We start from the raw sequence: 55,868 nt of genomic DNA on the forward strand, positions 1-55,868 counted from the left end.
CCACAAGCCAGGCAAACACCTGGGCACAAACAGATCCCCTGATACCTCCAGCTCAAACACACCCCAACCAGGCACCCAGATGAAACCCAGCTTCCTAACTAATGATAGCCGTCCATTTACCCGGCCAAGCTGCACTAAAGGCCTCCATTAAAGCAACACAATGCTGCCAGCCAATCAAGATACAAAAAGAGCCAAAAACAGACAGAAGATATTAGAGACACCAATCAAGCAGAACACAGCAAACTCCGAGACCAATAAACACAGACCAAGACTCCCAACCAATCAGGATGAAGAAAAACCATTCTGGCACAGCAATAGGCTGCCCCAAATTCAAATCTGAAACTACTGTAAAAGTCTGACTCACAGACGGACACAATACAGAAGCCTGATGATGGCAGATGAGATTCTGCTGAAACGTTGCTACAACTTTAAAAGAACTACAATGACGTGGGAAAATACCCGAACCAAGCCGAACACCATATATATATATATATATATATATATATATATATATATATATATATATATATATATATATATATATATATATATATATATATATATATATATATATATATATATATATACAAAGCTGCAGATAACCAGATTCTGTATAATTTGCTGACCTCGATTATTCTCAAGTTGTATATATAGGCAGTCCTCATTTTACAGCCACAATTTACTCATTGGTCACCATGGTCATTTAAGAGTGAATCACCACAATTGTTAAACAATTCACGTGGTCATTAAGTAAATATTGTAGTCATAAGTCTGAATCCAGCTTATCAAGTGGATATTTTTTTGCTGGAAATAAAAAAAAATCACAAAACACGTTCATGTGACTATGGAATGTGGCAATCATTGTAAATGCAAGACAGTTGCCAAATATCCCAAATGTGATCAAGTCACTATGGAACAATTGTATAGCAACTGTAACTTGAAGGATGGGTTATAACATTTTTGAGTCCATTGTAACTTCAAATGGTTCTTAAGCAACCAGTTGTTTGTTGGGAACTATCTTAGTTGCACTTGTCTGCAGAAAAAGTTTCAATGTGTGAATAACACAGTATATATTTCATTATTCTAGACCACTCTAGATATGGACAAGCAAGAATACAAGCATGGATCTAACTTTAGTTTCTTTATAGAGTCTATATTACTGCTCCTTGTAATATACTGTATCATAAGTCCCATTATCCATAGTCAGCCTCTGAATACAAGTGAACTGAAGGACAGATGAATTTGCACTTTTCTCTTTGTGTCACCAAATGTTTGTCTCATGATTCCTTTATGACAAATTATGTTACAACATAAAAAACTGACTTGCTCTGAGTAAGGCAGAAGACACAAAAAGTATATAAAATTATGTATAACCTAAGAAAATAGACTCATCCAACAAAGCTAAACAGAGAAAAAACAATGACATTGTGAGAAGAGACATCTTAAATCTGATTCAACGCAGATGTAAGGGTGAGCTTTATTCTCATCTGGCTACAGCCCAAGTATCAGTCCAAGTGAATTTCTTCCATTCTCTCATAGAGGACATGCCATATAGTATTAACACAAAATAGAGTTTCTATTAATTAGCTGAGAAATATAACACCATGCCTTCACACATTCATCCTCTTGCTGACTTCAGAACTGGAAGAATCTTGGTAAAGTTGCAGAAAGATTTATAATTAATCTCATAAAATGGAAAGCAAATAGTAAAAGTAGAGGCCAAAAGTTGGAAGATTCAATCATCTATGTCATTTTTGTGGATGACTGTTAATTTAAATTTTGAACCAAGCGGAACATTAGGTTTTTAACCCAGCATAAGTTTTTGTAGGCTATAATCTGTATTTCTTTTAGATTATATTTTTATTTTTTATTTTATTTTTATTTGTCAATTGTTTACAAGATAATAGGTATAAGTACAAACATAGTTATGAATACATGGATATATATAAGAAAAATAAAAAAAAATATTTCTGGACTTTCTCAACTGTGTTAATATCAGATACGTAATGTGGGTTCCAGACTGATGAGCTGTATTTGAGTATTGGTCTAGCAAATGTTTTGTATGCTCTAGTTATTAGTGTAAAAAGCTACGTGAGATTAGGTTAACAACTCTTAATGCCTTTTTGGCTATGTAGTTACAGTGGGCTCTAGCACTTAGGTCATTTGAGATGAGTACTCCAAGATCCTTGACAAAGTGTGGATCATCAACAAGGTCTTGACTATTCAGCCTGTATTTTATTTTCTGATTTGTTTTTTTTTTTTTGCCAATATGTAGGACAGAGCATTTATTTGTTGAGATTTGAAGTTGCCATTTGTTTGACCATTCTGATACATAGTCAAGGTCTTTTTGAAGAGTAGCAGTATTGTCTGTGGTATTGAATAGCTTTACATCATCAGCGAAGAGGACACAGTTGCTCTTGATATGATCACAAAGGTCATTTATGTAGAATATGAAAAGAGTTGGTCCTACAACACTGCCTTGGGGAACACCCCTATTGACAGGTACAGAATTTGATAGGACACTCCCAATTTTGACCATTTGTTGTCTGTTTGACAGGAATGCTTCTATCTAGTTATGCAGGTGTCCAGAGATACCGTAAGATTTTAGTTTTAGGAGTAGTTTGTCGTGTACCACTGAATCAAAGGCTTTACAGAAGTCTATGTAGATTGTGTCTATTATTATATTATTATTATATTATTGTATTATAACTATTATAATGTGTCCCCTTTCTTATTATAATGCCAAACATCAGCTATAATGTACCTAAAGAGAATTCTTTTTTGGTTCAAGTTCTAAAATTCTGGGGGGGAAAGGTTCCGCAACTAAACACTCATAAATCTCAGTTTCAATAAATCCTGAAATACTTTCCCTCTGCTACCTGAATCAAAATATCTATCGAACAGGGACTTTTCCCAACATCTGAATACTGTCAGTCAAAAGATATTATGCAATGATTCAGTTTTCCCAGATTTAGAAGATGGTTTTTTATGTTTTGAGATTTCTGTAGGAAAATAGATTTTGTATGTGTGAGACAGTGAGAGCGAGTGAGTGAGTGTGTGCATGTGTGTGCACATGCACACAAAAGTGGGGGGGAAGCTGCTGTGGGAAAACATAAGTAGCTATCTATGAGAAATGCTATCATCTAGACTCCTGTTTCTTTATATCCATATGCTGAAGCGCCTTATGGTTCTACATTGTTTCAGCATTGTTGTCTTCATAATATTTCTTGTTCAGAGCTCCACATCTTTGCTTTTCATACTTGCCAACATTTATATGCCTTCACAATTTCCTTGAAACAAGGTAATTTCTTGTTGATCAATTTTCATTCTTCAAATTTTTGCTATTCCTGTCTCCTTGCCTTTAATGGCCACTGTTATCTTTTGTATTTATTACCCATTAATTTAACATATTTCTTTTGAAAGTTTATTCTTTTTTCCCAATACTATTCAGCTCTTTTCCTATGGCTAGCCATGAATCTGTAGGCTTTCCCCTCTCTGTGCCTCATCAAATTTAATTCCTGTAAGCAAAGACAGTTTCTCAGTTCTCTATAGCTATAACTTTTATTGGAATTAAATAAGCATAAAGCAATGGTGCATTAGACAGAAAATATAATGCCACAAATCAGCTGTTTAAACTTGGTATAGAGCAGAGAATTAAATTTTATTTCTAAATTCAGAATTTTATACTGCATCTGGAAATCTGTTGCTATTGGATTATTATCAGTTGCATGGAACTAAGTTTCAAGCTCTGGATGAATGCTAATAAAGTAGTTCTGAAAAGCTCTGTCCCATCGTCACAGTCATACTCTCAAACTGAACCTTGAGAAATGCAATCTAATTCTGTGTAATACCCATACATTAGCAATTTGAATGCTGTATTATTAGCTGCTATTCAAAAATGTAAACGATTCTTCCATCTTGTATGCATATTTCCCAGTTGTTGCAGAGGGGGTGAACTAGCTCGGGGTTTTCCTGGAGGTTTGAAAGTTTCCAAAATACTTTTAAAACATTGCTTGGTCAAAAAAAAACTTGGTTTGGCATTTAGTGGCTGAGGTTAAACTGATATCGTGCTAATAGAAAGTTTTCTACTTTATTTTTCAACTGTTGCTATCTGCCTGGATCTTTTCAATAGGGCTACTATATACATTAAATTAAATAAATATTAACCAAAATTGAAGAAACGTCTTTTCATATTTCTGTAGTGTGTGTTTGCCATTAGGGTCACAAGGTGAACAGTCCTTTTTTCTTTTCCTATCCCTTAATTACTGAAAAATACTGTAGTTCCATCATAGACCTTCCTCAACCACATAAAATGCACCAAACTAAACCTTCCATTTAGTTCAGGCAGATTAACTCGATCATGACATGGAATGTGTGACAGTCCAGTGGGCTGTTTGTTGATCCATCAGTAGCTGAGGTCACTGCAAAGTTTTTCAATTAGCCATTAAATGATCTGCACAGTGTGTCACCCTGACAGCTGCTTTGACCTGGGTTGGGTGTTGTTGCAGAGTGGGTGAACTAGCTCAGGAGGGTAACTGAAGTTCTGTTCCTAGTGTTGTAATCACATCTAATATGATGTTTCCCTGTCAACATTTAAAACATGCATATGGGGAAGCAAGCCCAGAAATAGTCAAAGATGCACATCTTAATAACAGACAGATCTTAATAACAGAGCCCTAGGAAATTTCCCTGCATGCAATTTTTCAGAATGAACTTCTATTTATGTTAATGAGTCATGGTCACTATGACTTTGGGATGGATTGCTACAAGGTACAGCAAAAAATTAAATACTATTTTATAAAACACCAACACTTTTTAAATGTTCCAGGAATTTCACAAAGTAACTCTCTGTTGCAATAAGAATAGAGTCTTGCTGGTGGGGGAGGTTCCCACTTTTTTCACTGCCAGTGCATGCCCCAAACACTTATGTCCATTTTTTCAGCTCCTTGTTTTGGGGCCTTCTATTTCCTTATCAAAGAGGTTCAGGGTTATTGATCAATGGTTGACTTAAGTATGCACTCTGTGATCACTACATGGATATTACATGAATTACCAGATTATTATTATCTTTTATTCATTAAACATGAAACTGAACATTTAAAACTTACCACACATATAATTGACTGGTGCTAATGGTTGATACAAATTGCTGTCAGCATCCTAGGTATCAACCAAGTATTTTCTTAAGATGTATAATGTTCCAAGTGCAGTTATGTTGGTGTTATTGCAGGAAGCTGCAATTTCCTGATGTATTTTATAAAATTCTTGGACATGGTACCAAGTTCCCCGATGACAATGGGTATCACTGTTATATGTTTCATCCGTAATTGCATAGTTTTGATGGGCAGGTCACAATATTTTGTGATTTTTTTCCAGTTCTTTTTTTTTTTACTCTGCCGTTTCCTGGTACAGTAATATCAATAAATTGTACACTTCGGTTTTCAGCAACTGTGATATCTGGTGTGTTGTGTTCCAAATGACAATCTATCTGTATTCTAAAGTACTACAAGATCTTCACCTTTTCATTTTTGACAAGTTTTTCCACTTTAAGTTCCCTTGACTTTTTGGATAGAGGTAAGTTGTATTTTTTACATAATGACCAGTGGATTAACTGAGCAACTCTGTCATATCTAGCTTTTTGATCAGTTTGCACAATTTTGCTGCATTCACATATTAAATATGAAACAGTTTCAACTTTGTTATTGCAATATCAGCAGTTTGGATTGTCAGTGTTTTTTGTATCTTCACTTTCATTTGTACTGCTTTGTTCTTGAGCAGCAAGGATTAAACCTTCTGTTTCTTTGATGGTTCCCATCTTATGCCATACCCATGTGAAATTATCACATTTTTCTTCAATGTTTTTCAAATGCTGTCCATGCAAAACTTTGGTTTTCTATACATTCAATTTATCATCTAGTTGTTTCTCCTTATATTCTGCTTTTTTCCTGTTGTTTTTATAATGTTCTTCGTTTTCATAGCCTGCAGCAATTTTTCTGTACATAATCTATACATACAATTCACATAGTCATTCAAACTTCATTTTTCTTCTACAATTTGATGGATTTGCAATAGCCCTCTGCCCCCTATTCTTCTTGGCAGATACAACCAGTCGATCTCACTTTGTGGATGTAAAGCGTGGTACATATTCAAAAGTTTGGGCATTTTCCAGGCCAAGTTTTCCAATTCAGCCAAAGTTCAATTAATGATTACAGCTGGGTAGCGTATCACTGGAACTGCCAATGTACTAATAGCTTTAATTATTTTTCCAACATTCAGCTTTTATTTTTATATTTTATAGGCCATCCTAATGTATTCCTTTTGCATTGACTCTTTGACTTTTCCATTCAAGATGTTATCTGCTTCCAATGTGTCTAGGTATTTGTAACCTTTGCTAATGCTTTCACAATTCTTCCATTTCCCAGTTCTATTCCTTCTATTTTTTTCAATTTTTCTCACTGCATGAATAATATAGCACATTTTTCAAGTCCAAAGTTAATTTTGATGTCATTGCTGAACAGTTGAACTGTGCTGAATATTGATTTAAGTTCAATGGAGATTATTTATCATGCCATGCTGGCTTCAGATTTGATAGCTCAGTTTTGTATTTTGTAAAATTATTGTCAGTGGGATTAATGAGATGTTGAACAGTAGTGGCGAAAGTCCCGTTGGGAAATTCTTCATCTGATGTTGGCTTCACCAATGTTCTCCTCATTTGCTGTTAGAACTGCTTTCCATTTTTGCATATTTGCTTTTAAAAATGTACAAGTATTGTACATTTCTTGATGATTCTTGATGTAAAAAGTTTTACAGACAGGCATTAGTCCAGTGGGGTAATGAGTGAAATGCCTTTTTGTAATCAATCCACACTGTATTTAAATTCATTTTTCTTCGTTTTGCATTTTTTAGTACCATTTTGTCAGTTGAACTTTTGTTTCTCTTTATTTTTTATAATTTCCTTTTTGTTCTACCGGATACAAACTGTTTTCCATCAGACGATTCAATACTGAATTTGCCAGTATTCTTGTAAAAAGTTTGAACTTTGTTGGCAGACAAGTAATTGGGCAGTAATTGCTTAGTTCTGTGCCCTTTTCTGGATCTTTCATTCATGTTCGGCCAGCTGTTAACCATTCCTCACTTGTTGCGTTTTGAAGCATTTCATCAAATTGAGTGGCCATGCAATGATGGAGGCTGGTCAGGTGTTTTAGCCAGTATCCAGGCAGTTCGTCCAGGCCAGGTGCACTCCAGTTCTTGACTTGTTTTGCAGCCATAGCAGTTGTAATTACAATATTCTCCATTTTGTTTTGTGCTGCTTGTTTTTTAATATCTTTGATCCAGGAGGCATTTATTGTTTTCCATTGGGTGTTCCCACAGTTCTCTCCAAAACTTCAAAGTTTTTTCTTTACATAGGTGAACATTAGTTTGGAGTTGATTTTCATCAAGTGACTGATAGAAGAAGTGCTGGTTTCTTCTGAACTGGACATTTTCATGATATTACTTTATTCATCCTTCATATATTTCTATTTTCTTTGCTGTTGCTATTACACACTGTTTTAGTTCTTCCATGATTTCTGTTATTGTTTTTTCCTCCAGGTTTTATTTTTTGCATAAACTATTTTTCAGCTTTTCATTCTTTAGTTTTCTTTCTTTCAAGTATTTCAAATTGCTGACATCTCCTCATAGTTCTTTCAAGTCAAATTTTCTACTTTGGTGTTTCAGTAATTTCTTTTTTGGCATTTTATAACCTAATTCTGCAGTTATAACAGCAGCTGTGCTGTACATTAATTGGTTTGTTTCACATAGTGTATCAAATGGGATGGAAGTTAAAATATTGTTTATGGCAGTTAGTAGATTGTTCACTCATTTGCTATGCTCTTTGCAAATGGCAGACAGTCTTTTTCTTTCTATGTTTGCTTTGATGTGCTTTTCAATCTGTTCTTTCAGCATTTTCACTAGAACACTTAGCTCTACACTTTTGAGTTGCTTTTAATTAACTGTTGTTCAGTTACATCACTTTCCAGGTGTTTTTCCTTCCATCATTGCATCATTATTTTTTGAAATCTCTTTGTTGTTGCTTCTGCCTGGTAGTAACATTTGATGATTTCTCATTAAATGATTTCATTATTGTTATTGTTATTATTATTAATCACACAGTCAACCAGATGTTCAGACTGGGTTTGGCATTTTTGTCTATCTACTGAGTCCTTACCAAGGACCTGGGATAGGCAAATCTGGATGTTTCATGATGTTACAGATATGGGCCACAGGATGGAAGCTGTTCCAAGTAAAGCTGCCTTCTGCAATTGACTGATGGCAAATTTGTCAATGCCTATGGTGTTCAAGTGGTGCTCCAGTTGTTGTTGTTTTTGTTATTTTATTTCATGGCATCAAAAACATTTTGGATATGAGAATCTAATACTCGTGACAGGCAAAAAGGAAACCAGTACATATAACACAAACTGAAGGCCAATAATTTCTTTTTAGTGCCTTAGTTTGGTTAATAGGTTTCATTCAAAAAATAGGTAATAGGCTCTATTACCAGTTTGCATGGAGGTGGCTGGTAATGATGCAAAACTAATTGTAATGTTGCTTTCAAGCAAGGGATGGGATTCAAATTTTTTAACAACCAGTTCTGTGGGCGTGGCTTAGTTGGTGGTCATGTAACTGGGTGGACATGGCTTGGTGGTCATGTTATTGGCTGGGCATGGCCAACTCAATATCATTGAGGCACACATCTCCTCGCCTGGCCTCTCATGACTGTGGGGATGCTGCAACAGTCGTAAGTGTGAAAAATGGTCATAAGTCACTTTTTTCAGTGCCATTGTAACTTTGAATGGTCCCTCCACACAAGCAAAGTACCAGCAAAGGAGGGGGGAAAAAACTCCAGAGAAGTTCCTGAGACAGGAAGTCTAATCCTGCCAAGAATATAATAAGGGTTAATGGAGGGGCAGTTTCTGTAAGCAACACCAGAATGTTTCCTTCCTGCCTTTTTTACAGGATTAGGCCAATAATTTCTTCTAACAAACGGTTCTCCGAACTGCTTAGAATGTTAACAACCGGTTCTAGCGAATAGGTGCGAACTGGTAGAATCCCACCCCTGCTTTCAAGCTTATTATTATGGTTATTCTGCTTTACAACTGGAAAAGTGTATTTATTAAATTTATTTTATTCATTAATTTGTTTATGTCCCCCATTTCCTATGCAAAGTTCGGAACTATTCAGCTTGTTTGACCTAAGTAGAACTAGGCTAAAGTTTTGCTTTGGGAAAAGTTATGGATGGCAGTGATCATTAATATCTAGTGCTTTTAAGACTTTGTATGAAAATATCGGGACAACTGAATTTCCAAAAAGGTGAGACTGATCTATAAAATGTTTTTCCTCAGCCTATTTTCTCCTCAGATGAATTGGATCTGCAAATTTAAAATTATCAGAAAGAGTATGGAGTGTTGGGGAAAACCTGAAATAAAGCAGAGGAGGAGGAGGAGGAGAAGGAGGAGGAGGAGGAGGAGGAGGAGGAGGAGAAGGAGGAGAAGGAGGAGGAGAAGGAGGAGGAGATTTGGTCAACAGAGATTTGGTCAATTTCTCTGCATAAGAGGGTGAGCCCATTTATTGGTGTACCTGTACAGATTTCCCTTGTTGCAGGAGAGGAAATGACATTGCAATAATTTAGATACTGGGCGGTTGTTATATCTGGCAAGGATTCATTACTGTGGAATATAGCATGTTTTCTTTTTCTTGCTGGCCTTGCTCAAGGGGAACATTATAAAATGTTAGCATAACTCCAATAAAGTTCTAGACAGGGAAAATCTAGTTACTGGTTTAAATCTGTGCAGGGTCAGGCTGTATTATGCAAAGCAGTCTCTTTGTATGCCAAGTATCTAATGGAGGTTTCCTATCCCCAGATTTCTCACTGTGAATTCTATATGTAGATAACTCGTGACCACAGAGGTATTTCAGCGTGCTGTGAAATCTGAGTTGTGTTCTTACAGTATGGAATTTGCATACTAGTGGACATAAGGTGTGACCAAGTACAGAATTACACACGTCCTATGTTTGCCCATGGCAATATAGGTGGCAGTATTATCAATGTAATGTAGATATTAATTTTTTAATCCTTCTTCCCCAATTTAAATTAACAACACAGCTCCTGCTGAAGATCTGGATGTGTTATAAATTGTTTTGTCAAAGGAATATGATCATGTCTGTAAACTGATGAACTGTACTCTACAAAATCAATAGCCATTTGTTACTTCAACTATTAGAAGTTTGTTGTCTTTAAATATCATTCTTAAGGAAGACGAGCGAGGGAGTGGTCCTGCTTAATGGATTTTAGATCTGATTGGTCCTTGGATCTAATCTAGCAAAGTTTCTGTTAATTTTTAAAAAATGCACATATCTCTTGTGCCATCTACATTCAATGTTTCTATTTGCCTGTGTTGACTGCTCCAGTAATATATCTTTGCCAATGGAAAATCAGTGGAGTTGCAATTGCATGAACATCCTATTTGCAACACATCTGGTGATATGTTAGTAGAGTTATACAAAATCCTAAGTTATTTATGCACAATAAACAGTGGTGTGATTCAATTAGCGTAACAACCAGCTTGGTGGTCGCGTGCTTTGCATGCAGGTGATCATCCTTTAAAAAAAATCCCATTTTCAGCTATAATACTTACCTTCTACTACAGCCCCAGTGAGTAAAACAGAGCAAAACCGCTCTGCCACGCGAATCAACTGTACTCCAAAACAAGGAAATAAAGCACAGGAAAGAGCAGAGGCTGGTGGGTGGGATCAAATGATCACCGGAACTACTGGTTCATCCAACCAATCAGAACCAGTAGAATCCCACCCCTGACAAAAAGATACCTAAACCAAAATAGATATTTTTGTTTGCTCAGTTTTTCCTTCCTTCCTTCTTTCCTTCCTTCCTTCCTTCCTTCCTTTCCTTCTTTCCCTTCCTCCTGTCTACATTTCAGTTAAATTTTTGTTCAAGATCTTAGAAAGAAGTAAATTCCTTGTCATTTATTTCAATAACTGACAGAATTGAACACAGCACCTTATAATTCACAAGTGAAAAGTAAATAATATTTTTAAAAACTGCTTTGCTGAAAATGTAACTCATAGCAGAAGGACAACTTTTTAGGAAACTATTTCCACAACTTTGGGATGATTCAATATTTCAAATTCAGATTAAGCAATAGATAAGTATCTCTGAACTATAATTTTAAAGATATTTAATTGTGGTTTCTTAAAGATATGTAATACTGATATGTGAGTTATCATGATTGTGTTGCATTAATAAATTATTTCCTTGGAATATTAGGTAGAATTATGACTGCTTTATTGTCCATCTTTCTCTAAATAATTCAGTTTAATCTAAATTGTTGAATATATTCTAATGAAATGAAAATAAATTAATTAAGGAAGAGTTTTCTGTGACAGATAATTAATTTAGCAATCTATTCATAGAGAGATATTAATAGCCAGATATTAATGTCACGTTTTAAATGTAGTATTAGTATCATCGAATGGTATGAAGCCATAAAGGATAGCTTTTTAAAGTGGCCTCTTGTATTTTGGACCAGATTCTCAAGTTCACTCCAGAAAGGGTAAGCATAGCATCTTCCTTTTAAAGCATTCTGAAGCTGTCTCTTACCTCCTGCTGACAATAAATCACCAGCACACACAATAAAGTGCTCCCTTCCACCTACCCCCTTCCCATCTCATCCTCTTCTCTCCCAGCAGGTGGTAAGAGGATGAGAAGAACTGCAGGGATGACCTAATGACTCTCTTTAGGTTCCTTTCTGTAATTTCCAGCTCTTGTGTATAGCCAGCTGCTGCTATTTCCAACTGAAAGTGCCTCTTGCCCTCTGAGGTCATCTCTTTCGAGTCATTGTTGTGGAATTTCCTGGCTTTCCTCCCAAGCTCTTGGCTTCTGTAATCCTACCAACACCGGCGATTTGGGCTTCAGTACAGCAGGATACAGGATTCTCAGCTCCATATATATCCACCTCTTAGGCCTTCTAGTTGGGGTAGCCTTTAACACTATATGTTCTTTGTGTAGATGGGCCTTCATTTGTCATTCTCATTTCTTTTTTTAAAAAAAATAGGTTTTTAGAAAGGAATGTGCAAATTTTCAGTTAGATATAACTAGGGACAATAAAATAGGTGTCAGAAAAAGGGTGATATGTTGAAATAGCAACTGGAACAATTCCTTCACTTTCTACTTCAGGCTATGCTTTATATGGTTATTATCTAACAAAACTGGTTATTATCCAATAACAAAACTGAAGACTGGGTTGGACAAAGCTGTGGAAAGGTTTTCCGAAGTGGACAGGCAAAGTATTATTACCAGTTTTACCAGCCCAAGTAAATGTATCTGATATACTAAATTTAATTTGCTTCTACTTGATTTAATATAGTTAATATTACATCTCATCTATTTAACAATTTGGTCATTACTTCCCCACAAAGATTACATTTTGGAAGCAACTTTTGGTGCAGTGTTGGCATTTTATGAAATCACATTTGGCTTCTACAAGACATGTAATCCTGCATTATGTAATGGCAGTTCATTATGAGCAGATAAATCTATGAGGGAGAGGGAGGGAGGGGGAGGGAGGAAGAAAGATAATCCTGCTTTCTTTTTTTGAATTAACAATTCTGAACCATACTAAATAAGATCAATTCTGCTAGTTAAAGAACAAAACAACACTGAAGTAACAGACATTAGTTTATCAACACAACTATTTTCAACAATAAATCAAAGCACAGCAAATATTTATTTCTATTTTTATTACACCGAAGAATACAAATATTATCTACAATTAATATAAAACATATACTCACTAGCAAAATGTGTGTGGGTGTATACACACACACAAACATGCACGCGTATATTTACGTATTTACATATTATTTTTTTAACAAAATGATAAAAATTAATACAAACTAATATAAACTAAAAAAGAAAAAAGAAAAAGAAAGTAATCAAAGAAAAAAGAGGAAAAACAGAAAAGAAAGAAAAAAGATATAGAGAAGTAGTTTATATTCTTCATAGCAGTTATAAGTAAAAAATAAGTTCTCTATTACTCTTCTTTCTATACTCTGTCCTATTTTTAGGATATAGGATAGATTTATTTGTATCTAAAATTTGTACACAGAAAGCCACAATACAACATTGCCAATACACAATGGCAAAAGGGGTTATCTCCACTAGGTAAGATAGAAACAATGTTGATACTTTTCAACTTTTGTCTTCAATAATACCATGGACAGCCATGAAAATATAAACAAATAGATCATAGAAAATTATCAGCCTGAAGTTCTCATGCAGGCACCAATGATCAGACTCAAAAGATCAGACCGTACTTGAGTCTGGAGAAGTCTAATGCTGGGCAAAAATGGAAGGTAAGAGAAAGTATGTGGGGTTTTTCACATTTTTAGTAATTATTATTTTTATGTAAGTTTTGTTTTATTAATTGTGGTAATCTGCCTTGGACCACTTTTTAAACTGAGACAGACTTAAAATAACATTATTGTCACTTTGAATGTACACTAATCATCATACATTAAAATGAAATTTCGTTACATACAGCTCTCAAAGGGTCTCCACCTCCAATATGCACTACATAAACATGCCTACATAAATAAATAAATAAATAAATAAATACAAAATTATACGTATATCCACAATCTCTGTATATGACACAGAGAAACATCAGTCTAATTCATATGTACACATGAACATGGCTGGCGAAACAAATGAGTTATGAGTTTACCAGACACATAGCATATGGAACAAAACTGTTACAGAATCTGATAGTCCTGCTAAAAATACTTCAAAACCTATATGTAAAACCAAAATGCCAACTGGCTCTCCCTGTTTATATATATTTTTAATTTAGGTACAGCAGTCTATATATTTGCCAATTTCATCAGAACAGGAAAAACTATGTTTTTGTGGAACCTTTTCCATTTTATAAATTGAAATCAGTTGTATATCTTTGAAGTTACTATTCATTGCAGCTAATATTTTCAAGATAGAGAGGAGTTAGTGTGACAAAAATAAGAATAAGATTGTATCATTTTGTAAGTCATGGGTTTATAATTGTCCCCCCCCAACAATAAATCTGTATTAAGTTGGGCTGAGATAGACCAACTGGCCTAAAACCCCTTGTGAACATCCATGGCAGGTAAATAGAAATTTGATTTTACTATCTGAGTTGTACATCTTAACTATTCTACCATGTTCACTCTTCACTTGAGTCTGTATCTCTGAATTGTGATGCAAGGACCAAAATATAATATACTTTTTAAGTCATATGTGTGGCTATTGCTGAGTTTCAATTCTGGTACATGTTAATGACTTACTAAGTGTGCTAAATGATGGTTTTTCATGCTTGAAACTCTTGTTGGAAGTTAAAACCCACCCTTTCCTAGGAAAATGAAATATTTTAGGATATACAAAAAAGGCAGAATATTTTCCCTAAAAAGAAAAACTCAAAAAGGCAGAAACTCAGCCCTCCCACCTTTGCTAATGGACCATTACTCTGGCCTGAGCCAGTCTATTTTACATTACAAAGATCTACTCCAGGTAGAGCTATAATAGGAATTGCCCAAAGTCCTTTCATTACATCTTCATCCAGCAAGGCTCAACTAAGCCTGGGACTCAGGATAGCCTACAGAGTTGCCCCTGCATGGCCCCACGGGAGTCAGATAACCAACCCGAATACAAGCTCAAATTCAAATCCCAACAGAGGATATAAAATCTAGGCACTCTCAGCATCTTTCCCCATTTTTCTTCTTTTCCTTCACCCAACATCTTGAAGTATGTGATCGTCCTTTTCACTTTGGAGCTTCAAGCCATGTGGTCCTGTCCATCATTAACCCATCTTTCCACACAGCTTCCATGTTTCCAGTGTCTTTTCCCCCACTTGGAACTGAACCAAGAAGGATAATTTTTCCAACTCTCTAAGCCTCAAGTAACGTTTTTGTCTACTTCACTTTTTTTCCTTAATAAAATGTAATGGTAAGAAAATAGATGAAAAAACTGGATGGAAAATAAAGGAGGACAGTAAGCTGAAGTTAAAACTCTCCTAGAAAGCATAACATGCTTTTGAGTAAGCCAACACTAGATTTAGAGTATTCCTATTCCCATACAATTGTATGAATGAAGCAGCAATCAGATGTTGAATTTATGTTTGCTAACATACTTTAAAAAGTTGTCATGCCATTTTGTGCCAGATGAGGGCAGTAAGTATTTTCATACAGTACACTATCTTATTTACAGCACATATTCCAACCTTCAAAAAAAGGAAAGAAAGGAAAGGAAAGGAAAGGAAGGGAAAGGAAAGGGCAGTTAGGATGATGTTTACCAAAAAAAAGTATATTAAAGCAACAAGCTAAAAGTAATATGTCTAAATGCAAGATAAGAATTATGTCAAAAAGAGGCAAGTGATGGAATAGTGCCTGTAATTTAAGACATAAAGCAGGATCTCCACAGGAATTCCTTTTCCTGATATTGTGATGGCAATTTCTTCAGAGTACTATTACTTAAGATATAGAATAAGAACATTTCCATTGTTTCAGAATCATCTATGTACCTACTATCAGTTGGGTGAGATTGCCTGAGAAAGAAAGAAGAAAGAAAGAAAGAAAGAAAGAAAGAAAGAAAGAAAGAAAGAAAAAAAGAAAGAAAGAAAGAAAGAAAGAAAGAAAGAAAGAAAGAAAGAAAGAAAGAAAGAAAAAAAAAGAAAAAAAAGAAAGAAAGAAAGAAAGAAAGAAAGAAAGAAGATAACAGATAATCAGAGTTGGAAGGGATCTTATAGGTCATCTAGTCCAACTCCCACCCAAGCGGGAGACCCTATACCATTTCTGACAAATGGTAGTCCAATCTCTTCTTGAAAGTCTCAAGTAATGATGCTCCCACAACTTCAGAGGGCAAGCTGTTCCACTGGTTGATTGTTCTCACTGCCAGAAAGTTTCTCCTTATTTCCAGGTTAAATCTCTCCTTGTTCAGTTTCCATCCATTATTCCTTGTTTGGCCTACAGGTGCTTTGGAAAATAGCTTGACCCTCTCCTCTCTGTGGCAGCCCCTCAAATATTGGAAGACCGCTATCATGTCTCCCCTGGTCCTTCTCTTCACTGGACTAGCAATGCCCAGTTCCTGTAACCATTCTTCATATGTTTTAGTCTCCAGTCCCCTAATCATCTTGATTGCTCTTCTCTGTACTTTTTCTAGAATCTCAACCATCTTTTTTATGATGTGGTGAACAAAACTGGATGCAATACTCTAGGTGTGGTGAAAGAAAGAAAGAAAGAAAGAAAGAAAGAAAGAAAGAAAGAAAGAAAGAAAGAAAGAAAGAAAGAAAGAAAGAAGGAAGGAAGGAAGGAAGGAAGGAAGGAAGGAAGGAAGGAAGGAAGGAAGGAAGGAAGGAAGGAAAAGAAAATCTACAAACTTGTATGATCTACTCCACACTGATGAATATCAGTGATTTTTTTAAAAATAATGCATTAATTAAATCATCCTGATTTCTGGGTTCATATAGACAAACCTTAACAGCTACCTCACTTGGCTTCTTCTTTTTTTCACAGGAGCAAAAATGGAATGCAACACAATAATAACATGTATCTGCATCTAAAATGGAAACTTTTGGGTGGAAAATTGCCAGTATGTGAAGCTCCCTCAATGAATCCAGCATAATGTCTGTTATGTTAAAATGGAGAGGTGTGAATCAAAAACTGATTTTGACTTCTGGCAACTGCCCTTGCAAAAGATTTCAAAAATGGTTTTCCATTGCCTCCTTTCTAGGGTTGAGAGTGAGTGACTGGCTTGAGGTCATCCAGTTGCCTTTGTGAAGAAGTAAAGAAGACCTGTAAGTCAAAGAGAAGCTATATCTTCTCAAAATATCAAATTCCTTTTGTGGCCAAATTTCTTCTGTGTATCTTACGATCTAGCATATCTGCACTGAACTAAAATAGAACAAAAAAAAGTCATAACTTATATTGTCATCTTCCATTTGATCTCCTTTGCTTTCATTTTTTCTTCTTTCCAGGCAAAATATATGATGTGAAGATGTGAGTTTTTTTATTGCAAGTGCTAAAATTGACTAACTGAAAGGCAATTTAGATAAAGATTGGTTTGCTAAATAAAGTATTGAAAAGAAAAATGGCCAAGCATGCAATTTGAGTATCATGATTAAGAGAGGAAAAGTATTCTTAACTGGTTTTGACTTCTTTTCTCGCTCACTTTTTAAAAACTAAAATTATCCAAATTACCAAATTATATAAATGTTTAGTGATCTCTGTGGATCTAGATTTCACATTGCACAGATAAGCTTTATCAAGAGTTTTACAAAATAAATAAGTGTAATAAATAAATAGAAAGCCAGAACAAATATGTGTTTCCCAGATGCATATTATGCATCCTTTGGATCCCAGACAATTGTAATTAATTTCTTTATTACCGGTAATTGCAATTAATTCAACTTATCATATGCTTTTACTTTGCAGGATTGCGCTTGTAAGACTTACTAAATGATTTGCAGGTTTGCTACTGTTATGGAGAAGCTAAGGTTAGGCTATAAGGGTCCTCTTCTGAGGGTCTTAAGGAGCTGTTGGTATGCTAAAACTTTGTAAGGAGTGAGTTATCTAAATATGCCTGTATTTATGCCTTTGCTGCTGATGACAGTCCCAGGATGAGATAGTAGCTCATCATTCGACATTCATTAGCTCATATTATATTTCAAAAAAGTTCCAGAAAGTTTAGAGCTTCTGTTCTCTTTAGATCAGCAGGCTGGGGGATTCCAGGCATTGAACTTCACACAGCTTAAAGTGGCTGGATTTGAGAAACCCTGCTTTAGATCAAGGATAGACAATTGATGTTGGCTTAAGAATCAAACTTCATTTCATTCAGCAAGCCTATAACTACACTTCAAAAGCAGGTGCAAGTTTGTGTTTGTAAATATTGTGCCTGTGTGTGTGTGTGTGTGTGTGTGTGTGTGTGTGTTGTTTTTTGTAGTTATGCAAAATTGTTCCCAAGGCTGAAGCTTTTTCCTTTATTATTAGAGAGGATACCAACAATTTTTTCCCAGTGTTTTTGCTCCCTCTATGGTGATATCCCTTTACTTGGTTCATCCTGAACCAAGAATTGGTATTATGGTAACTGGTGCCTAATATGGAACAGACAGTTCCTCCCTTCCTGAAAACCTTGATTGCAAAACTGAGAGTTTATGGTAGACAAAGTTATTGTGGATAATATTATGGAAAGTCTTTATAACATCCATAAGACCTTCTTTGTGATCAGCTGTCATGTCCTGGCCAGTTTCTATCCTCTTTTAAGAGGAATCTGATCACGTACTGTCTTTTGGCTGAACAAGAGGACACAATGCTCCTGATGTTAATAAAACATGATACAAGCTCTCAACCTGTCATCATCCAGCCAAGCTAGTAAAGAGGAAGACTTATCTAAAGTCTAAAGATCCAGGGCCCCAAATTTTCATTTGAAAGAATTTGATGGACAGTATCAGGGAACATGGTGTTAAGAATCAAGAGATTTAAGTATTTTATGTTCTGAGACCATGATATGAGTTTATAATGTATGGATTCTTTTATCACTAAGCACAAGAAGATGAAGTTTCAGGGGATGCATATTTCAGACCTGAGTTTGTCAAACACATTATTTTCAGATGAGTGAGATTGTGGAAAAGGTACTGAGTATCAATTACTGAAAAAAACTTTCAGTACATATGTGAGATTATTAACAATTAGTGTCCTTAGATCTGATGTGTGGGAAAGGTTGAGGCTCCTCTACTGTGGATTTCCCATTAATCCTATGCTTAGAAGACAATGGAGATTTTCCAGAAGAGGGAAATTATGAAAAAAAAAACTTTTAAATTTTTTACAGAAAAATGCAGTACTGGCAAAATGTAGCAAATAAAATTCTTTAATTTAGGAAAAAAGAGTAGTCTACATAAATCTACAAGTAGGCTAAACTAGTATGATTTGAAATAGCTGATGCTCCAAATGAGTGATATTTGTCTCCTAATTTAGACTCTTCAGTTGACTTGTTCTAGAAAAGCTGGTACTGGATTCTCTCAGTTGGTGAGCTAGTGTATCTCCAAGCATGGAATACAAAAAAAAGGTATTTTTTCTAGAGTGAGTTTAATCTATTATTAAATTATTTTTAAAAATAGTACTGCTAAAAAAACCAATTAAAAGTCTAATAGAGAAAATACACCTAACAAACAAAACGGAAGTTACACCCTTTTCTTCACTGTCATGTGGGCACAACCAGGGTGAAATCCAGTTATCTCTTTTCATAATCTCATCAACACAGATTTACCTTATCTTTCCTGCCCCCAGACAAAGCTGTCTGAAATCCCATCAAACCAAGGTGCAGAAGCCTGCTCACCAGCTCAGAGTATAACCAAGGGCAGGCTCCTTGTAAGAAAATTGCTACATAGAGAACCTCCAACCCCCCTCCTCCACCAACTGATGACTTCAACATTCCATCTACCTCACAATGAACTTTCTCAGCTCATCTGCCCTCCTTAAAGGTCAATTTGCTAAAAAATAAATAACTAAAAAGAAGTAACCTCAGATACACTGGCAAAGTCCTGCCTAATTTCCCTAAACTAGCCAGCAAATCAATCCCAAGATTCCTGCCTTGCAGCATTTACTTCCCAACTTCTTCCTTTTCTCCTCCTTCCCTTATGCATTTCCTCTTTTCAATAGTAATGGCACCTTCCCCACACTTGTCCTCTAAGCCCATTCTTTTGACTGTAGACATTAGTAGATAATAATATCTATCACTAAAGGCCTTCTATATTCATATAAGTGAATCATAACATAAATGGTAGGGGTGGCATTTTAAATTAAAGATTCTGAGAGATTTAATCTTCACAGCACTGCTGTTCCTCTGTATAGCCAAGTAGCCAGAAAATATTGCCTCTGTGAGTGTTAAGGCCAAAAATGATGCATTTGGTTCTGGATTTGCATGTTCTGCATATCCTAGCAACTGTAGCTTGTAAATCATAATTTGTGGTTCAGAATAGGTGCAAAAATTATGGTACTAGGGTCAATCTTTAACAATCTGACTGCATGTGAGAGATTTAATTATAGATTCCTCATTTTAAAAAAAAATTTAAACCTGGAAATCAGTTGAACTGTCAGGTAAAATGAGTTATTGCAAGAGTGTGTATATTAAATCTGGTCAGGAAAAAAATTATCATGGCATTCTGATGACTGCACTCATCCATGCACATATCCATCATATCCATTCAATTGTCTTGGCAACAATATTGAAGTGATTTAATACTGTTTTTTCCCTAGAGTTAATAAATCTCTCATCCAATCTCTGTTTAGTTTTTTCAGGATAACCCAAGGTCAGCTATGTGTTGTCACCTGCTGTGACAATTAATTTATCAAAGAACAGCACTTATGTTAGTACTCAGTTAAAATTTTGTCTTGTTTCTTTTTGATATCTCCTTTACTGTCTGATTTTTGATGTGTCAATATATCATGACATCCCTTGTCTCAAAGTAAAGGGAAAGTGTGAAAGCTCCTACAGTGCATTCTTTCCATGGTGTCCTTTGTTGGAGGACAGTATTGTGTGTGTGTTACATGATAAAAAAAGAAGGGTGACACAGACCAGACTAGCTGCCCAAACTGCATTCTGGATAAACTTCTGAAATAATTCTAAACAGCACTTATCATTGCTTGGAATATTGCTGGGAAATAAGAAGGAATTGCAAGTGTGTAGTATTTTTAAAGAACAAATTTGGCTGCTATTCCAGCAGAAAAAGAGCAAAAGGTCTCCAATATATATACTATATATACTATATTGTGTGTGTGTGCATGACAATTAACTGTTTTATTAACTTATTTATTGGTCTTTACCTGAAACCAGAACAAGGTTCCCCACCACCATTTTGAATCACTGTTTTTTAAATCATCTATTTCTTACAGAATACTTATTCTGTCATGCCTCCTGTTCTAAAATTCATGCCAACAGTTACTTCAATCTCCCTGAGCACAGAGCCTCAGCATCCCATTCCTGGTTCCTGTTCATAGTTATTGCTGAGAAGGCATTCCTATTACTCCATTCCAGCTACCATGGAATCATGCACCTATGGTTATAATTATTGGGAACAGCAGTTGTTTGCAAAATTAGCAACATAACAATCATTTCACTTTCACAGCTTGCAATAAGCTTTTAAATGAAGCAAAGGAACACCAGTTTGGCAGGTGGATGTCATTTCATACCAACTGCTCAGATTTATTTATTTTTTTGCACGCGAGAAAAATGTACACAACACACACTAAAAAAACATGGAAGGTTAGAACCACACGTTTATTTTATGTTGGTATTTTTTATTACAATTTGTTGCTCAAAGAGCAGGATAGATTATGTGATTGATTTACCATACACTTGCTGGTCAGCAGGACAGTGAGTACAGCTTCACTGTGTTTCTTTCGTACTATCTCTGCTTTGAGTTTAGCAGAAATAAAACTTATTGTGATTTGACTTCATATTGCTTTGTGAAGGATGGAACAGAAACCATGATGATATGTAATCCAATAAGTCAATTGAAAATAAAAATAGCAGAAGAAATGTAACGGAGTAGCCTGGGGCATGGAACAGTTCTCTGGGTGAAAATAAGCAGATGTATTCCACTTAGAAGATTAGAAGACTTGGCAACATTTTGATCCAGGTTTTCGTTCAGGACTGCCTGTACCTGATTTCAACTCACTCATTGCAATGTTCCTGTTAATAAGTTCCCATTTTGGGGAGGTAAAGGTTATGAAAACTCATAGATGTTATTTTTCTTTTGCAGTACCATTACTTTAGAATTTTTTCAGCCATGAGATTTGAGCAGCTCCATATATTTTTCACACACATATATTTTGAGAATATTTTTTAATGTTACATTTAATTTTTGATTGTTTGATTGCACCTTAGAAATTTTGTTGCAAATTTCTGACTGTTTTTAGCCTGTGCAGCAGGCTAAATCATTCAAAGAAATTTTTTGTTAGGAATAAATATGAAAAATAAATGAGAATGGGATAGGAAAGTCTATAGAAAAAAAAATCTACATCCAGCTAAAGAAATTCAAAGAGATGCAAATAGAATTCTAATGTAAGAGAGGAGGCTAAATAGTCTGAAATTACTCTTTTTGCTAACTGAGATCTCATTTGTTTCAAAGAGAGTTCTAAGCAGCTGTAACTATGTGAAGCCTTCCATACAAAAGGAGGAATCGTTATGACATTGTGTTATATTTCTGTGTGACATAGAAAAATTTACTGGTGCTACATTTCTTGCCCTAAGCAAAACTTAACTGTAATATATAAATCTTTTGGATTTTATGGAATAGGATAGGGCAAAAGACATTTCTCAACAGTTGGTTGCAGGTCCAATCTTTATTTTTAAAAAAATACATCAAAAGGAAAGAGCTCTGAGTAAGGTAATTGAAAACCTGTTTCCACAACTGTCACCATCTCATTCAAAAACTATAGGATATGTTCCCTCTGCAAGAATTTCTCAATTAATTTGGAACCTCATGACATTCAGCTCTCCCAAGCAGCAAGGTTTTGTGATAAATAATTTATTATAGAAATTCAATGACACAATCAAATAAACTACATACTATTACCTTGTGTAACTCACTACTTCAGGATATCATACTTCCCAACGATTATCTACCCTTTTTGGTTCAATGATTAGGCTTTTGCTACAGATATAAAACATGATATTTTGGATCCTTCCATATTAGAACCCTTTGGCACTGCAAAAATATTACTTCCCTGTGAATTGTTTCATGCAGAAATAATGTAAAAATTCCATGCAAATAAAGTGTCACTATATTATCTAAAATACCCTTTTCCTGTGCAAAAGATCCACATACATTTACTTATAAATCTAATTGAGCAAAAGTTATTTAAAACTCAATTAAAGTTTATTTACAGGTTACAGATTAATTCCTATTAGTTTCACTTGCCTTTTGTGATGAAAGACTATTATTATATTATTATCTTCCCTGAACTGCTGCATTTATAGTGTCTGTTCCTGTGACAGAAATTTGAATTGTGGATATGTTCCTTTCAACTATTAGAAAAAAAAAATGTTTAAAGAGCCTAGTTCTTCTTAAAAAGAAAAGAAACAACTAAATAGAATTCAAGGAAAACATTAATGAAAAGTTTCCAATTTCAGAAAATTCAGGAAGCTATTGATTTTTTTTTACAATCTATTGATCATTAATCCCATCCAGGAATTAATGCATTAATGCAAGCAATTTTTATATAATTTTATATGCAATAATTAAACAAGGCATAATTAATGCAAGAAAAATGCATAACACCTGCAAAGTGGAAGATATTAAAAGAATAGCATCCTGAGAAGTCAGAACTAGATGGGCTACTACACCTTCTTTCAAATCTGATATTTAAAAAAAATCCATGAAAGGATAAAACTAGAAATACTGAATTGCAATGATTTCTTTTTGTTGCATTATCTGGATGTATCATTAAAAAACAAGAAAAAAAAGAAGGATAGCTATTCAAAAAATAATAATTCTCCAGAACTGTTTCTAGGTATCATGATGCTATATTGATACTACACAACTGAGCACTCCTATTCTGAAAATCTCCCTATGGAGTGACTAGTTCTAGTCTTCCTTTATAGGAAGAAGGTAAGATAGCTGGAGTCCTTCTTGTTTTTCCCTGATGAAAGTAGCCATTATTTTCAGAGCTGATACTTTCTTCAAGGCTCAAGCCCAGGTCCCTTTAGCCTTGAACCTTCATGTGGACTGGGACTGCTTCCAGGATTGGGACCCATCTGTATGGTATGAGTTTTCTCCGGGGGAATGACTTCGAGTTGCATTTGCTGAAGGCAATTCTCCTTGGGGTTTCTGCCCAGTTCAGTATTGTCCTCACTAGGTCCCTTAAGGCAGGCCTCAGAATTAATTGTCTTCAATAAATCATCCTGGGTTTCTTCAGAAGTACCCACTCGCCAAGGCAAATGCAAGTATTTGTTCACTTCAATAGCAGGGCTACGACGGTTAGGGTCAAGAGCCATGATGCGGCAGAACATACGCAAGGCAGGAGCTGTGAAAACTTTCCACAGGCCTGGAGCCTCACCTGGTATTGTGCGATTTTGCCAGATGCTAAATTCTTCAAACTTAGGATCAGGGCTCATTGCCATATCCCAAGGGATGCAACCAGTACAGATACAGAACAGCAGCACTCCAAAGGCCCAAATATCAAGGCTTGAGTCCAGAGCTAGAGACTCTGTCTTCTCTAGCAGGCACAGTTCTGGTGGGGAATATGGCAGGACAGTAGACATAGCAGATATGAGGGTGCCTTCCAGTCGTGTCAGGCCAAAGTCACCTAATTTCACCAGCTGGCATTGTTGGTCAAAAAGCAGCACGTTGTCTAGTTTTATATCCCGGTGTACAAGGGCTTTGCCATGCATGAAATCCAGGGCATCAGCCAATTGGGCTGCACACTGTTTCACTTGCACCTCAGGAAGTCCCTCCTATTGAAGAAAAAAGAAATAGAATTACAGAAAAGGTCCACAAAATCCCCAGGATTTCAGTGGAGCCAATTTGAAAACAATCTTCCTGCAATTAATCAAGGAGTCCTTGCAGGGGTGGGATTCAATTTTTTTAACAACCAGTTCTGTGGGTGTGGCTTAGTTGGTGAGTGTGGCTTGGTGGTCATGTGACTGGCTGGGTGTGGCCAACTCAACATCACTCACATCAAGGCACGCATCTCCTTGCCTGGCCTCTCATGACTGTGGGATGCTGCAACAATCATAAGTGTGAAAAATGTCATAAGTCACTTTTTTCAGTGCCATTGTAACTTTGAATGGTCACTCGACACAAGCAAAGTACCAGCAAAGGAGGAAAAAAAACCTCCAGAGAAGTTCCAGAGACAGGAAGTCTAGTCCTGCCAAGAATGTAATAAGGATTAACGGAGAGGCAGTTTCTGTAAGCAACACCAGAATGTTTCCTTCCCGCCTTCCTTACAGGATTAAGCCAGTAATTTCTTCTAACAACTGGTTCTCCGAACTGCTTAGAATGTTAATAACTGGTTCTAGAGAATAGGTGCGAACCTGTAGAATCCTACCCCTGAGTCCTTGTCTTGAAAAGTTATGAAGAAATGCTTTTTTGTTTCTACAGAAACCATGCATAAATGATACAGGTTGCCAACACTGTGATAGGCTAGTACTCTCTAAAAAATTGTATATTTACAGTATATACCATAATTGTATTAACCAAACTATCATTTGGTCAACTTGGAAACAGTTTAAAGTATCAAAAGAAGAAAGCAAATATATGTACAGAAAAGTATAATCTGTGATTTTAAAGAATAAAAGGGCACCTAGCTCAGTTGGGTACAAAAAAAGCCTCCAGATAAACAAAATAGTATTTAATGTGCTATCAAACTCTGTTCTTTTACCATTCAAATTACAAGCAGGATTGAAAAACTTATTGAAAACTCTCCTTTTATCTAATAATTACCCTACCCTTAATTCTCCTCTTGTACCCACTCAAAAAATCTCACCCTATCATATCCCATGCTTGATGAGATCTTGCCATTTGTGGCAGAGGTGGTATTCAGAAGGTTCTGACCAGTTCTGGAGAACTGGTAGCAGCAATTTTGAGTAGTTCGGAAAACTAGCAAATACCACCTCTGACTGGAGATTTTACAGTATCGTTCCCTTGCCACGCCCACCAAGCCACACCCACAGAACCGGTAGTAAAAACATTTGAATCCCACCACTGATTTGTGGTGCCCTTAAAGTCTTTAGACTTTTATACCCCCGAGTTCAGAATGCTGCAGAGGTCTCCAGCCGGTGCCAGCTCCTGTGCAAATCCATAATGTGTAGATGATTCAAAAGCACTGCCAATGGTTCGAAGAAGTGTAGGGTGTGAAGAAAGGCAGAGAGCAATACAATATTCCCACAGGAACTCCCGTCTCCCTGTGTGTTCCTTGGACATCAGTTTCAAAGCCATTGAGATTCCTGCAAGCAAGGATATATGGCAACAAATATTTGGCAATAAATACACACACGCGCACACATAAACACACGCATATATATGCCCAAGGCAGAACAGGAATACAGATTCCTGTTTTGTTTTGTTCTTTAGATTGTACCTTAACCGTACACCAAACTGGTTGACTGCTAGTGTGTTTAATATAATAATTACCAGGTGCATATGTCAGGATTATATTGTGTTTTTCATAGTATGTTAAATGCTTCAGGAGAAAATTTTCTGAAATCTTGATCTGCTTACAATATTATTTTTAGAGATTCATCCCATAAGACCAGGCAAATACATTAGTGATCTTTGCGATGCATTTTGACTTGCAAATGAACTTTAAAAGCCTTGTCTTTGCATCTGGTTATGTTAATTTTGTTAATCACATAATAGTTCCTTCCTCCCCCCCCACACCAAAAAAAAGATATGAGACTGAAAGTAAACCCACAACAACTTGAACAAAGCCTTACAGAGGAAGAAAGAGACTAGACGTGGCTGGGATTGTCTTTCCTGCAGATGTCCTAATAGATGCAAACAAGCTGACGAAATGCATCTTTTAGAGCTGCTAGAAATATTTACCCTGAAAACTGACTAATTCAATGTTGTTTTGATTCTTCAGAATAAGCTTCCAAGTAATAGAAAACGGCATTCTTCCCCCTCCCGCATCCAGAGTCCATTTTAAAGGAGAGAGAAAAATGTGAAAACAAATGCTTTTGGTTTATCTGCAGTTTGTTTGTTAATTAACTGTTTCTGACATTCTTAAAGGCTAGTCAACTTGATATTCAAAGGAAGGGGTTTTAGAATCAAAATATATGGAATATGGAGGTTAATGGTGACACATTTTGCTACTTTAGGGGTATCAAAGTCTTAGCAATATCTGATTGATGCTGCCTCTGATCTGAAACTAAGTAGTCAGTACATCAGTGGACGACTTTCATAGAATCTCAGGGCTGGAAGCCAAACAGGGAAGAAAGGAAAAATATTGGGAGATCAAACTTCCAAACTTGGAGGTGTTACTGAATCCCACTAGGTGGCACTGTGAAGCTAGTTAATTAAACAATAAAGGAAATCTATGTAATAGGAAAAAAAGCAAACCTCCATACTCTGTGCTCAGAATTTTACTTGCATGAATCTGCCATTCATTTTCATTTTTCTTAAGGACTGTTTTCTTCTGTATGCCTTACAGTTGGGAAGCTAGCCAATTTGCTGCTCTATTTGCTAGGTTTTGCTTTGCCAAAGCAGCACCTGCTTGTTGGCAGTTGTCCACATGCCTAGGATGACACAGTTAATTAATTGCAGGCAGTGTTAGTTGGATGACAGCCACAAACAGCGCAGACTAAACTCAACCCAAGTCAAGACTTGATGAAATAAAACTTTAATCCCAACTTGAGGAATCCTTAAATTCCTCATAATTAAGTGAATTCTTAAATAGAGAACTTGTGAATAAGACTTTCCAATATGATCTTCATAAATCTGTACCTATTGAACAACAGAATAAACTCAGATAAACAATAGCATGATATATCATGGTCTGGCTTCATACATAATGCTAAGCTAGAAGATTTGTTCGGTTTTGGCTTAGTGGGATGTGTAAATCCAGCCACTGGAATCTATAAACCAAGATTTATGGATTAACATTATCACTGTCTTACTCAATACTCCATGGTTAAAATGAACCATAGGAAAGTCTAGAAATGTATATTATTTGCATTTGTTGTGGGGAAAACTGCTTCAGAACCTATATTGCCATCTTTGCTGGATACACAATTATTTGGTGAATAGGCAAATGGCCTCGTGGCCATTTTGTATTACATGATAGGCATAAAAATATTCCAAATGAATTTATGGCTCCCAAAGTTTTATTCACAAAGGGGCTAAATAAAGACGGCTAATTTTTGGATTCAAAGAGGGGCAAAGATGTGTCATCCTCACAGCATCTGCAGACAGTTTCTTAAAGAAGCCTCACTCTGAGTAGTATGGCTTCCATTCATCTGTTAATAGGACATGACCACACTCAAAATAAGCATCTGCCCTGCCGGAAGATAAACTAATAAGGACATTCCCCTACTTCCTATCAGTTCCCCAAGATTCTGTTTAGCACATCAGGCTGGCCCTTTGTTCTGTAGAACATAGAACATAGTGGAAGTTGTTCTAGTCGAACATTCTGCTCAAGCAAGACACCCTGTATCATTTCAGATATTTGGCTGCCCAGTCTCTTTTTAAAAGTTTCCAATAATGGATCAATCACAGCTTTCAAGGCAAGCTGTTCCATTGGTTAATTGTTCTCATTGTCAGGAAATTTCTCCTAAATTCTGTATGATTGTATATCTCTTTTATAGGTTTCCATCTGTTGTTTCTTGTCTTGCCTTGGGTGCTTTGGAAAATAGGTTGACCCTCTCTTCTTGGTGGCAGCCTTTCAAATTTTGCCCAAAAATAGAATGCCAGTTTTCCATAGATTTATTTTTTATTGAAAGAATCTGAGAAATAATGGAAATGGGGACTCTGAAATGTTCCAACAGGTATATTGGCAAACACAGGTTGGGTCTTCCTGGCTATTATTTAAACCCAATCAAATGGTCACATTTATGTACTCTTACCTCTCTCACGATGCTGAACCTGTAGAACATGTCCATAGGAGCCACTCCCTAGCTCTCTGGTTATGTTGTATCTCTCCTCTACCTCCAGTTTCGGTAAACTCTTGGAGGTAATGGATATGAGCTTCTCTAGGAATTCCTCATTGTCTTCAGTGTCATCCACATTCTCAGCAGAATTGATATCTTGCTCACCAGCAGCATCTGAGGAGAGAGGTGAAAAATTAAAATAAGCTATTGCAAATCAGATATCAAGTTCCAGTTTATCTTAGCATTGATTGGAAAACTGAATGTGATTTATAAAAGTTGTATTGTCTGATTTCAGCTGAGAAGAGTCTGGTAATTCAATGATCTATTTTTTTTCCACTGTAAGTTTACATCAAAGTTAGTATTATGCAACTGCTATGCAGATATCAATGGGCAAAGGTTTAAAGGAAAAGGTTAAAGCCAGAAAAGGTTTGAAATAATTTTACTCTCTTTAAAATGGAGATTAAAAACAATGTTTCTACATTTGCAGTTCAATCAGCATTGGCATTTCAAATGTGTATGTATGAGTGCATTCATTGCCTTAATTTACCCAAAACATTGGAGTAAAGAACACAACCATAATATTATGGGAGCAGTGTAAGTCCACTAGACTTACTTGGCTATAAGTTTAAAACCTTACAAAGACTTTCTGAGTACTAATTCAGTCATTAAACCAAGGGTGTGGCTGTTTTTTTTTTTCTCAGTTGTATCTGTAAATGAATTAATTCTTTCATTAAAGTACTACAGTATATTAACATTATTACTATGTGTTTAAAAATAAGAGCAGTATATTTACATTTGCACTAAACCATGTGATTTGTTTGGTTTTGACTTATTGTGTGAATTTATTTGATCATCAAACAATATATAAAACTAGTCACTATTAACATTATGCATTTTTGTTGTTACAATTTTAGCACTGTTGAGGAGAGCCAGTATTTGTGGCATTTGCCTTCAGATGCCTGGTTAACTTTATAGTGTAGGTTATTGTGAAGAGCACAACTTCATGCTCTGTGGCAAGAAAGCAAGTTAATTCACCCTGATTTAAGAAATGTATTGTTCCTATTAATGTGTTTAGAAGCCTTTGTAGTTTCCTCAACCTAATATTCCACTGTAAGGACATAATAAATCCAATTTTATGGGTTTATATAGCAAGCAGATTTCACAATCTGGACTCTCATAAAGTAGTTTATTGGAATATGTATCACAACCCTTAAAAATGTTTCTCAAGCTTGGCAACTCTTAAGATGTGTGAACTTTAATTCCCAGAATTTCCCAGCCAGCATGACTAGCTGGGAATCCTGGGAGTTGAAGTCTATATATGTTAAAGTAGCTAAGAGTGAGAAACACTACCTTAGATAAGTTGCACCTTCCCAGAAGACGAGCTGGGACATGATGAATCCTTTTCTTTGCCACTGGAGGAAATGTAGGAAATGCAGATTCCAAATCTGCTACCTTTCATGTACCCCATGTTACAAATTCTGTAGGAGGTCAATAGCCTCTCTGATTTGGGATGTTTTGGAAGTGATGATAGAAGAAATCTTCTGGTGCACAGTGAAAGCACATAAAGGAAACCTTCACTGGATTGATGACAGTTCCCTTGTACAGCATGGCTGCTGCCTCTTCCTTCAGGATTAATAATTCCTTCATCTCTTCTTTTTAATTAATTGAAGTTTATGGTATATTGCTGGCTATTGCCTAAGATTAAAAGCAGTCCACACCTGTTTTCAAAGACCTCCTTGGGAAGAAAGAAAAAGATAACAGAGCAGCTTTTTTTGTTACGTACTTCCCTTTATTTGAGAATTTCAGACTTGGCGTGTACAAGCTTCCCAAATGGCTCAATGCCCGTGTCTTCGAAAGATCACCGGTATCTTTCTCCACAAGTTCCTTTCTTGGGAGTGGAGGTGGGGAGTGTCCGACCTTGAATCCAAGCCTGGCAGGTAAGGGTGCACTCAGCACAAGAGGACTAAAGCTGCCAGCAGGTTAGGAAACAGCTAATTGCTGGGAGATGAACCTGAGCTAGCCAAGTGGCACCCTTCCACCGTCCCGCACTCGGCAGGGAGGACATTCCTTTTGTGCCGCTTGAGTGTGTCTGAGTGACTGACTCTGCAGTTTCGAGTCCTAGGAAGACCTTCAGAGAACTCAGTTCAAATAGCGCCGGAAAAGCACTCTGGTGTGAAGCGAAAAAACGGAAACTAGTAGCACAGAGAAATCTTAGTAGCAGTTCCTTGAGGTTGGACATTTTTTCAGGACAAAGGAAGAACATATGCCTCTGTTTGAAGATCAACCTGCTAACTGATATTTCATGAAATCATAGAATGACAGAATTGGAAGGCATCGAAGAGGTCATCAAGTCCAATCTCCTACACAATGCAAGATTCAGTACACCATCCCCAGTATGACTATCAATGACTATCCAGCTTCTATTTGAAAACCTCAGTGAAGGGCCATGCATGTGAGTAACTTGTTCCATTGATTGACAGCTCTTACTCCATAAATTTTTAATAACACTGACCCTGTATCTACATCTTTGAAATTTCATCCAATTAGTCTTAAGCTCTAGAAAAAGTAAAAATAAATTCAAACAGTGTTTTGGGTATTTGAAGACAGCTCTCAGGTCCTCTCTCAACCTTGTCTCCTGTAAACCATTAAAAAGAAATTTTCCTGTCTCATGCACAGAGGTGGATTTGTAGCTGTGCAGATGCAGATGGATAGATTCCACAAAACATCCGTAACAAAGTACATTTATTGGTACATCAGGTATCTTCATAACTCACATTTGTGATGAAGTTGTTCTATAATGACCAATCCTTTGTATATCAGCCTTGCAGGTGAAAGATGGTTATCTCCTAACCCATCTCGTAGTGGTAGAAAAGCTGCTATCAGTTCATGAGTCCAGGCAAGAATGGAGGGAAACTCCCCCAACCCCTCGAGGGTCAATTTAGTGACCAATCAGGATTACAGATGTGACCATGTGACATGAACTACATTTCCCAGGATACCTTTAACTGCATTTACCATGATGCATTTCCTTAAGGGGACAGCTCATAATTCCTAAGTAACTATCCAATTCCCATAGACTGGCTGGGACAGCACAGAAATCATTTAGCAGAATATAATTTCCTCCCTCTCTCATTACAGATTCAGTTGGAACTATGACTGTAATAATAATAATAATAATAATAATAATAATAATAATAATAATAATAATAATAATAATAATAATAATAATAATAATAATAATAATAATAACAACAACAACAATAATTCAAACTAAGATCTTTGGGGGAAAACCTCCAGTGTTTTAAGATTCAGTGGAAAGTGGAGAAAACCTTTAGTATTTGATTTTAGAAATGAATATGAGTTTTTTTCATGTATGCAGTGCAGCGCTTTGAAAAGTTACCATACTCATATGCTGGGGAAAAAATCCTCTGTGGTTTTTCAAGGTTTAGTCATTTGGGAGCTAGAATGAGTCACTTTTTAAATATGGCATTGTAAAACTCAATGGCAAAAATAGGCATCACTGAGAGATTTTGATGCTAATTCCACAACAGCCAAAAATCTAAACATGGAACAACGTACGGAATTTCACTGGTCTACCTTATCTTTTGTAACCAGACTCTCTTGTTCATCTTCCAATATACAATTACTTGTTCTAAGCTGAGAAGAAAACATCCCAGAAATGGTTTAGTATAAATGTTGAGAAAATGTTGCCTGAATTTTTGAAAAGTCTGTAAGAACCTTTTGGAGAGGTATATAAACCATTTAATCTTAGAGACAGCTAAGTTAGTTTCAGAGAGATGAAGTATTATGATTCATTTTGTAGTGATTCATAGGAGAAGCCATCAGGCATGATTCATAGCAGAATTAAAATGCACCATATGTTTGCTTTTTTTTTTTTTACATTTCAGTCTGCAAACATCACTTTGTAACAGCAAATACCCACAGCAACAATGGTCCTCTTTCACTGCATCTTTATTGTGATATACTAACTGAAGAAATGTGAGTTTAAATGTGAAACTGATTTGAAGGACTATGTGGGCTTGGAAAAATTAAACTTTGTCCCAGTTGGATCTATACTATAGGGATATTTGTTTGTTTAAAACATTGTATTGCCTTTAGTCCAATAGAAACAAATAGTTATAAAAGTATAAAACACAAATGTAATATATTTTAGAACGTTAAGGTCATGAATCGATTTTCTGGAAGAAGGATGGGGTTCAGAGGTAATCATTAATGTTAAAGGAAAAAGTTTCCATTTGCCCTCATGGTAGCCTCATCAGAATACAATGAAGAATCTCCTGCTTTTGCTATTCACCTGCGGTTACAAAAAAAAATTTACAGGAAAGTGGGGCAAGGAAGACCCCTTATTTCATAATACTTTTATGAGTACTTACTACAGGTGCAGAATTTCAGCAGTTTTGGCTTTCCTGTGCATGTCTTTAGATTTTTCTTACTTTTTTATTTCAAATTAAACAAAAAAAATCAAAGTAGCTGAAATCCTAGGAGAGGAATATATCAAAATTAAACTAAAGAGGAAATTCAACATAAAGTTTAATATATTTTTAATTCTTGGCAGAAAATCACCCTATTATTTATTCAAAGGCCCTAAACTGAATGTCAAGAATTAAGGTATTTTTCAGAGATATTTCATTGAAAATAATCATATACAAGACACGTCTGCATATAAACTGATGGATCACCATGTATTAATAAGTGTACCTGCCATTCATTTTTCAGATTTCCTTCTTTCCTCCCTCCCTCATTCCCTCCCTCCCCCCTCCTTCCTTCCTTCCTTACCATATTTTAACTGCTTTTCTTTTAGCTTTCTATCTTTTTTAACTACAGGAAGACATCTGAAAGAGATGTAGATATAATTATGCAGTACAAATATACTTTTTCTTCAGATTGGAACTACTTTATTCTGAATTAGTTTAAAAGAGAAAAGTCAGTGTCCAGAATCACAATGAATATATCATCATAATTAGGCTCACCTTAAGATAATATTACCTCTCAATATGTCAGCAAAATTCTGCAAAAACCTTGTCACAGAAATGGAAAGTAGCATCAAACATTACACTGTAAATAGTTGCATTGAACCTATGGAAAGTAGCTCATATAGTTATGAACTGCAGACATTCAGTGTTTATTCCTCTCACATAATTCTAATCTGATCAATATCTTTCTCTTAAACCCAGCTCTCAAAGTTGTTGTGATTATATAAAATCTTAGATATTAACTTAAACTCTGTAAAATCAGAGTTTAAATTATGTATCAGATTAAAATTGAAGAGAAGAATCCGAGAAAGGGAAATTTGAACATTTGCTGATTGGTTCTTTTTTCTTCCTCTAAGTAACCTTAACTGGTCCATTTACATCTGTGAAAGTAAGTTGACTTTTCAGAGCACAGAGTTTAGTTTCCAGGCCAGCTTACTTATTACATAGCACCTCTACATTTAGAATGTAACTTGACTTGGCATTTTCTCTGTAAAAAAAACCTATGTCTAGGTAGGAATCTGTGGACCATTGGTTTCAGTGTTAAGTAGACACCAAGGAAGGTGGGAACGGGCAGCAATATTAGAGCTCCTGCTGAGACAAAATCTCACACTTAAGGGTCTCAGCTCTCAAAAACATAGGAAAGTGCTTACACCACTTGGAAGAAATGTCAACCACTTGCCTAATTAATTTGTAAGCACTTATGTAGGATAGCAATGCTCCTCACCACAGTGTCCACCTGCATCAAGAAATCTATGTTATGTTCCAATCATTTAGAACTATTATTATTTTATTAAATTTATTTACCACCCATCTTGCAACAATTGATCGTGATTTAATCTTTATCAGAATTCATTTGGGCTTAGTCTGGAGTTTGCAAGTTCTCTCCAGCATGAGGAATAAACTAAATTCAGTGGATTGGAAACTTGGTTTCCCTAGATCTGGACTGAAAACATCTAGCTGGCTTCTTGATGACAGCAAAGAGATACCTGAAGTTTTCTGATGTCATCCAGACTTTTGCAGCTCAGATCTGGTTACTTAATATAGTTGCAATTTCTTCAACTGCTGTATTTATTACTGTGACTCAATAGTATGTCCTGCTTAAGCTGCGATATCACATTAATATTTCTTAAACATCTTCAGATCACAAGAAGCATTATAATTCTAACCTTAATCTTTGTGAAACAAATCTTAGTAATCAGTAAAAGTTAAGCTGAATAAAGTGCTATAAAATAACCACACAGACACAGGCATACAGGACGGCCTCAAATTGGACAGATACTCTAATACAAGAACACGATTAGTTCTTTCTTACAATATGTAGAGAAAAATGTAAACACAAGCTTGTATGCTAATCTCCCTTCTTCAAATAATAGCTTTACAATTAGCTAGAGTTGGTGTGGTGGTTAAGAAGCAGGCCTAGAAATCAGTTCAAGGAGGTTTTTGAATTCTAGTCCAGTTTTAGGCATGAAATTCAGCTGGGCAACTTGGTGTCAATCCTTTCTCTCAACCCAACCTATTTCACAGAGTTGTTGTGAGTAAAATGGGAGGAAGAAGGAATATTGGGCATGTTCATTTCCTTATTTATAAAAAATAATAAAGACAGAATATAAATATTTTTTTCAGTGCAAAAAAACAAGAAAATCAAGAGGTGCTACAATATATTTAATAACGACCATTTTACTGTAATTAAGACAATGAATAAGTCTTATTTTTCACTTAACTAAAGACAGCTGTCCTAAATATATAGATAAATGAAAAGGCAATGCAGGGGGGGAAATTGCAAAAGCAATATAATTTTTTAAGAGGGAGAATTGTAATTGCCTTTCTGATTTGCATAGTCTTTTTCTCCTGAAATTTTATTCAACACAGGTACATCCTTAAGATTGGGCAAACATAAAATTAAATCTCTACAGGCTAGAAGTTAATTAATGGGTAGATTTAGTCTAGAATAATAAACTTCTTTTCCCCCCTTTAGTTAAAATATGATGCAAAAGCAGAACCTGCTTAACTTGCTTTTGGCTCAGATAACAGAAAAAAGGCTTATTTGAATCTGCTATCAAAACTTCTCTTAACATAAATCCTGTATTAAGAGACATAAGTCAGCCAAACAACTATCAGCTTTTACATGTGTTCTTTTCCACTCACTTAAGCTGGAACAAGATATCTTTGTGACGTGAAAGATGGCTTAAGCATTTTTGCTCATGCACCAATTCCAAGATAAACATATCACCTTTTCCTCTATAGTTTCTTATTCTACTATTGTTCCCTCTCAGTTCTCAGCTGTTGCAGGCTAAAGTACCATTTTAATCTCTGATTGCACTATCTCTAAGAGGTGTTGATAGATAGATCTTCTGTGAATATATTTAATCCATTTTTGATCCCAATTATTCTTTTAGCATTGTCAGCATCCCATAACAACAAGAATTTCTTTTTTCCTTTTTACTCTTTTTTGTTCTTAGTGATGGGCAATGATATTTAAGTTTGATTCTTACTTCTTTTGATTTCCCAAATGAGGCTTTTATTAAAAACAAAACAAAAGTATATTTTCCTGCCCCCGCTTTTGTATCCTATAGCTGAACTCCTGTGGAGAGAGAAACATTACAATACTAACACAGGCCAGGGATACAGCTTTGCTCATGCCTCAAAATAAGTATGACTATGATCAGAAAGTCATAGTTAATTATCAGTTAGGATTAGATGTGTTCATAATGAGAGACCTAAGTATTAATCTATGTGCAACTGTGAAGATTACTGAATTACCTATGTACCATCACTCTTTTTCAGTCTAACCTATCTTATAATACAGTTATGAAATTAAAGAAAGGAACTATACAGCCTTGAATTCTTAAAAAAGAAGCTCATGCTAAAAATATATAAATAAGAATATTTAGAAAGTACATGATGATTAAATGCAGCAAGGAACTTTCTTGCAGAAATTCACTAACTGATAAAAATATAAAATTTATTTTTTTAATACAAAGTGACCTTCAATTCATGTTAATTTCCTTTGCTCTCAGCAACTCTTTGTGTTCCACCAGCATATTCTGGAAGACTGAAGATATTAATATGACAGAAGATATTAATATGACAGACAAACTTGTTCTGGGGCACAACGTTTGTACCTATTCTCTATTCTCAATTTGTCATGCCTTAAATAATATTTATTTTTTTAAGATCCACATTAATCCATAAATGATTGGCTTTTTGTGATATATTACAGTTTTGCCAAGGAGAACATAAAATAAAAGCAAGCGAAAAACTGGTGGCTAAAGAATATAGTTGTCAATGATCCTCTTATTTACAATAGACCAAAGAATTTGTAATTTTGAACATTGTAAGATTGAGTTTGAAGTAGAATTTTGTCAAATGATGACCATGTAACTGCTAAAATATAAACATTTTTATTGAAATTTGAAACAGAACTAATAAAAGAATGATATAAACCAGGCTAAAATGGTTGTAATATACAAATGAAACAATGGGAAACCGTGATTGAAAGAATTGTAATTTATATTATTTTTAAACAGACATTTTTTTAATAAAATGATCTACAATTATATAGCACATATTGTCTAGAATTATAAAGGCACTTCAAATTTAACTTGGAAAGCGAACAACAAGAAGGGACTTTTTATTGTTTGATGTACATGTAAAATAAGTAGAAAGGTCTAGATTAAAATGCATACATTGATTCAGAAGATTGAAACCCATGATTTTCCTTTTTGGACAAACACTTGAAAAATGTAATGGAACATTTTTGTACATGATAACTGCAGCTAGAGTATTGTATGCACAAAAATGGAAAGGTTCAGCACTACCCACAATGGACTAATAGTTGGTAAACTGCTGATTGGACCTCTTTTATAGACTTTTTGCAAGACAGAAAAACAGGAAATGATTAATGGTTTTGATGATTACACATGATCAATTTTAGAAAAAAGAGAGTTGTAATCATAGAGTAAGAGATAAATTTATAGTTGTTCATGTAATTGCTATAAAGAAGAGTGGAAGCTACTTTGTACTGATTGCTTTCACTTTTTTGCATTCTAGCTTTCTCTTTTTTTCTTTTTTCTTTTCTTTTTTTCCTCACTTATACTAATTTGTGTTGAGTTTTATCTTCCTTTTAAAATTTTTTAATAAAAATGATGTAAAATATATACTAGAAAAAGTAAAAATAAGCACTGACATATTGGACTACTATTACTGATGATATGCAGTCAAGACGCTTTTCAAAGAAACAATGAATTCCAAGAAACTTGTAATTTTCATTTTGTACTAAGGTATTTATGAAATAAAATACAATTTAAGAACACCTTTGCATATTTTCTGTTATTTTCATCAAATGTTACAGGAACTTTAGACAATATTGCTCTTTATATGTAACTCTCTTAAATTTTCCAAGTATTTCTTTCTTTCTTTCTTTGTTTCAGGGAACATCCATTGAGGAAAAAAGAGCAGAATAGAAGTACAATGTCTTTAACTGATTATATCACGAAGCAACCATAGATTAGAGGAAAGCAATGTGTTTGGTTCTTGGCTCAAGTATGAGTAAAAATAATTTTATACTGAAATTCTCTAATTAATGAATTCTGAAGTATTCTGGTATTCCTATGTGCATTTCAGAGACTGGGAAGAAGTAAATTATCAATGATTACAATCATTATGCAATGTATTTTTCATAACATTTTATAATGCTTTGCTGATAGAACTTGAATGTTTAAATTTTCTATAGACTAAAATATTCACATGTGGTTATTATGTACTTTTTGAAAAAATACTGTTGATAACATTCTGAACTTCAGTAGAATTGATATTTGTAATGCTTAATGAAGAAAGATGTGCAATTGGTGCATCTAAGATTTAAATCTTGTAGACTTTGGATTGAAAGTAAATTCCATCAAATGCAGGACAAGCAAATAATTTTAATTTGACACTTATCTATATACATGTTGGAGAAATCAGTGGTTCAATGAAATTGATTATACAAATGGGTTAAATCTTGCTTTAGGGATGCTCCAAAGTATTATCTCCCAAATGTAGTTGCTATCCCTGTTCTGAACAAAATACATATAGATAAGATTTGTATAGTAATTCTTGAATGAGTTGTAAAATCCATCTATGCTATGTGTATAAAATGTTTAACAGTTTGCATTTAATTTATTACTCTGGTAAAAATGCATTATAGAATAAAATAGAACAGTCACAAAAAATATAGGTGTTTTGTGTGTTTTTTGCAAAATAGGTCCTTCTTGCAGAAATAATGGGAAGGAATTGAATTTACCTCCAATATTTTAACATAAATGGCAAACATTCTTGAAATCTTTTGCTTAAATACCCAAACCTTTCATTTGAAATAAATAATTCAGATAGGTATTAATTTAAGAATATGCAGTTGGCTCAGGTGCACAAAGTAAATTTGTGCTGAATGCAAAATACTATATATTTAAAGCATTTGCATGTTTGCATAGGTTTTAGCTAAAATTTAAAAAAGCATCCTACTTGTCCTGCAGAAAGACAGAAAAAACAATGGGAGACTGGCTTCTCCATACCTGATCTCCCAGATCTTACCTTGATCTGGGAGGCACTTCTGGGTCGGTGCTGGAGTAGAAGGCTCATGTGGAAACATAGCGGCAAACCATTCTCCTGTTGCTGTTTGTTTCTCATGTACTATGACATTCATCTGTCCAGGTGTCATTGTTACTAGTTCAGACGTGGAGCTTTTGCTGACACTGAAGCTGTGTTTCCTGGATGTGCAAAAAATTGTAAAATAGATTTTCTCTCTTGGATTTTTCTCTGTGCTCAGTCTGCTGTTTGCTCCTATAAAAGCTGAGGCTGTCCTAGCTGGTTATAATCTCTCCACTGTGAGGAGAAGGGAACATGTGTCACAGGCTCAGACACAAGCCGGGCAAGTATCCAAAGATAGGCTGGGAAGGCTAGAGCAGGGTGGTAAGATAACAGCAACAATGCACAGCGCCAGAGCTGAGTCCAAGCCTTACACCTCTGCACAATTGGAGGTCAACATGACATACCTTTAAAGCCTTCAGCCCATAAAGGATGGGAACTCAGATTGAGGGATGAAATCTGAATGCCTCAATATGGAGAAACAGATCCATGCAATAATAAAAAGAAATACAAACTTTCAGTGATAGCAATATTAATTCTATTTCAGAGACTGGAATAGCACGTATTACCTTCTGAGTGGAAATTCCACTACAGTTCAGAATGCACAAATAATTTGAAAGTTCATATGATTTCTTCTCCTAAGCAGTTATTTTCAGGTTAAAAAAAAGTCATATCTAAAGCAATGACTAACACCCTAGTAAAGTAAATCTGCAAATAAACCCACTGAATTATCACTAGGTGTTTCTAAAAGAATTCGATATTACTATTAAAAATACAGACTCTCTTTAGTAAAGCTAGACCTCTGACTGATTACATATTCATCCATCTAGTTTTCTTGGCCATGGCATGAAAGTGATCAGACTGCCTTTTTCCAGGTAATTTTTTTTCAATTTGGCAGGATAATCTGCAGTTTAGGATTTCCTGCTCTCTCATCTATTAATCGTGTCCAATTCTCCTTAACATTTTGAAGATAAATCGAAGATGGCTATGAGATGCTACTGCTATACATGATATTTCTGTTACTAAGTCATAATCTTGTTCCCATATGTTCCTGTATAATAATTACTGCTCAGAACTGATTCTCAGGATTCTCTCTTTTCTTTTAAACTTAGACTGGCTCATCGTCTCTTCTTTAACAAGATTATGATCTGTGACAAGCAAATACTGCTAGTCTTGTTTAGTGACTGCCTTGCACAATGTGCAAGTTTTACAGTTGTGATAGTGATGAGAAAGTAGTTTTGTAACCAATCCTTGCATTTATAACTTTGCATGTTGGTAAAGCAAAGGAAAACTGAAGTAAGATTGTAAGCACAACTGAAGTTTCACTAAGTAACTATTTTGCTTAATGATGAAATCCCCAGTCCTGGTTGCTGTTGTTAGATAAGGGCTACCTGTAATATTTTATCATAATACCTGCCTCAGTTCCTGAGGTAGTGCAGCAATTTGCTATTTAAAAATTATGGATCATAAGGAGAATTATTTGTGTATAAACTTCTATTTATTTTGCCATTGCTATTCTTTCATCTTATGATGCTTTCGCTACTTTTTTCTATTTGTGTTGGACATTATTTGATGCTTTCATTTATTTACTTCCTTTTAAATTGAAACCTAAGGAAAATGTTTGCTTGAAATGGTTTAAATTTGTCATTCTTGTTTGGGGAAGAATGTTGGATTAGGGTATTTGGGCCATGGCCAAACATCAATGATTGCTCCTTTTATTATCAAGAGAAATTTCTAAATGAAACCAAAATACTAGCTAAAAATCTTACAAATAAACATAAATATGTCTATTACTATTGGTTCTATTTTTGTTTTCTTTTTCCATGGTCTATGTACTTCTATTTACAAGTCTTTTTATTTTTTGATTTTCTTCTCTTCTCTTGTCTCCTGAAACCGCCACATGTTACAGATATTTGTAGTAATCATCTTCATCCAGATTTTTTTATGTTATTTTCATAGGGCATTTTAAATGTGTTTCATCACATAGCCACATGTTTGGACTGAATTAGGCATTTTTTTCACCTATCAAGTCCTTTCCAAAGATCTGGGATATATAGAGTTGCTATTTGATGCTGTTTTTATTATTATCTAATAAAAGTATAAATTAAGTTATTGAACTAGCATTGTTTAATTATATTAAAAATAATTTTAAATGATCTTTCATGACAGAGTTATTAAGATGCCATGTACATATGAAACCATAAATCTATAGCTGGTTTGGCCCTTTCTTAGGTAACATTCTTTAAATCAAAAACAATTCATCTAATTTTAATTGTATAGTTCAAAAAGCAAAACATTATTAGGCTTTCAAAAAACTCTTAAAGTTCTATAAATCACATATCTATATACCTTAACAGAGGAGAAATACAAATACCACATTATTAAGAATTAATACTATTTCAAAATTGACAAGTGTGTTAAATAGATATATATATAAACCTTGCACAAACTATTTGTCTAGTTCCATGCACAGTTACTAAGGAACTCAGATAACAAAGAAAATACTAATGAGAAACAATGTGCAAGAAGTGAGCAATATGTAAACTATAAGTTCAAGCAAACCTAAGCGGACCCTGCCATAGTGTGGGATGGGAATAACACTAGGAAGATGAAGCTCAAGCAACCCTAGTAAGCATGGTTGGTATTGAGGTATGCAGGAAGCTGTACTTCAACAGCTGCTACAGTATAGGTCTGATGAGAAAGAATGTGATCAAGAAGTTATATGGTTCAAACAGTGACATAAGCCCTGTTAATTTATAATGATAACTGTGGGTGCTAGAACTACTCTAAAAGCATACTATCATGCCAGTGATGATATTCAGCCAGTTCACACCAATTCAGGCGAACCGGTAGCAAGGATTTTGACATGGGTCGCCGAGCCGAACTGGCCACACCCCAGACCCAGTCACCCAATTCCTGCTCACTTGCTCGCCCCGCCTGCCTGATGCTCGCCCCACCTGCCTGACGCTCGGCCCGCCCACCTGACACTCAGCCCACCCAGTCATTCCTCACTTCCTATGCGGCACACTGGGTCCTCGTGGCTTGCCTTTAATTTGCCTTCCCATTGGTGCCTGTGCCCCAACTGAGCAGCCCTGATCTGACTGCTTACAGGTAAGCCTGCGAGACACACTAGCCCCCTTCCCTCGCCATTCCCAGACTTTGCCTGGCCTCCCTCACCATTCCCAGACCTTGCCGGGCCTCCCTCACTGTTCCTGGATCATCCTGGGCCTCCATCATTGATCCTGGACCTTACTGGGCCTCCCTCACCACTCCCAGACCTTGCCTGGCCTCCCTCACCATTCCCGGACCTTGCCGGGCATCTCCCACCATCCCCAGGCTCGGATGGCTGACTAAGCCACCATATGGTGCTCTCCCAATCACATGGCGGCCACAGCGCAAGAAGCCTGCTTGAGCAGGGAAGAAGAAAGCCCTGGCCTGCCCGTTCTGGCTGACAACTCTGCTCCCCTTGCTCTTATAGGTTCTGGCGCACCACCCAGCTTGGACATGGGGCAGTTGACTGCCCTGCCAGCAAACGCTGCCCTGCCCGCTACTCCTGCCACCGCTGGAGGTGGTGGGTGGCAGTGGTTCACACGTACAGCCCTGCCTCGTCAAAAGAGCAGCAGCGGCAGGCACAAGGTAAGAAACAGGAGAACTGCTGGTACCCTTTTGCCCTCAGTGATGGCAGGAGCAGCTGGTGGTGCAGCATTTGCTGGCGGGGCAGTCAACTGTCACATGTCTGAGCTGTCCGGTGTGCTGGAACCTGGAAGAGCAAGGGGAGCAGAGCTGCCAGCCAGAATGGGCAGGCCAGGGCTTTCCCTCCTCCCTGCCTGAGCACGCTTCTTGCACCTCTGTCACCACTCACAGTTCATGCTCCTGTCTCTTGGCCTGTTGTGGCTGCTGCTGCTGCTGCTCTTCTGGGGAGGCAGGGCTGTGCAGGAGGTGACTCCATGCTGGAGAAACTTATGTCCAGTGCCGGGATAAGAGGTGGTCCAAAAGGGAGGGTGGGTGGAATGTCCCGGGGCTGCTTGCTTTCTTCATTCTCCCACTGCCCACTGCTCTGGAGCTCTCCGGATCAGTTCGTTCCAGACCTGGTGTGTGTGTGTCATGAGAGAGAGTGTAGTGTGTGTGTGAGAGAGAGAGACAGAAAGAAAGAAGAAAGAAAGAAAGAAAGAAAGAAAGAAAGAAAGAAAGAAAGAAAGAAAGAAAGAAAGAAAGAAAGAAAGAAAGAAAGAAAGGAGGGAGGGAGGGAGGGAGGGAGGGAGGGAGGGAGGGAGGGAGGGAGGGAGGGAGTGTGGTGTGTGCGTGAGAGAGAGAGAGAGAAGAAAAGAAAGAGCAGGAAAGAAAGGAAGGGAGAGAAAGAAAGAGAAAAAAAGACAAAGAAACAAAGAAAAAGAAATAGGAAGAAAGAAACAAAGAAAGAGCAAGAAAGAAAGAAAGAAAGAAAAAGAAAGAAAGAAAGAAAGAAAGAAAGAAAGAAAGAAAGAAAGAAAGAAAGAAAGAAAGAAGAAAGAAAAAGAAATGGAAAGGAAGGAAGAGAGAGAGAGAGAAAACTCTGTGCTATTATTTTTAATTGTTCTATTATTTATTATATATTAATATTTTACACTGTCCCTGCACCTAGAGTGATTTTACTGCCTTTCTTTTGCCCAGGTATTTTTTAGGGTTTACAATACATGCATTCAATGTCTATAGTCCAGAGCATAAATACATGCGTGTTTAATAAAATGCATGCGTGTTTAACAGTTAAAAGGAACTTTGGAGGTCTTCTAGTCAAACCCCCTGTTCAGGAGGAAAACTGAGGATGCCAAACTCTGAGTAGAGGTCCTGGGAAAGATGTCAGAATAACAGAATAACACTTAGAAGGGACCTTAGAGGGAATCATATACCATTTCAGAGAAATGGCTGTCCAGTCTTTTCTTTAAAACTTCCAATGATTGAGAACCCAGAACTTCTGGAGACAAGCAAGTCCACTGGTTAATTGTTCTCACTGTCAGGTTGCTTCTCTGTTTGTTCAGTTTCCATCCATTACTTCTTGTTTGCCTTATTTGCTTTGGAAAATACATTGCCTCCCACTTCTTTCTGGCAGCCTCTTAAAAGCCTGTTGCCTATCACACTCTTGGGCAAAGCATGTGACCGATTTCCTCCTTTCAGTGGTCCATGAAAGTACATCTATAGTATGTAGATAATAAAGTGAAAAAAAGATGAACAACATTTTTACAAAACTATAGATAAGTTGAGGCTGGGTGTGACAAGGAATGGCTGGGAAGGGAGGAGCCATGCGAGGCAACCCTTGATGTGAGTGACATTGAGTTGACCACACCCACCTTGTCACATGACCACAAAGCACGCTAACCCAGTCACGTGATCATTAAGCCACGCCCACCACATAAGCCATGCCCACAGTACTGGTAGTAAAAAAAATTGAATCCTACTACTGTATCATGCTTTCATTTAAACAGGTAATCATTTATTTTTTTCCAAGTTGAACTGATGAAAAAAAATTATATGGAATAGTAATAGAATTTAACCAGTGTAGTGGAAATAAGTGAGTTATTTGTGTCTGTTAATTCACAAGCATTTTTTCCTGACACCATTTTTGCAGTTTGATTTGAATTAAATGTGAATTTTAGAAAATGAAAAACCCAATTTTGAAATGAAATAATGTGAAAATGGCACAGAAAATGAGGTGCTATATAAAAGTCTACTAAAGAAACTTGGTTTGCTAGTATATTCCACTGTCAAGATTCTAAAGATTTCTTAAGAATACTGAACAAATATTTAAAAATGAAGAAAATATTCACAGTCAGAAATCACAAATGAGAACTTTGAGAAACAAGTTGCCATGATTATCAGATAAAGAAAAAAGAATTTTATTTATTAATTTATTATATCATAATAATGCTTCAGAACTGATTTTTACTCCAATTAAAATAGTGATGATATCTGAGGTTATAGGGCAAGTAAATCCAAATGAGTTCTTTGTAGGCCAGCATGGCTTTATCTGAGAAAAACTGGAAAAAAACTTCAAAATATAGTATATGAATTTACTATGCATAAAAATATGAGGCAACAGCCAACCTTTTATGCAAGCTAATCCTTCTAGAGATGGATTACCCAATTGATGGACCTATTGGTTTGCAGTTTTAAGGCAAATCTTACTGTAAAAGATAACCATTTATAAATAAGGGTAAGAGTATTTGTTCTGGGAACTCAAAGCCTGGTAACCTTAATATTCAACTTTATAAAAGATCTCAGCAACCTGACATTCATAGAAAAATATGCCATTTTTGTATTGTAGGATACAGCTGAATCAAGCTACTAATTTACTTTTCTTATTTTTGTATTAATGTGCATGGTTAAAAATTAGGGGCAAGCATATTTAGCTAAACATTTCTGCTAATTACATTTTTATCATAGGACTAAAAGTCTGCAATTTTTTAAAAAATCTACCATGATTCAGATCTTTGTAGAAAGCACAGTCATCTATTATACATGGATGAAATAGATGTGTTTTTTGAGTAAGTTGAGTAAGGGAAAGAACTATCCTGTGAGCTGGTCACTATTAATTATTGAATTGTGAACAAACTTAAGAAGTTAGGAGTTGGTTTATCAGATAATTCAATACATGTTTCTGAAGGAAAAAGCACATACTCAGTTGATGGGTTATATTTATAGGTATGTAGGAATGTGTGTTAGTTATTATTTATTTGGGTTTAGGGATTCTATTTCTTTCATTTGTTGAGTTATTGAGATGTGTTCAAACAGATGTCTGAATCATGAAGAGTTAATATGATGGAAAAATATTGTAAGAGAGACAAGATTGATCTAGTTCTTGATGGCCCAATTCCTGTGTCAAGCAATATCTTGCATATTCTGATTATAGTGTCCCAGAAAAAAAATAGTATTATATTTCAATTGCTCTTTGCTGTATTTTAATTGGAAACATGCTTCAAAAGTTGACCTGGTATCTAAGATACAACAGGAACTTGATGTATCATGTATGTATATTAATTGATTATAATGCTATTTTTCATGTTATTAAAATATATTGCTTCCTACATACTGATAATTGTTAAAAACAAAAAAGTAGATTATCAATAGCAACCAATCATATTGACTACTAATTGCATGATAAGCTAGATGCCTTGAATATCTGTTATTTGCTATCATTATTATGATACTAACTTCCCATAGATATTTATTTGGTTATTGTATGAAAGAAAATGGCAACTGGAAATGTTTGATCAGATAAAACATGTTTACATGCCTATGCATATCCCCACTAAATGAGACAATTGCAGAATTGGTTAGGTCAGAATGTTAAATTAAACCACAGCTATTGAACAACCACTGATATATTTCATAAACACTGAGGTGTAAATCACTATTCATAAACCAGAATTGTGAAATTCATACATCATGCTAAGCCAAAATCAAATAAATCACATTATGACATAGAACAAAATGTAAATACAAAAAAATAAAAGAAACTTTTTAGCAAGAGCCTGCCAAGTTGTATTCTCTAACAAAATGTGTGTGTGTGTGCATGTGTGTGTATATAGCTTTAAATAATGCCTTAAATACTATATATGTTATTTATATATATTATATTATATAATATAATATCAGTATATATATTATATACATATACATACATGCATACATGCTTAAGGCAACACTTTATTTAGTGTTCTTAACACTTGTTTACTACTTAGTGGATTTTTCTATTTGTCCAATGTTCTCTGTTTTTAAATAAAGTATTTATTATTGTTTTGTTATATTTTTATACAATTCTGATTTTAAATCTTCCTCTACATTATTTAAATTCCAAAAGTCTTTCGGTAATTGCTAACCATAAAAAGTAGAAAGGAATTAAGCTTAGTAAGGAATACCTGCAAAACTTAAAAATTGGATTTTTTTTAGTTGAAGAATACTTTAAAAAATAAGAAAATCCTTAAGTTGAGCTTATCTCCTGATCCCAGATTCAAATGGTTTGTCATTTTTAATTATGGGAATATTTTAGAGTTTCCAATTAAATCCTGGAATTCTCTGGTGGTCTTTCATTTATGTCAAGAAGAGTAACTTTGGAACACAAAAAAGGAGGACCAGGAGTAGAAGGGAGTGTCCGTATTTGTCTGTTGTTTTAATTTTAAAACAATTAAAATACAAAATTTAATTTAATGTTGTATTTTAAACACCCTAAACTAATTTTGTTTTGCTTATGGCAGTACCTAGAAAGGTAGCTTAGCTTTGTTGCCTACTTTTACCTTACAAAATATAGTTTCTACATTGATTACATTGATAAAATAAAGGTTCAAAATCAGTCTGTTTGAGAAAAGTCAACTTTGCACCATATTTTTAACTACTGTCAGTACCAATTGCTTTAAATGAGATTAATTAGAAGGATTTTTTTCTCCATTTCTTACTGACTATATTATTTGTTCTGTTAAATTTTCTTTCCACACTACTGCCCTACCAGGGACCTGTAGTATAATTTATTTTTCTTTTCCATTTATATATAGTTTTCCATACCTTTGATACTTTTTAAAAAATATTATGCCTTTTTTCTTTATTCTTATATATGAAAATTCTTCACTGTTGTTAATGCTGCAGTCAAATAACTATACTCTGTATCAAACATAGCAATTATTCCTACATGCATAAATGTATTATTTCATATATATCTGTACTAATAACTAAAGTAGGTGTGTGTGTTTTTTCCTTATTCTGGAGTTTACAAGGAACAAATAGGTGTGTGAAGGAACTTCCTAGCTGCTTACCCTATTATTCCTAATATTATACTAATATAATTCTAATTTAAACTCTTGATAATTTAACTCTTCAAAATACTATTTTCATTTTCTGTAAATATGAAATTTCTTCTTTCATCTAAATTATTTGCTTAATGATTCACCTTTTTCTTTCAGATTTTATATATAATAGGCTAATATAACTGGTTTTTATAAAATTGTTGGTTTATTGTTTTGAATTTCATTAAGTGCTCTTGAATTTCTCTTTCTCTTGATAAAAAAGCACAATGGTTTCTAACAATTTCTCTGAGGTTTCAAAATCAGATGTCAAACATAATTATTACTATTCTTTCTACTTTTTTTCATAACCATAAAATCTTAACAGAATTTCTAAACTTTTGATTCCTTTAGAGGGCGGTCAATCAGCTACCAGATCCAATTTTTGTCCTGTTCAGTTCTTTTTAAATTTACTGCTTTTTGAAACCAATTTGATAATACTACCTTACCCTCTCCTCATTGTTCTACCAAAAAAAGATTACCCGGTTTATCATCAGAATTATATCATGCAATGATTAAGTCATTGCTGAAAACTTAAAAAAAGCAGATACACATCTCACTACTTTGTTTCTTTGTAGCAATTAGTAATTTTACAATTTGCATTTTAGAATTTTTCAGGTTGATTCAAGTCTCTTATTACATCTTTAAAATCTGTTTTGTAAATAATTGGGATGTAGCTGATCTGAGCTAAGATATATATTTTTTTAAACAAATTTTATTAGTTTTCAAAAACAATACACAAACAAACAAAACATAAAACATAAGAACATAAAACATCTTTTCTAAAAACTGCTTATTGAGTTTTAACAAAACAAATAAAACATCTTATTTGAGTACAGCATAGCTCCAGATTATCACAATTCCATACAATTTGATATGCATATTCATCTTATGTATTCAACTTCATATCTTATTGCTCTTTTTCCAACTTCACACTATTTCTCCCTTTACTTCTATTCAATTATATTTCTTTTACCTAAATTTCTATATCTTTTTATTCATTGTACTTATACTTTCATCTGTCTTATTTACAATTTCATATGTTCACTTCCAACATTCTTCCAAAATTTTATTAATTCTCAATAAACAAACATAAACAAACAAAACACGAAACATGAAAACATAAAACTTCTTTTTGGAAAGCAGCTTAACCCCGGGTTACATCTTTTTGTACAGACATAAATCAAATTCATGCTCACCTTATATACTATTTCATATCTTATTTAACATTCTATATTTTCTATATGTCTTCTCTCCTCTTTTCACTCTCTTAATTCTATTTATTTATTTCATCTCAATTTAAATCATTATACTTGTATCTTTTGTCCGTTCTTTTTCAATTATCTATTTATCTTTTCTCTTTAATACAAAATTTCTCCTGTAATCACTGGTTGAAGTATGACGCATTTCTATCTTTCCCCTATATTTAACACTTAAAATAATATATAATTTCCATTCTGATTCTGCTTAGTACATTCTACATACTACATTTAAAATAATAATAATAATAATAAGTTTATAATATAGTAAAAACAATGTTCCATAGCAAATTAAACTCTATTATTAAATGTTAAGACATTTTACACATTCCCTTTAATATTTTATTAACTCATATAATATTCCAATTTTCTAACTCTATTTCAAATACAAATACTACAATAACAATCTTATGTACTTTTGCAGAATTTCTTTTTAAATTATATTTTACCCTTTGTCTCTAAAAAAACCCCTGTTTTTTAACATCTTGTTTTAAGCCTTTATAACTTCTCTTCCCTTTTTCCCTTCCTTTCTTGTCGAATCTAGCCTTTTTACACCCCCCCCCCATCTCTCAATCTCCGCCCTCTTAGTTTCCCCTCTCTGTTGTATTCCTCTTTTCTGTTGCTTTCTGACATTATATCGATTTTTTACCTTATTTTTCCCTTTCTTGGTTGTTTTTTTAAATCCTGAATTCTCCATTTTCTTTCCCCTTTTTCCCTTTTCTTCCTCAACTAAAATTATTTGTCCATTAAAGATGGCTTCTTCTTCTTCTTCATCCCAACTTTCTTGTTGCTGTAATTCCTGATAGGTAGAAATCGCCATTTCTAAGAAGTGAAAAACAGATCCAGAAAAGCCCTTGCCTTCTTGTTCCTTTTCTTTTAGCTTTTTGAATTCCATTTTCAATTCTTCAACAGATAATGCCATTGTGAGATTTTTTTAAACAACTCAAATGTTTTTAGTCTTTCAAAAAATAGTTTCCAAAAGTCCCAAAGTCATCAAGCAATCCAAATCAACACAAACTGTTTCATTTAGCACTTTCTTCTTTTAATACTTTCTCTTCCTGGGGTAGAATTCAATTACACAGTTCCAATATGATTTTTTAGAAGTCTTATTGCAGTTTATCTCTGATCTTATAAGCTCCAAGCAGTATCCTCCAGCAAATCTTAATATAAATTCTTTACCTCTCCCTTCCCACTTATAGCAAAAAGATTTTAATTTTTTAATTCCAATGTTCAGAAATCTTTAATGTCCCTTGGCTTTAATTTTCAGATTTAGTTACCTTCTATTGCCAAAGCAGGTTTTTCCAATTTCTATCTGCTATCTCCATAGGGAAGGAGAGTGAGAAAAAACTTTCCCTTTTCACTTTCATCCGCCGCTTCTTACAATCCTCTTAGGAAACAATGTATCATTTAAAAAGTTGAATTTCCAGGGTATTTAGATGTAACTTATTGTCCCGGTTCAGCCAAAAACTTTCACTTTCTCAACTTCCTCCTGCACATTCTTGTCCGGCTGAAAGGTTCTTTGTGATGGCCATTGCTGACCTCCGCAATGGCCGTCACAAAAAGGGAGTTAAGCCGGCTGAGGAAAAGGGAGTTAAGCCGGCTGAGGACGGGGGTTGCGATACCCCCGGACCCCTGCCTGGATCTCCCCTGTCTTCAGTTATCTCTACGGGATAACTATAGCCTCCAAATCCAACTGGATCGAGGCACTCCAGCGGCGAGCACAGTAGGAACTATGCACGATCGCGGATTCCTGCCGCCGCTGAAGCCTTACAAACCGGAACTCGATCTGAGCTAAGATATTTTGTGAACATAGATTTACATCAAATTATTTGAAGTATGTTTGCATATAGTCCCAGCATCTACTTTTAAAGTGATCTTTATGTGAGATCATACTGCCAAAACTTGTAGCCACCCACGAAACATTAGAATCTTTATTGGTGATAAATACTTTAGGAAACAAACTTCATCTGATACCTGTACAATCAGCACAAGGCCCCCCCAAGGCTGTGTGCTATCTCCACTTCTCTTCTCCCTATATACCAATGACTGCATCTCAAACGTTCCATCTGTTAAAATACTGAAGTTTGCTGATGACACAACAGTGATTGGTCTCATTCGAGACAATGATGAATCTGCATACAGACAGGAGGTTATACAACTTGCCTCGTGGTGTAACCAGAACAATCTGGAACTGAATATACTCAAAACCATAGAAATGGTGGTAGACTTTAGAAGAAACCCTCCCATACTTCCACCTCTTACAATACTAGACAACACAGTACCAACAGTAGAGACCTTCAAATTTCTAGGTTCTACTATATCACATGACCTAAAATGGACACTTAACATCAAAAACGTTATCAAAAAAGCACAACAAAGAATGTTCTTTCTGCGCCAACTCAGAAAGCTCAAACTGCCCAAGGAGCTGCTGATACAGTTCTACAGAGGAATTATTGAGTCTATCATCTGCACCTCTATAACTGTTTGGTTTGGTTCTGCAACCCAACAGGACAAAGACTTCAGAAGATAATTAGGACTGCAGAAAAAACAATTACTACCCACCTGCCTTCAATCGAGGACCTGTATACTGCACGAGTCAAAAAGAGGGCTGTGAAAATATTTACAGACTCTTCATAAACTATTTCAACTCCTTCCCTCAAAACGACACTATAGAGCACTGCACACCAAAACTAGTCACAAGAACAGTTTTTTCCCGAAAGCCATCACTCTGCTAAACAAATAATTCCCTCAACACTGTTTTTTACAAAGTGTACACTACTATTACTGTTAATCTTATCACTCCTTATCATCCATCCCCTCCCACTTGTGATTGTAGGACTGTAACTTTGTCACTTGTATCCTTATGATTTATATTGACTGTTTCCTAGTATGATTTGATTGTTGATTTTACCCTATGACTATCATTAAGTGTTGTATGTTATGATTCTTGATTCTTAACTAATGTATCTTTTCTTTATACTGAGAGTATTTACACCAAGACAAATTCCTTGTGTGTCCAATCACACTTGGCCAATAAAGTATTCTATTCTATTCTTTTTTAAAAAAAAAGCCACCTGTATTTTCCTGATGTCATCATCCAGTCCACTGTGCCCTTTTCCTCTGTTTTACATGACAGGGGATCATTTTTGACAAAAAAGGGAAAAAAGAATACTAGGGTTCATTTCTTTCTTTAGATTCCACTTTATCACCATTTGATTCCCAAACCAAAGCAAGAGCAAGATATGAAACATCTGACATTAATTGCTAGTGAAGATACATATATGAGGTAATGATAAATTAGTTACCTCACTGATTTCATTTCAGGCTTGTAAAATTCATTGAATGGTTCTGTTTATGCTTTTTAAAATTCCACAGCTGCTAGAAGATTTTCTTGCTACGCAATGGTTTGGCTTTTGAGTCTGGAACAGCACTTAGGTACTCTTGATATGGTTACTTAAGCATAGTAACAACTGGCATAAACCCTTGTTTGAATTTTAAAGCATGAAGCGAGCTTTTAAATAGAGTAACCAAAAGGGAAAAAAACAACCATTAGCACAATTTGATACATTATTTTAGAATATATACATATATATACCTAATCCAAAAAGCACAAAGCCAAAGACACAAGCCTGAAGATGATGAATGAGATTTTGTCAAGACATTGCCAGGATACTTCCAATTTTGCGTGGAGAAAACCCGAATAACCATATGTGTGTGTGTGTGTGTGTGTTTTCTTAAGTTTTCGCGGGTATTTATATGTATGGTATTCAGCTTTGTTCGGGTATTTTCCCATGACATTATAGTTGTGCTTTTAAAGTTGTAGCAACGTTTCGGCATAATCTCATCTGCCATCGTCAGGCTTCTGTTGATCAGCTTCTGTTGACCAGACGAACACTATACGGAAGCCTAATGATGGCAGATGAGATTCTGCCGAAAGGTTGCTACAACTTTAAAAGCACAACTATAATGACGTGGGAAAATACCCGAACAAAGCTGAATACCATATGTGTGTGTGTGTGTGTGTGTGTGTGTATATGTATATGTATGTGTGTGTGTGTGTTTGTGTGTGTATGTGTATATATATATATATATATATATATATATATATATATATATATATATATACACACACATATACATATACATATACATACATACATACATACATACATATATATATGTATATATATATATATAAGGATCAAATTTTTCTATGTCATATTGACAATGATTATAATAGAATGTAACATTTAAATATTTTAAAATTAAATGTGTTTAGATCATTACATTCAGATTAAATATGATTTTCACATTAGTTGCATATTGGTATTTAAGTTATCATGTCAATAAAAAAATCAGGAAAAATAAAACACGCATGTTCCATGGGTAGTTATAAATCCCCTTCATTATATGTCCCTTAAGTTGTTTTGACTGGGAAAGGTGGAAATTATAGTCCAACAAGATTGGCACACATAGATTTGGGAAGGTTCCATTAGTAAAATAATAAAGATGACCAGTTTAAGCAGCTTCTACTATAGGGCCACTTTTTTATTTGTATGTATGATAAGGACATACATCTAGAATTCAGAGAATATGCCTGGTGATTTGATGGAATCACTGTAAATTTCAACTTATTTGGGGGAAATTTGGTATAAATTTTACTCTGATTGAAGACACATATAGTTAGTCTCTTTTTAACCACTTTAGAAATAACGTCAGAGGAAGAAATAGTATTTATAAACTTCATATTCTATATTTTTCTGCATATTTTATTGGTTTTAACAGTTAATGTATGACAATACCCTTAGGAATGTGAAAATATATTTTTATTAAAAGTATAATTATATATTATAGTTTCCAATATTTGTATTAATAATGTAGAACCATAATTTTCCAAATATATTTCACTTTTAGCTATTGCAATTTGTCCAAAATCACATTTATATATAAATGGACAACAAAAATCATTTTAGAGCCAGAATAAAAAAAATTCATATAAATTGCTCATTTAGCTAACATATACACATATATGTATATGCATATCCATATGCATATGCGTGTGTGTATGTGTGTGTGTGTATATATATATGTGTGTGTGTGTGTGTGTGTGTATGTATGGCATTCAGCTTTGTTCTGGTATTTGGTATTTTCCCACGTCATTGTAGTTGTGCTTTTAAAGTTGTAGCAACGTTTCGGCAGAATCTCATCTGCCATCATCTGGCTTCTGTATAGTGTTCATCTATTCATCTGTATAGTGTTCATCTGTTCATCATCAGATGAACACTGTACAGAAGCCTGATGATGGCAGATGAGATTCTGCCGAAACGTTGCTACAACTTTAAAAGCACAACTACAATGATGTGGGAAAATACCCGAACAAAGCTGAATGCCATACATGTAAGTACCCGCGAAAACTTAAGAATATATATAATATAAATGTGTGTGTGTGTGTGTGTGTGTGTGTGTGTGTGTGTGTGTGCAGGTTTTGGTGTGTTCAGGTCTTTTCCCATGTAAGATTGAGAGTATCTTGGCGACGTTTCGGTGAATGAGACCTCGTCAAAACATCGCCAAGATACTCTCAATCTTACATGGGAAAAGACCCAAACACGCCAAAACCTGCATACTTGTACCCGTGAAAATCTACGAAAATATATAAAAAGATGAAGAAGAGTGGGATTGGCTGTACATATAGCATGAAAATTGGCTTGGCTGCTTGTGATTCTCTGCCTTGCACATGATTTTTACTAGTGATAATATTATGATTCAGATTTTATGGCTATGTCTAGCTTGTGCTTCTGCTCCTCTAGCTCCAATTTTATTAAGAATGTGTGGTTTTCATGCTAGGAGTTTTCAATGCTTGCATTGTGCTGTCCTCTCAATATAGGGAACAGTAATGAATTGGATTAAGACCAAAGTTTTTTATTTAAACTCATGTATAAGACATAGGCAACACACATTGATCTCCAAAGGATGTAAGTCCCAGTCTGCCCTCTGCAATAGAAAAGACTGAAGAAGGAAATGAACTTTTGTTCATCTGTATGTAACTAGATCACTTCATGAGATTGGAGACTGTTTTATGAAATACAAGTAGAATTCTGTTTCATGATGAAGCTCAGGCTATGTCCAGGAATTATGGGGGTTTTGTGCCTTAGGAAGAGCACCTCCTGGAGGGGACAGAGTGCTGTGCCTGGAACAGTTAATCTACTCTGAGAACAGGGCTATGTTGAGATGCTGACAGTTATGTTTATGTAACTGTTTCCTCCAGCACTAGGGTAAATTGGCAAAGGAACTGAATTTTCAGACATAGATTCAAGCCACACACCCATACTTAGGCTGTGATGAGTCAATACAGGTGAACTATGCAGAATCAGTATACAGACACACTTAAATACACTCACATACCTTCACCTCTTTCACTGTAGTAGCTCTTGAACTGTTACCTATCTAGTTACCTTTGGATCATTGTTTTCATCATGTCCAAATACTATATGGAATCAAAACTTTCTGAACTAACTGTATTGTT

The 55,868-nt window shown here is 35.2% G+C and overlaps 1 protein-coding gene across 1 annotated transcript; it reads right to left on the reverse strand.

Annotated features, from left to right (window-relative positions):
* Nucleotides 1-22,404: 22,404 nt before the first annotated feature.
* LOC113423019 (putative serine/threonine-protein kinase SBK3) lies at nt 22,405-39,668 on the reverse strand. The gene is made up of 4 exons (XM_026684231.2): nt 39,226-39,668; nt 28,640-28,837; nt 25,821-26,023; nt 22,405-24,532 (listed from the first exon to the last, which is right to left on the reverse strand). Exons 1-4 carry the CDS (start codon nt 39,350-39,352, stop codon nt 23,759-23,761), a joined length of 1,302 nt encoding a protein of 433 aa, XP_026540016.1. The 5' UTR covers nt 39,353-39,668; the 3' UTR covers nt 22,405-23,758.
* Nucleotides 39,669-55,868: the final 16,200 nt, after the last annotated feature.

Source organism: Notechis scutatus, chromosome Z (assembly GCF_049901735.1).
Source record: "Notechis scutatus isolate UNSWTSFEM ecotype Mainland chromosome Z, rNotScu1.2, whole genome shotgun sequence".
Lineage (NCBI taxonomy): Eukaryota > Metazoa > Chordata > Lepidosauria > Squamata > Elapidae > Notechis > Notechis scutatus.

What these genes read in the sequence shown, in the direction of transcription:
- LOC113423019 (XM_026684231.2), bottom strand. Translation starts at nt 39,352, where the DNA reads ATGACACCTGGACAGATGAATGTCATAGTACATGAGAAACAAACAGCA. An exon ending in GAAGTGCCTCCCAGATCAAG is followed by an intron (nt 28,838 to 39,225) that starts GTAAGATCTGGG and finishes CTCTCTCCTCAG; the next exon opens with ATGCTGCTGGTGAGCAAGAT. An exon ending in GCAGCATTCTGAACTCGGGG is followed by an intron (nt 24,533 to 25,820) that starts GTATAAAAGTCT and finishes TTTCTTCAATAG; the next exon opens with GAGGGACTTCCTGAGGTGCA.